The 72,089-nt window shown below is 37.3% G+C and overlaps 1 protein-coding gene and 1 long non-coding RNA gene across 2 annotated transcripts; both read right to left on the bottom strand.

Moving 5' to 3' along the window:
* Window positions 1-28,837: 28,837 nt before the first annotated feature.
* On the bottom strand, window positions 28,838-29,892 carry LOC100261228 (uncharacterized). The gene is made up of 3 exons (XR_009464956.1): window positions 29,824-29,892; window positions 28,955-29,023; window positions 28,838-28,865 (listed from the first exon to the last, which is right to left on the bottom strand). It is a non-coding gene; the product is annotated as an uncharacterized LOC100261228 (long non-coding RNA).
* A 182-nt stretch (window positions 29,893-30,074) lies between these two features.
* On the bottom strand, window positions 30,075-68,551 carry LOC100854098 (uncharacterized). Its single transcript, XM_059741150.1, is given in 11 exon segments — window positions 30,075-30,195; window positions 36,479-36,523; window positions 37,283-37,344; window positions 37,418-37,528; window positions 39,301-39,366; window positions 39,454-39,555; window positions 39,993-40,079; window positions 60,197-60,472; window positions 60,607-60,744; window positions 62,006-62,067; window positions 68,376-68,551. Coding segments are annotated over 11 exon segments (1,233 nt in total). The 5' UTR covers window positions 68,539-68,551.
* Window positions 68,552-72,089: the final 3,538 nt, after the last annotated feature.

The raw sequence follows: 72,089 nt of genomic DNA, 5'->3' as shown, positions 1-72,089 counted from the left end.
CTAACATTGCCAGATTGAGCTCGACTCTTTTCCTCCGTTGTCATTGCCCAGTTCTCTCTGCGTTTTCCATCAGTTGAATGCATAGTTTTGCTCATGCTTCCTTGCAAAATTTTGTTCTTTTCTATCTGAAATACAGAATTTGATTTGAGGTGAAATTCCAGTTTGCAAGCAGCTAAGGAGAGCAGACATGCCAATGACAGGTTTGCATACAGCAGATACATCAAACAATTATAATTATTATAATTATTTCATTTGAGGTGAATTCCAGCATGGAAACATAGATTTTCTTTTTTCCTTTTATTTTCTTCTGCTACATGGAACTGAATCTAGCAGCTTCCTCATCCCCACACCAAATCCTTGCCATAATTACAATAATTTAAAAGCATGTATGTTATAATATAAATGCCCAATAGACGATAACAAAGGATATCGAAGTAGAATGAGGAAAACTTTGAGAAACATTTGTTTATATTTGATATGGTTACCAAGGGTGCTTATGGCATTTCAAACAAAGCATGAAATAATACCACATAAAACCAAACAAGCAAGGCAGTCCAAGCTACTAAAGCAGACAAGCTAAGAAGGCTACATAAAGCTCATTGAAACAGTCAAGATACTTTGCTAATACTAATGAAGGGAAAGAAAGGAAGCCAATGGATGGCTGGTCAAGCAAAGTTAAACATAACAGCACTAGCTGAAGAAAGGAAAGACAAAAGAGACAGATCCACAATAGCTAGTGAAGTAAGAAGAAGAGAGACATTTACTTAACTACCATCAAAGAATCTACTTAACCATGATAACCTAAATCCAAAGCTGATTTCAAAAGGTTAACTTTTTTGCTCTTTACCTTAAAGTAAAGCTTGAAAGTAAACAAAAAAAATCTGTAAACAAAAGAGTAGGTTGCATTACTGCTATAGCCAATTATTGACCCTCCTTGGGCCCCTTTCTTTAGCGAACTAGTGAACCAGTGCTCCACCCCACTAAGTCTGCAAAATACCTATTTTTCACTGTCTTTGGCAGAGCAGCCATGTTTTATGAGCCCTAGGAGTTCTTGGTGGTTTAAAGATCTGTATTACAACCGTAAGTGTTTGGTAGGTTCTATTGTTTTAAAATTTCTAGAATGCAGGCTCTTGCAAGAGCCTTTGTTTGAGATAAGAAAACAGTAGGAACACAAACCACAAAATAAAGGATCTCCTAATATGCTTCTAGTTGCAGTTTCATTGAAGAGAAACTGGTGCCTCAATGTGTATCTTTATAAGAAACTCAAGGAATATGCACTTAGACAGCTTTAAGAGCTCAAGGCCATTGAAGTCCAACACTCAAAGTGATCCCATCCCTTCACATTTAGGTAAGGTTTTATGCCAAAATTTCACATATTGAAATTTGCATTAGAAAACCTGTCAAAATATTCAAAAATCTTATGTACCAAGGACATTGACATAGGTATGGTGTCTGACATGGATATCAATCTCAAGTAACTGAAACATAGTATCCTCCCCCCCACTCATCCAACAAGCACACACATCAAGTGTTGAGCTTAAAAGGAAAAAAAAAAAAAAAGCTAATGAGACTGCCCTTATTGATGTTTAATGCATTTGGCTTCCCATCATTCTTGAGGTTTTCTTTCAAACCAAGGCATGTTGTAACATATATTAGAAACCTACAATTTTAACCATATTGTAAGGTGTCAATGGTACAACATTATGAATTTGTTACAGAAAGTTTCTATTTGGGAATAAAATTACATATAAAGAAAAAAAGCATAAAGCATTTATATTTTGTTTTCACTCATCTCATTGCATAAACTGTTCAAAAAGAACTCCTTACAATTTTCCTTATGAAAAGATAGAAGGTTTTTCTCTTTTTCCTTACAGCCCAAACCAAGCCCCTTACAAACCAAGATATCTTTGTTTTCCCCAAGCCAACTTACTTTGACTTAAGGAGATGAAACTATTAAATATGATCAACAAGAACCCCAGCTTCAAGAAATTAATTACTCACCTCATGCATCAAAAGCTGTTTGACAGCTACACCAAGAGCATAATGACCCAAACTAAATCCCTGTTCAATGCCAAAGTAAAGACATTAGGACAAGATAATGAATGTCATTAAAACCATGAAGATTGAACAACGACTCAAACCTTGAAGGTGACAAAGTCAGCAATTGGGGGATCAAAGGAAAGTGACAAGCCATCTGAAGCTGCTTCATGTAGCTGGGTACCATGTAGAGGATCAGATTTCATGTTCTTGTATGTTATTGAATAGGACACCATAGCATTAATTAACTGAGCTAGGTCATTCCTTTCTCTTTCTGATAGTAAGTGCAATGCCACTTGAAAATTAATCAAACCGTTTTAGAAATCATAATGAAAAGCAAACCCACATTTGGCACTGCAAAATGAGAAAGATATGCTATCCTTGTAATAAAAAAATTAGAAAAAGTAATTTTAGCTGCTTGTCCTTAAATAGAGGATAATACAATTGCTTCTGTAAGCCAATCAGCTAAAAGAACCGATGCTATTGACAACAGTCTCTTCTAAAAATTCATGGTTTATCAATTCAAGTTCAAAATATGATCAGCATTTCATAGTTCTCAGCACTGTTCTTTAGAATCTCTGTAACTGTACAGGTTTCTAAAATATGACAAATGCCAGGGTCTTCAGCATCACAACACAATACCATACTTAACAACTTACATGTGTATCTGCATTTTTTACAAAAAGACATCAAATTGATCTATTGTTTTCATCACAACAACCAAGGGCATAGCAGCTGATATTGACAAATACATCAAGATCTTAAGGAAGGTATATTCATTTTCAGAAATCCATGTCAAACAGGGCAATAAACTTGAGGAAGTTCTAACAGAATGTGAAATAATTTCAATGGAAGTCAAAAGCATGATAAAAAAAAAATGTAGATATTAAACACCCAATGACCATCATCTCCAGATTCTCTTCAATTATTTAGCCAGAATCTCACCAAGTATCCATTGCTCAGCAGATAATGGCATCTCCTTTAAGGAATGAGCAACTTTTGATATTAAAATATGCAAAAAAAAACTAGTGTCAGTGGGACTAGAACAGTATGTCAACCAACCATAAAAAACAGGCCATATTTTTATGCAATACTGAATCTTCAAAAGCTACCCCTCCTTTCAACTTAACCTTCACCACCATTTTTCTGACAGTTTGAACTAATTGAACAGGCTCTAGGCACTTCCCAACCCAAATTGAAAAATTAGTTCTATTAGTCTAAAACACGAAAGAAGATTTTTAGAACATAGCTGATGAAAACTCTCCAATTTGCTGAAGTGTTTGAAGAACTTGTAAATCCTTTGGAATTTCTCTCTGTGGACAATATCGTGTTAAAGATTCCCTACATTCATATGTCCATATGGAAATACCTATCAAAAAATATTTTTGTATGGAAATAGGTTCTATAGTTGAGTTAGGAAGATCATTATAGACACTCTTAGGTCATGAAAAAAAAAAGAGCCATGAGATGATTTGATGAGATAAGACAGCTATTACTAAGAAAAAGGAGACACATAGAGAATGGAAACATGGATTTATTTCATGACTAATAGAAAAAGTGAATAATGTATGCTGTTTAGAAACCTTTCTTCTCTAAGATGCTCCCATGTACTAAAAAGAATAAATAAAAAAAGTTAAACAAAATAAATCCATTTTTTAAATATATAAAATTCACAAAGAAATATTTTCATCCCTGATATTTTGATTTTGGTCAGAAAGCTAAATGCCTCATGTCTATGTCAGGAAATACTACTGTCTGTATCCACAGTCATTACTTCAATGCCAAATACAAAATTAGTTTCACTCAAGAACTTCTTAAATTAATCATTAGAAATTTTAATAGTTTGTATAGGAAAGTATTAATGATTTTGAAAGGAATGACATAAAAGCTTTAATAATATATGTAGAATAGTCACAAGCTAACAATAAATTTCCTCAAAAAAACTTAAGATTTCTTCAAATCTCTTAAAAATGTTCCACTTTGTGTGTTACCAAAAAAAAGGGGGAGAAAGAAACATGTTCTGATTAGGGAATCATAAAATGGTTGCATTTTCTGTTACATTTTATTCTTTCCTTCAAAAAAGAAATCAGTTTGTTAGGGAATCATATTTGGAACCCAACACTTAGACCAAGAGAACACTAAAAAAAAACGAGCTCTAAATCAAGCAGGACAAACTATAGACGTTCCAACCACAATTCATATTGAATATGGATCCAAGAAAGATTATGATGCATGAGTTAGAAAAGAACTAGATAGCAGACAAAAATGCAAAGATGAAATTAGGTTTCATAAGAATATTATTCACAAAACTTAAGTCCAAAACTAAATGAAATAACAGCATGAAGTTAATCAAGAGCGTCACCACTAAATAGATTAACAAGATTGTGTTCATGGATCACATGGAAGATTACTAGTAGAGATAATGATTAAGTTAAACCTAATTATATTATTTTATATGCCAAAATGTATTAATAAGGTCAATTTGAATAGTATAGGATAACATCCTATCCAATAGATTGGTGGAAAGAGGCAATCTCTATCTGATTGTTTTTTACCTGATTGGTTTAACCTCCTATATTTATAGTTGTTGTACTTTCAATAAAACACATGAAAAGCTCTACCCATATATGCTATTAGAGCAGGATAAGAGTAAATATTTTATTCAGTTGCTAAAATCTTCATCTGTCTCTTGCTCCAATGCCAACTCTTCCTCCTCTATTATTGTTCAACGTATTTTTTCCATTCTTCCCAATATCACACCAACATGATTCCCACCAAGCTTGGACATAATATCTATCACCTATGGCTTTTCAAAATTTTGCCACAACTTTGTACCATTGAGCTTCTTTGTTGTGTTGATAACTTGATAGATCTCTTCCATGCCCTCTTAAGTTGCTACTAAACTCCACCTTGAATCCCAAATTCACTCATTGGCAATGCTAAGATCAACTTCTCTATTGGCTACTATTCTCCCTCTCCAGAAAGTCCATCCTGAAGTCATTGGATGTAATACCCCTCAACAAGTTTGGACTAGTCTAGTAACCTCTTTCCTATTACACTCCCATGCATGCATTCTCCAATTGCTCATGGAGTTATACAATTTCAAAAAGAAAGGTTTTGAGCTTGTCAATAAGTACTTCACTCATCAACTAGTATTTGTCAATTATACTTTCTTTGATGAATCTTTCTTCTTTATATTTATAATGGTCTTTCTTTTGAAAGCAAACCATTCAAAACTTCAATCTCAACCCAGGTTAAAACTAGCATCCTACCAATTTACCTCATTTCTCTATTAAATAAGGAATTTCGCATCAACCAAGATTTTCAAAGTGATCTGATTACTTCTACCAATATTGGTAATCCACCAATCATCAACAATCCAACACTCTAGTGGTTAGCCTTCTTCTCATGGTCACCCTTCTTCTTGAGGTCAACCTTCTTCAGATGATGCTCAAAGGTCATGGCAATGATCATAACTCTAATGACCCTTGCATACTTTGCAAGTGTGCATCCACAAGGTATATAGCCCCCTAATGTCACAACCAATTTAACGAGTCAATATACCCCATCACAAGCAATATTGCTCACTTCTTTAGGTACACATTGTCACAACCTGCTCAAAATGACCCTCGTTTAAGCTTATATAAGAGAGTAGGAAGTTTTTGGAACCACTTAGAGATGTCCACACATCTCTACACAAGGATGGAAGACAACGGAAGTGTGTGGAGAAATCTAAAGTGTTCCAGAGATGTCTTGTACTACATAGGATTTGTATAGGTTATTCTAGAGAATTCTAGAGATGTAAGGAACCTTCGAGGGTTCCAGAGAGTTCTTTGGGTGCTTATAAATAGAGGATTGCCTCTTAGCCAAGGCACCAAACACTTGAGAGAAATCTAGCCTTGTAAAGCATTTTAGTGCAATATAAGTTCTATTCTTCCAAAAGTCTCCAAGTGTTGCTACCTTCATGTCCCTAGCTTCCGAGTTGTGTGCATTACTTAGCATAGCTAACTAAGTATGTGGGGAAAGCTAACTTAGCAACAAGTGGCTTGTGTTGTCTAAGTGTCGCACGTGTGCTTAGGAAAGGCCTAAGTCCATGACAAGTGGTATCAGAGTACGGTTATGAAGTGGGCATTGCAACAAGAAAAGAAAACATATTGATTAAGACTTGTAAGGTCAGGGGGAGAGGGGGAGAAGGGGAAAAAAATCTCCCATTTGCTGTTCACCGATGATACCCTGATTTTCTACAAGGCCAACGAGGACCAAGTGACTTTTTTGAGCTGGACACTTATGTGGTTTGAGGCAATATAAGGGTTGAAAGTTAATTTGGATAAAAATGAGCTGATCCCAGTGGGAAATGTTGAGAATGTGGAGGAGTTAGCTTCCGAGCTTGGTTGTAAGGTGGGTAGTTTACCCTCCACTTACTTAGGATGTCGTTGGGTGCTCCTTTCAAGTCTGTGGCAGTTTGGGATGGAGTGGAAGAGAGATTCTATAAGAGATTGACTATGTGGAAACACCAATATATCTCCAAGGGAGGGAGAATTACTTTGATTAGAAGCACACTATCCAACTTACCTATTTACTTCATGTCTATTCTACAAATGCCAAGGGGGGTCAAATTAAGGTTGGAGAAGATTTAGAGAGATTTTTTGTGAGGAGGTGGGGCCCTAGACCGGAGACCTCACTTAGTAAGATGGGCAATAGTGCGTCTTGATAAGATAAAAGGGGGATTGGGGGTTAAGAGCCTTTCTACGCTTAATAAGGGCCTCCTTTGCAAATGGAGTTGGCAATTTCGATTGGGAGGCATCTTGGGGCAAAGTTCTAACCTTGGACCAAGTTAAAAAGAGAGGTCGGGCCTTAGCAAATAGATGTTATCTTTGTCAAGCGGAAGAGGAATCCATTGACCATCTCCTTCTTCATTGTGAGAAGAAAAGGGCAGTGTGGGAGTTGTTTTTCACTCTTTTTAGAGTGTCTTGGGTGTTTTTGTCTTCGGTTAGGGAAACCCTATTGGGTTGGAACGGTTTCTTTAAGTTAGTTTGGAGAGTGGGTCCCGTTTGCATTTTTTGGATAGTTTGGAAGACAAAGAATAAAATTGCCTTTAAAGATGAGGTGTTGTCCATCCAAAGGTTGAAAACTTCTTTTCTTAACTCACTTTGGTTGGGGACTAAATTGTTTACAAAAGATGGTCCATCGACTTTTTTGGAACTTTTAGATTGGGTGGGTCCACATTAAGGGAGGGGTTGTTTTTTGTATATCTTTGTGAACAGGTTTTTGTTTTCTTTTGTAAGGGGGTGAGTTTTACTTCTCTTTACTGTACATTTTGAGTCGCTATTTTAGCGTCTCCCCGTAATACAATACTTATCTTATCAAAAAAAGACTTGTAAGGAGTGTAGACTGTAGGAAATTAGAGGAGAAATTGATGTTTCTATAAAATTGATAAAAAAAAATGAAATACAACCAAGGCCTAAATAAATAGAAATTGAAAGTCGGTTCAAATTGGAATCTAACCAGATTTCTTTCCTACTTCTACGCTACTAACTTTGAAAGACTCAAAGTTTACAATTATTCAAAGTTGGATGATAATAATTGAAATTGAATAAACTTTAAACTAAAAACAAGATAATCTCTTAAAAGATTATTCAAATGACCTTTTTCCAAAAAATAAAATTGAGCTCAATTAGAAAGAATGAGAAGGATGGATTAGGTTAAAAGGAAACCAAGCTTGGTAAGTTCTCTATCAAATGTTTTTGCATTTCCTTAGCCCAAGGAAGAATTGAGCCATTCCGCACAAGCATAGTGTGAAACCAATGAATACCAACAAAGGTGGATTTCTTCTTAAGGAAAGTTGTTTGGGGAAGGATTTTAACATTTGATCAACTCAGAAAAAATTGATGGATTATAAGGAATAGACATTACCATTACCCCTCTAAAAGGGAAAAAGAGTCGGTTGATCACATGCTTCTTCACCGTTCTTAAGCGAGAATCATGTGGGAGTTGGTCTTTCCTTTGTTTGGAGTGACATAGGTAATGCACTCCTTTGTAAAAGGAAATCTCTTGAGTAAGCATGGTTCCTTTATGGGGAAGAAACAAAAGAAAACTTGGAAGGTTGCTCTTTTGTGCCTATTTTGGGCATTATGGAATGAAAGAAATAGGTTATTTGAAGATGCAAAATAGTTAGTTCAAGCAATCAAATTTTCCATTATGTATCTTTTTGGATTGGGCCAAAGTGTACTTAGATGATTGTTCTATGAACATGAAAGTATTTTGTAGATTGGTTGAGTTCCAAGGAAAGAGATGTTATTTTTGTTGTCTCTTATATACTTTGTGTACTCTGCTTGGGGGTCCTTTTACCTGGAGTGGAGGGGTGAACAATCAATCATTGTTAAGGCTAAATAGTTTTTTGGTAAATGAGTGGGACTGCCATTTTAGCGGGTCAAGGTAGTGTGTCCTCGCGAGACATGTGTCTGACCATTTCCCAATTCTTTTAGATGGAGGGGTCTGAGAAGAGGCCCCTCCCATTTCAGATTTGAGAATTTGTGGCTAAAAGTGGAGGGTTTTAAGGATATTATGAAGTCTTGGTGGGAGGAGGACAACTTTAGTGGCTCTTCAAGTTTTATTTTGGCGGAAAAATTAAAGGTCTTGAAGTTTAAATTGAAGGAGTGGAATATAGATATTTTTGGAAGGGTTGAATTCAGGAAGGATTTGGCTCTGAATCAGGTGGAATTTTGGGATGCTAAGGAGAAGACTAGCAAACTATCTTTGGAGGAGTTGGAAGCTAGAAAAGAAGCAAGGGAAGAATATAAAAAATGGGTTTTGCTAGAAGAGAAAACTTGGAGGCAAAAATCTAGGAAAGTGTGGCTGAAAGAGGATGACAAAAATATGGGTTTCTTTCACAAGATAGTCAATGCTCACAGAAGAAAGAATAATGTGGACAAAATTAGGATTAATGGTGTCTAGCTTTCGGAGGAGACTGAAATCAAAGAAGGGGTGGTCAATGCTTTTTGATCTTTGCTGTCCAACCCGAGGGACTGGTGTCCTCCTTTATCCGAGATGCAGTGTGAGACTTTGGAGAATTTGGATGCTTTTGCTTTGGAGTTGCCGTTCACGAAAGAGGAGGAAGAGGAGGTGCTTGGTGCGTTGCTGGGATGTAGTGGGAACAAAGCTCCGAGGCCTAATGGCTTCTCTATGGCTTTCTAGCAGTTTGCTTGGGACTTTGTGAAAGATGATGTGATGAGTTTTTTAAGGGAATTCTATGAATATGGTAAATTTGTTAAAAGTCTAAATGCAAATTTTCTGGTTTTAATTCCAAAAAAAACGGGGGCTAAAGATTTAAGGGATTTTAGGCCTATAAGTTTGTTGGGAAGTCTGTACAAGTGGTTGGCTAAGGTTTTAGCCAATAGGCTAAAAAAGGTGGTTGGAAAGGTGGTCTCTAAGGCCCAATGGGCTTTTGTGGAGGGAAGACAAATCCTAGATGCAGTGTTGATAGCTAATGAAGCCATTGATTCGGTCCTGAAGAATAATGAGAATGGTATTTTATGCAAACTTGACATAAAGAAGGCATACGACAATGTGGACTGGTCTTTTCTTCTCACAGTTATGCATAAAATGGGTTTTAGGGAGAAATGGATTGGGTAAATCATGTGATGCATATCCAATGCAAGCTTCTCTATGCTGGTTAATAGCACCTATACGGGTTTCTTTCAAAGCTGAAGAGGATTGAGGCAGGGCGATCCACTTTCGCCTTATTTATTTGTGATTGCTATGGAAGTGTTTAGTTGTTTTCTTAAAAGGGTTGTGGATGGAGGTTTTTTGTCGGCTTGTAAGGTGAAGGGTACGAGTGAAGAAGGGGTTCGAATTTCTCATTTGTTGTTTGTAGATTGATTATTACCAAAAAGTGCTATTTTGTAGACCTAATTATAATGGTTTTAAGCGCCTTTGAGTAGTAATCATATTCATTTAACCCAATTAATTCATTAAGGTCCTTAGTAATTGGTTCTAACCATTTTGTGGTAAGTTTTGGTGCTTTTTGATAGCTTTTTGCTCACCAAAGCAATCCAAGAATGAGGGAGAGCTATATACTCTTCATGGAAAAGCTTTTGGAAGCTAAAATTCATGAAGAAACCAAGCTTTGGAGCCTCATAGTCCTTTGCCTTATTCGTTCAAAGTATGCAAGGAAAGAACAATGGAGAAGAGGAAAACAGAGTAAGGAAAATAGGGGACAGCAACTGCAGTCTTCCTTCGCACTTTTGGAGCACTTCCCGAAGTCCATTTTCTACATTCTTATACCATTTCAAAGATCAGGAAGTCAAAAATCCAACGCTTCAAACCGTGTATGATTTGGATCTTAAATGAGGAAGATATGGCCTTCGGAAAACAACTGCACCAAGCTGAGGGACAATTTCGCACCTTGCGAAATTGGAACTCCAACGTGCGAAATTTAAAGTGGATGGCAGTTGTGAAGTCGCGGTGAAGCCCAGCATGCGAAGTTGATTTTGCAACTTGTGAACTTGGATCTCAACGTGCAAAAGTGAATTCTAAGTTGCGAAATCAACTTGCGAAATTTTCGCAAGTCACCATGCAACGTGCGGAACTGTGATATTTATGCTGACTCTTTTTCTTCTGATATTTTTGTGTCTAAATTTCCATTTTCTCCTTGTATTCAGCCACTCATGTAATTCCTTATGTAGGAAGTATCCAAGGAAGGATAAATTACCTTCCTATATAAACTCTCTTGTAAACACTGAAAAAACACTCTCGGGGAGCTTTTTCCAAGGAGACCAACTTATGTATATTTTACACTTAAGGAAATACAGGGATCTCTTTTGCTTTACTTTTTCTCTATCATTTTCTTGGAAGCCAAACAACCTCTGAGGATGTTTTCCCAGAAGATGAGAGGCTAACTTTTTGGTTTCTTGGAGTGAAGGAAGCTAGGTGAAAAGTCCAGATGCTAAAGTGGAAAACTTTCGTGCATTAAATACAGGTAGTTGGAATTCATAAATGGCTTCTAAATCTAAAGTTTTGCTTTAAATCCCTCATAATCACTTTGAATGGCCAATACATGGTAAGTTTCAGGTCTCTGTGGATGCTTATTGCTAGATCCATATCAGTTCATTAGTTATCATGTACGAGCCATTGGAAAGTGATTCAAGGTGAAGACTCATAGTGTCTAAAGCCATTAATGGAATTTAACTACCATTTCTATTGACTTTTTATGGATTAAATCTTCATTGTTAAACCTATTCTGGTTCGGGAGATAACTATAGGTTAAATCCCCAATGCGAGGTGAAGAATCCGGAATTTCCACTTTGCATTCTGAACTTGATCCTAGCAACCCTTAGCTCCAGGAGACTTTCTTTCTTCCATTTTTACTTAGTTCTATGTTAGTTTAATTTCAATCACTACTTTCAAAACAAATTTTATTCTCTTTTAAACTTTTAAGTTTATGATAAAGGAAATCATCAGACTCAATTTCTAATTTAGAGTTTATCACTGGTAGAGTGAAAACCCATCCCTGAGTTCGACCCTAGAGCTGCTATACTATAGTAGCTTTGCTATGCCAGTATAAGGTTATAGGATTTATAAATATTTTTGGTTAAAATACTCAATTGGGCATGAATCAAATGGCGCCGTTGCCGGGGATGGTGCCACTTTGCAATGATATGATCTTATGAGAACACTTGTGATTTCCATCACAAGTTTGGTGAATTCCTTTTTCACTAACTTCATTTCCTCTCTTTTAATTGTAGAATTTCTTTTGTTAAGTTTACTTTCATTTTTTTTTCTAACCTTAACTTTCGTCTAGCTTTCTTTTCTTTTTGTTATCTTTGTTTTGTTTTTCAGAGAAGTTACAACTTGTGCATGCCCTATTGGATTCGGGACCAAGAGGGAAGGCTAGTAAGGATAGAGAATCCTCAAGACACAGAGTTAGATATCTGTGTAAACATCATGGACCCTCCACAAGAGGATCAGAATTCTCAACATGGTCAAGGGGGTAATCCAAATGCACATCTATCCATGAGGGATAGAATGCACCCACCAAGGATGAGTGCACCCTCATGCATCGTACCTCCTCTTGAGTAGCTGATTATAAGGCCCCATATTGTGCCCCTCCTACCAAATTTCCATGGAATGGAGAGTGAGAATCCATATGCCCACATCAAGGAGTTTGAGGAGGTGTGCAATACCTTTAGAGAGGGAGGAGCTTCAATAGACTTGATGAGACTCAAGCTATTCCCTTTTACTTTGAAGGACAAGGCAAAAATATGGCTTAATTCTTTAAGGCCAAAGAGCATAAGGAATTGGGTTGATCTTCAGGCTGAATTTTTGAAGAAAATTTTCCCCACCCATAGGACCAATGGGTTGAAGAGACAAATCTCAAACTTTTCTGCCAAAGAAAATGAGAAGTTCCATGAATGTTGGGAAAGGTATATGGAGGCCATCAATGCTTGTCCTCATCATGGCTTTGATACATGGATCTTGGTGAGTTATTTTTATGATGGGATGTCTTTCTCCATGAAGCAAATTCTTGAAACCATGTGTGGGGGAGATTTTATGAGTAAGAATCCGGAAGAAGCCATGGACTTTTTAAGTTATGTGTCTGAGGTGTCAAGAGGATGGGATGAGCCCAACTCAAGAGAGAAAGGAAAGTTTCCCTCTCAACCAACCCAAAATTCAAAGGCTGGAATGTACATGTTAAGTGAAGACATGGACATGAAAGCTAAAGTGGCAATAATGGCAAGGAGGTTGGAAGAACTTGACTTGAAAAAAATGCATGAAGTCCAAGCCATTTCCGAGACACAAGCACATGTCATGCCATGCACCATTTGCTAATCATGTGATCATGTGGTAGATGAGTGTCCAACCATCCCAGCTGTGAGGGAGATGTTAAGTGATCAAGCCAATGTTGTGGGGCAATTTAGGCCCAACAACAGTGCACCTTATGGAAACACCTATAATTCAAGCTGGAGAAACCATCCAAATTTTTCTTGGAAACCAAGGCCACCTCCATACCAACCACAAGCCCAAACCGAAGCACCTCAACAAACCTCTTCAGTGGAGCAAGCCATTATGAACCTGAGTAAAGTCATGGGAGACTTTGTGGGTGAACAAAAGGCAATCAACTCCCAATTGCACCAAAAGATTGAGAATGTTGAGAGTTCTCAAATTAAGAGAATGGATGGGATGCAAAATGATCTATCTCAGAAGATAGACAATATTCAATACTTCATCTCTAGGCTTACCAACCTCAACACAGTGAATGAGAAAGGAAAATTTCCCTCTCAACCAAGCCAAAATCCAAAGGGTGTTCATGAAGTTGAAACCCAAGATGGCGAGTCTTCAAAGTTGAGGGAGATTAAAGTTGTGGTCACTTTGAGGAGTGGAAAGGAGGTTGATCAACCCTTGCCTAAGGTGAGGCAAGATGAAGAACTCTTGTTAAAGAAAACCTTGGTTAAAGAGAGCAATAACCAAGAAGAGAAGAGTGGGAAGAAAAGTGCATCCAAATCAAGCATTGAAGAAGAGCCAAGGATAGTGATTAAAGAGGATATGATGAAGAAACATATGCCTCCCCCTTTTCCTCATGCTTTACATGGAAAGAAGGAAATCAAGAATTCATCAGAAATTCTTGAAGTCTTGAGACAAGTAAAGGTGAATATACCCTTACTTGATATGATCAAGCAAGTCCCCACATATGCAAAGTTTCTAAAGGACTTGTGCACAGTCAAGAGAGGGTTACATGTGACAAAGAAAGCATTCCTCACTGAGCAAGTAAGTGCTATCATTCAGAGTAAGTCTCCAGTTAAGTATAAAGATCCGGGATGTCCCACCATTTCAGTCAACATTGGAGGGACGCATGTGGAGAAAGTTTTGCTAGACTTGGGGGCAAGTGTGAATTTGCTCCCATATTCTGTGTACAAGCAACTGGGACTTGAAGGATTGAAGCCCACAGCCATCACTCTCTCCTTAGCTGACAGGTCAGTCAAAATCCCAAGGGGGGTGATAGAGGATGTTCTAGTTCAAGTGGACAAATTCTACTATCCTGTGGATTTTGTGGTGCTTGATACTGATCCCACTATCAAGGAAGCAAACTATGTACCAATCATCCTTGGGAGACCTTTCCTAGCTACCTCCAATGCTATCATCAATTGTAGAAATGGGGTGATGCAGCTCACATTTGGAAACATGACCTTGGAATTGAATATATTCCACCTATGCAAGAGGCATCTTCACCCAGAAGAGGAGGAAGGATTGGAGGAGGTGTGCTTGATCAACAGTTTGGTTGAAGAGCATTGTGACAAGAATTTAGAAGAGAGCTTGAATGAAAGCCTTGAAATGTTTAAAGAAGGGTTACCTAAACCCTCTGATGTTCTAGCCATCATGTCTCCTTGGAGGAGATGGGAAGAGATCTTACCACTGTTCAATAAGGAGGACTCACAAGGAGCGGCTGTGGAGGACCCTCCAAAGCTTGTTTTGAAGCCGCTTCCTGTTGATTTGAAATATGCATATTTGGAGGAAGATGAGAAATGTCTAGTGGTGGTTTCTTCAACTCTCTCTAGTGATCAAGAGGATAGCCTTTTGGGAGTCCTCAGGAAATGCAAGAAAGCCATTGGATGGCAAATTTCTGATCTGAAAGGGATTAGCCCTTTGGTATGCACCCACCATATCTACATGGAGGAAGATGCAAAACCAGTGAGGCAACCCCAGAGGAGGTTGAATCCTCACATGCAAGAGGTGGTAAGGGGTGAAGTTCTGAAGCTACTTCAAGCAGGGATCATATATCCCATTTCAGATAGCTTGTGGGTGAGCCCAACCCAAGTAGTCCCAAAGAAATCTAGAATTACTGTGATCCAGAATGAGAAAGGAGAGGAAGTCTTTACACGTCCTACCTCAGGATGGAGGGTGTGTATAGACTATAGGAGGTTGAATGCAGTGACTAGGAAGGACCATTTCCCATTGCCTTTCATGGATCAAGTCCTTGAGAGAGTCTCAAGACATCCTTTCTACTGTTTTTTGGATGGATACTCAGGGTACTTCCAAATAGAGATTGATTTGGAAGATCAAGAAAAGACAACCTTCACTTGCCCCTTTGGTACTTTTGCCTATAGGAGGATGCCCTTTGGTCTATGTAATGCACTTGCAACTTTCCAAAGATGTATGCTAAGCATCTTTAGTGATATGGTGGAACGCATCATGGAAGTCTTCATGGATGACATCACTGTATATGGAAGTTCTTATGAGGAGTGTTTGTTGCATTTAAAAGCTATTCTCCAAAGATGTATTGAGAAAGACCTATTGCTAAATTGGGAGAAGTGCCATTTTATGGTACAACAAGGAATAGTCTTAGGACATATCATCTCCAAGAATGACATTGAGGTAGATAAGGCAAAGGTGGAGCTAATTGTTAAGTTGCCACCTCCCACAAATGTTAAAGGAATTAGGCAATTCCTAGGACATGTCGGGTTCTATAGGAGGTTCATTAAGGATTTTTCAAAAATCTTAAAGCCTCTTTGTGAACTCTTGGTAAAGGATGCCAAGTTTGTATGGGATGAGAAGTGTTAGAAGAGTTTTGAGGAACTAAAGCAATTCCTCACAACTGCACCAATAGTGAGAGCCCCAAATTGGAAATTACCTTTTGAGGTAATGTGTGATGCAAGTGATCTTGCTATGGGGGCTGTTTTGGGGCAAAGAGAAGATGGAAGGCCCTATGTGATTTATTATGCAAGCAAAACTTTGAACGAGGCTCAAAGGAACTACACAACTACTGAGAAGGAGTTGTTGGCAGTAGTTTTTGCCTTGGATAAGTTTTGTGCTTATTTGGTAGGGTCCTCTATAGTGGTGTTCACTGACCATTCCGCTTTGAAGTACTTGCTAACCAAGCAAGATACCAAGGCAAGATTGATAAGATGGATCCTTTTGCTCCAAGAATTCAATCTCCAAATTCGGGATAAAAAGGGGGTAGAAAATGTGGTAGTTGACCACTTGTCAAGACTTGTGATAGCACATGACTCACATGGTCTGCCTATCAATGATGACTTCCCTGAGAAGTCTCTCATGTCAATAGAGGTAGCTCCATGGTATTCTCACATTGCAAATTTCTTGGTTACTGGAGAAGTTCCAAGTGAGTGGAGTGCCCCAGACAAGAGGCATTTCTTTGCTAAGATCCATGCCTATTATTGGGAGGAGCCTTTTCTCTTCAAATATTGTGCGGATCAAATCATAAGGAAATGTGTTCCTGAACAAGAGCAATCAAGAATTCTTTTCCATTGCCATGATAGTGCATGTGGAGGTCATTTTGCCTCCCAGAAAACAGCTATGAAAATGATCCAATCAGGTTTTTGGTGGCCCTCTCTTTTCAAGGATGCCCACTCTATGTGCAAGGGATGTGATCGGTGTCAAAGGCTTGGTAAGCTAACACGCCGAAATATGATGCCCTTGAACCCCATCTTGATAATGGATGTCTTTGATATGTGGGGAATAGACTTCATGGGACCATTTCCAATGTCATTTGGACATTCCTACATTTTGGTGGGAGTGGATTATGTCTCTAAGTGGGTAGAGGAAATCCCATGTAGGAGCAATGATCATAAGGTGGTTCTTAAATTCCTCAAGGACAACATCTTCGCAAGATTTGGAGTGCCTAAGGCCATTATTAGTGATGGAAGAACCCACTTTTGCAATAAACCTTTTGAGACTCTTCTAGCCAAATATGGGGTTAAGCACAAGGTAGCTACACCTTATCACCCTCAAACAAGTGGCCAAGTTGAGTTAGCCAACCGGGAGATCAAGAATATATTGATGAAGGTGGTGAATGTGAATAGGAAGGATTGGTCTATTAAGCTCCTGGATTCCTTATGGGCTTATAGGACCGCTTATAAGACCATTCTCGGTATGTCTCCTTATCGCCTTGTTTATGGCAAAGCATGCCATCTCCTAGTGGAGATTGAATATAAAGCATGGTGGGCAATCAAGAAGCTCAACATGGATTTGACAAGAGCCAGGTTGAAGAGGTGTTTGGATTTGAATGAATTGGAGGAAATGAGGAATGATGCTTACCTCAATTCAAAAATTGCAAAAGCAAGGTTGAAAAAATGGCATGATCAGTTGGTAAATCAGAAGAATTTTACCAAGGGACAAAGAGTCTTGCTTTATAATTCTAAACTTCATCTTTTTCCAGGAAAATTGAAATCCAGGTGGACGGGTCCTTTCGTAATTCATGAAGTGCAACCCAATGGAGTAGTGGAAGTATTCAATTCCAAAGGCAATCAAACCTTCAAAGTCAATGGCCATCGTCTCAAGCCATTCATAGAGCCTTACAATGCAGACAAGGAGGAAATCAACCTCCTTGAACCATAGCAACTTTGAGGGAAAGCAGGGTTTCATGGACTATATAAGTCCATGAATTTTTATAGTTTTATAGTTGAATTTTTGTTTTCTATTTCTTTTGATTTTAATTCTTGCTCAAACTTGGTTTATTTTGACTTAATTCAAGTCAATTTTGATGTTAAATTTCAGAAAAAAAATCAAGAAAAAATGTGGAGAAGCTTTCAAAAGCAAGACAGGGGAGCAAAACAAGGGAACAGAGCACTGCAATTCAAGGTGCGAAAATTTCACACGATGGTATCCAACATGCGAAAATTCATTTCAAGGTGCGAATTTCTAAAACTTCAATTTCGCACACCTCAAGGCCATTTTCGCACCGTGCGAATCAATGTGCGAAAATTTCGCACACCACTGTCCAAGGTGCGAAATTCATTCCAGTATGCGAAACAAGGTGGAATTCCTTAAATGTCAATTTCGCACACCACTATTCAAGGTGCGAAAATTTTTACACCGTGCGAATCAAGGTGCGAAATTTTTGCACAGTGCAAAATTGAGTGCGAAATTTAATTTAAGGTGCAAAATTCTCAGTTTTGAGTGCGAAAATTTCGCACGATGCAATCCAAAGTGCAAAATTCTCAGTTCAAGGTGCGAAAATTTCGCACAGTGAAATTTTAAGCTACGAAAACTCCTAACTGACTTTTAAACTTAAATTTTACCCTCGGGATTTTGCCTAACGTCCAAAAACGACTTTTCGGTTGCCTTGGAAATTTTTAAACATCAAAACCCCCCCAAACCCCATCTCTATATAAACCCTTGAAGGCGAGAAGCTGAAGAGACCAGCCCGTGCACCACTTCCAAGGCTTTAGAACTCTCGAATAGCCATCTCGCTCCATTTCGGCCATGGCAAAGACTAGGGGAGGTCTTTCCGCATCCCCATCCTCGTCGATGCCTCGACCAGAGCAATCCGCCGTTGGAGGCGCCTCTTCGCCACCTGCTCAGGACTCCACCGTTCCCCCATCTGAGGGTGGAACGCCTTCTCAGCGCCGATATCCCACCAGGAGGCCACCCACTGACACTGTGCCACCCGTCGCCAAAGCCAAGAGGCCTGCTCCTCGGCCACCTGCGAAGAGGACCAAGTTCGCGGGTCTTGGTGAGCCATCCCAGACACCTCAGGCAGAGCCGCCTACAGAGGACTCTCAGATTCCCATGGGGATTCCTCTCGAGATCGTCATCAGGCGTCCTATGATCGCAGGACCGCCTATAGAGGGCAACCTGGATTGCAGAGATCGATCTTTCCACGCAGAGACCTGGTTTGATGTCGAGGCTCTCAGATAGCAACCAGAGCTCAGGGATTCATTCTGTTTGCTGCAGAGGTATCACATGGAGCATCTTCTCACCCCTAGGCAATTCTATTATCCCAGAGTAGTTTTAGACTTTTATCAGTCTATGACTACTCGAGGCGTTCGGAATCCTACTCTCATCCATTTTACCATAGATGGACGCCAGGGTGCCATTGGAGCTCGTCACATTGCTAAGGCCCTTCGTATACCTTATGAGCCTGTGACTCAGGCAGACTTCAGGGAGTGGTCCTCATTCTCTCAGAGGGACATGGTTCGTATATTGTCCAGGGGGACTTCTACAGCCTCAGTGTTGACTAGGAGAGAGCTTCCATCTGGGATGCTCCTTATTGATGTGCTCCTGCGTGCCAACATCTTCCCGCTTCAGCATAAAGTTCAGAGGAGATGAGCTATACTTGAGGCATTATTTAGGATTTCTGAGGGATATTAGTTCGGCCCTCATCATTTGATTATGACTTCTCTTCTTCATTTTGAAGAGAAAGTCCATCAGAAGAAGCTTCAGAGGGCAGATGTCATCCCATTATTATTTCCGAGGCTCATATACCAGATTTTAGAGCACCTGGGCTATCCTGGAGAGCCCCACCTTGAGAGGCGCCGCCATTGCCGAGAGGACTTCTCTCTCGACAAATGGCATCACTTGGCAGCCTACTTTGCACCTCAGGGAGCCCCAACTGTGCCTCCACCTCAGGGAGTCCCAGCTGTGCCTCCACCTCAGGGAGCCCCAGATATGCCCCCACCTCCAGAGCTACCCCAAGATGAGCAGCTACCTCAGTTCCAGCAGGATGAGATTCTCACTAACACTACACCTCCTGCCCCTGCAGCACACACCTCAGTGCACATGTCACCGTTTCTCTTGCAGAATTCAGAGGCTTAGTGCATTCATTGCAGACACTGAGCACTGCTCAAGATTCCCTTATCCAGTAGATGGCCACTATTCGTGCACACCAGGATCAAATCATTGCTACTCAGATCCAGCACACCACGATCCTTCATCAGATCCAGCAGCATCTGAGTATGCAACCACCTCTTGGGCATGTTAGGTCTGGACCATCCGAGCCTCCAGTGCCAGATGAGGAGATCATACCAGCTGAGCAGCCCATACCAGATGAGGAGATCAGAGCAAAGCTATCACATGATCCCACTACTATCTGATTTTTTTTTATGTTTTGTTTTGCTTACTTTTTATATTCGTCTTGTGAATCCCATCTTTTTCATGTTTTATAAACTGGGATTGGATGTATTACTTGAACATCATGCATAGTATATTTCTTTTCCGAGTAATACATATATATATATATATATATCCTTTTTTATTATATTCCCTTTTCTCATTACTCTTTTGTCTTTGGAACATGTGGTTTAAGGTATTGCACACCTCCTATACACTCAGACTCTGTCTCACTTAGGAGGTACCACTTCCTCTCTTTATTTTTTTTAATCGCTCTTGAAACATTGAGGACAATGTTCAGCTTGGTTGGGGGGGGAGAGTTGAGGAAGGAAGTTTTGTTACTAATGCTAAGTTATTTTGGTAATTTAGTTGATTTTTGCTTAATTTTTAAAATTTTTAAAAGTTTTTTTTTTTTTTTGAATCATTCTCTATGGTTGTTAAAGTTAATTTCTCAAAATAAAATAGGATAAGTCGAGTTTTAACTTAATTACTTAAGTCTTAGAGTTTGTTTTATGCTTTCAAAGTTGATAATCTATTTAAGCCCTCTTTGATTTCGAACTTATTTCTTCCATTTCAAGCTTTGCACACACCGTGCACATTAGATCCCGGATATATGATGTAAAACTTTCTCACCTTCTAAGCTTAGGAAAATTTTGACTTGGTTCATTACTTAACCTCTCTTTGATAGTGTTGGGACACCTCATAAAGACCAATGAGTCTTTGATAAAAAAAAAAAAAGAATAAGCTTCTATTCTTTCCTTGAAACCTAAGCATGATCTGAAGGGGTGGCGAAAGTCTTTAAAACCCAATGCCCTAAACCTTGATTGGTTGGGAGTCATCGATCCTCTGCTTGCTACATAGGTGAATTGGTTAAGTTTAGTGAGTAAAAAGAATTGTGAATAAGAAGGTGCGTTCCTAACCTATTAAGAGTTGGTTAATTTTGCCAATGTTCGAGAAAAGCTTAGGTTGGGGGGAGAGGATAGTTGTACATACTATATCCGGAAGCTAATCTCATTAACACTTAGCTCATTATGGAAGAGTTTGATTCAGAACCTTGAGAGTAGAGATTCTTTTGATACTTAATTGCATAATCTCCACTCTTTGTACTTTTTGTTTAAGTTTTAGCTTTGACAACTCCTATTGCATTTTGAATCTTCATATCTTTAGTTCACCATGTGAGATGTGTTTTGATTTCAGTCATGCCACTCAATTATTTTTTGGAGTGATTTGCATGACCCCTTTTATGTATATTATTATAGTTTAATTAGTTTTTATCTCCTCCATTGCTAAGGGACTAGCAATGAGTCGGTTGGGGGGTGTGATTACTACCAAAAAGTGCTATTTTGTAGACCTAATCATAATGGTTTTAAGCACCTTTGAGTAGTAATCATATTCATTTAACCCAATTAATTCATTAAGGTCCTTAGTAATTGGTTCTAACCATTTTATGGTAAGTTTTGGTGCCTTTTGATAGCTTTTTGCTCACCAAAGCAATCCAAGAATGAGGGAGAGCTGTATACTCTTCATGGCAAAGCTTTTGGAAGCTCAAATTCATGAAGAAACCAAGCTTTGGAGCCTCATAGTCCTTTGCCTTAGTCGTTCAAAGTATGCAAGGAAAGAACAATGGAGAAGAGGAAAACAGAGTAAGGAAAATAGGGGACAGCAGCTGCAGTCTTCCTTCGCACTTTTGGAGCACTTCCCGAAGTCCATTTTCTACATTCTATATACCATTTCAAATATCAGGAAGTCAAAAATCCAAGCTTCAAACCATGTACGATTTGGAGCTGAAATAAGGAAGATATGGCCTTCGTAAGACAACTGCATCAAGCTGAGGGACAATTTCGCACCTTGCGAAATTGGAACTCCAACGTGCGAAATTTAAAGTGGATGGCAGCTGTGAAGTCGCGGTGAAGCCCAGCATGCGAAGTTGATTTTGCAACTTGTGAACTTGGATCTCAACGTGCGAAAGTGAATTCTAAGTTGCGAAATCAACTTGCGAAATTTTCGCAAGTCACCATGCAACGTGCGAAATTGGGATATTTATGCCGACTCTTTTTCTTCTGATATTTTTGTGTCTAAATTTCCATTTTCTCCTTGTATTCAGCCACTCATGTAATTCCTTAGCTAGGAAGTATCCAAGGAAGGGTAAATTACCTTCCTATATAAACTCTCTTGTAAACACTGAAAAAACACTCTCGGGGAGCTTTTTCCAGGAGACCAACTTATGTATATTTTACACTTAAGGAAATACAAGGATCTCTTTTGCTTTACTTTTTCTCTATCATTTTCTTGGAAGCCAAACAACCTCTGAGGTTGTTTTCCCAGAGGATGAGAGGCTAACTTTTTGGTTTCTTGGAGTGAAGGAAGCTAGGTGAAAAGTCCAGATGCTAAAGTGGAAAACTTTCGTGCATTAAATACAAGTAGTTGGAATTCATAAATGGCTTCTAAATCTAAAGTTTTGCTTTAAATCTCTCAGAATCACTTTAAATGGCCAATACATGGTAAGCTTCAGGTCTCTGTGGATGCTTATTGCTAGATCCATATCAGTCCATTAGTTATCATGTACGAGCCATTGGAAAGTGATTCAAGGTGAAGACTCATAGTGTCTAAAGCCATTAATGGAATTTAACTACCATTTCTATTGACTTTTTATGGATTAAATCTTCATTGTTAAACCTATTCCGGTTCGGGAGATAACTATAGGTTAAATCCCCAATGCAAGGTGAAGAATCTGGAATTTCCACTTTGCATTCTGAACTTGATCCTAGCAACCCTTAGCTCCAGGAGACTTTCTTTCTTCCATTTTTACTTAGTTCTATGTTAGTTTAATTTCAGTCACTACTTTCAAAACAAATTTTATTCTCTTTTAAACTTTTAAGTTTATGATAAAGGAAATCATCAGACTCAATTTCTAATTTAGAGTTTATCACTGATAGAGTGAAAACCCATCCCTGAGTTCGACCCTAGAGCTGCTATACTATAATAGCTTTGCTACGCCAGTATAAGGTTATAGGATTTATAAATATTTTTGGTTAAAATACTCAACTGGGCATGAATCATAGATGATACCTTGGTGTCCTGCCAAGCTTCTCAAGATCATTTGACCTATCTTAGTTGGTTACTTATGTGGTTTGAGGTCATGTGGAGGTTGAGAATAAACTTGGAAAAGAGTGAACTAATTCCAATAGGTAGGGTGGAGAATATTGATGATCTTGCTTTGGATTTTGGTTGTAGAGTGGGTAGTCTACCGTCCACTTATTTGGGCCTTCCTTTGAGTGCTCCGCTTAAGTCAGTAACAGTGTGGGATGGAGTGGAAGAGCGATTCCGTAGAAGGTTGGCTATGTGAAAGAGACAATACATATCCAAGAGAGAGAAGGCGACTCTAATTCGAAGCACTTTATTGAATTTACCCATTTATTTTATGTCCTTGTTGCGCTTGCCAAGCTCAGTTAGACGGAGACTAGAGCAAATTTCAAAGGATTTCCTTTTAAGAGGTGGTAATTTGGAGCGAAATCCACATTAGTAATATGGGAGTTAGTGTGCTTAAGTAAGGAGAAAGGGGGTTTGGGGGTCAAATGTCTATCCAATCTCAGTAAGGCTCTTCTTTGTAAATGGAATTGGCGTTTCGCAAATGAGAGAGAGGCCTTGTGGAATCAAGTAATTAGAGGGAAGTATGGGGAAGAAAGAGGGGGATGGTGCTCTCGAGAAGTGAGAGAGGTGCATGGTGTGGGCTTTGGAAAGGAATAAGGATGGATTGGGATTTTGTGGGCTCTAGGATTTTATTCCTTATAGGTAATGGGCGGAGGGAGGGTGAATTTTAGAGGGATAGATGGTGCGAGGATTCCACTTTGTGTGTGTCATTCCCTTCTTTGTTTGTTTTGTCTGTTGATAAGGAAGCGTGGGTGGCCGATATTTGGGACCCTTTGGCTCAGGGGGGTTGGGGGGGTTGGAATCCCTATTTTTCAAGAGCCTTCAATGATTGGGAAGTGGAGGAGGCAGAAAGATTCTTGGAGCGGCTTCATGGGAAGAGAGTGCATAGAGATGTGGATGATATGGTGTTTTGGACCAAAACAAAGAGTGGAAAGTTCTCGGTCAAGTCCCTCTACCTTGCTCTAGAAGTAGGTTGCCCTTCTTTGTTTCTTTCTAGTTGCATTTGGAATGTGTGGGTGCAACATAAGATTAGCTTTTTTGCGTGGGAGGCTACGTGGGGCAAAGCCTTAACCCTGGATCTTATTCAAAAAAGAGGATGGGCCTTGGCAAATAAATGTTTTATGTGCCTTGAGAAAGAGGAGACCATAGACCATCTTCTTCTACATTGTACAAAAACAAGGATCTTATGGGATTTGCTCCTTAATTTGTTTGGGTTGTCATGGGTGCTGCCGTCATCAGTTAGAGAGACTCTCCTTAGTTGGCATGGTTCTTTTGTGGGCAAAAAGCGCAAGAAGGTGTGGAGAGCAGCTCCTCTTTACATTTTTTGGATGGTTTGGAAGGCGAGAAATAGGTTGGCCTTCAAGGATGATGTGTTGTCAATCCCGAGACTCAAATACTCTTTTGTTCTTTCTCTTTGGTCAGAGGCCAAGTTGTTTATAGTTGATTGCCCTCTAACTATAGTTAGTTTTATTGATTTGTTGGGTTCTAACTAAGGTTGTTTGTCGGGCCAACTGGGTGTTTCTCTTCTTTTTTAGCCGTTTTGGTGGTGGGTGTATAGGTGTTGTATACCGTGACTCGCTTTTTTGGCGCCTCTTTTTATATTAGATCTTTTCTTACCTATCAAAAAAAAAAAAAACATTGTGTACTTTGGTGTGCCACTTTTCAAGTGCTTTTAATATATTTTCTTGTCCACCTATCAGAAAAAAAGGCAAAACAAAATCAAGTACTAGGAATATATAAGGTAACAAAATAACAATCAATTAGATCCCTAAAATTAAGGAATTCACATATTTCTAACATCAATTCCTTTTTCCATGTAGAAAAACTAAAGTATGAGCCCAAGCAACATAATTAACACCATTAAATTTTTAAATGTTGACTTTGGTATTCCATCATACCTGAACTTATCATTAGCCATGAAAAATTTTAAAGGATCCAAACACTTTGAAGCATAAAAAGTTGAACTCCCTTTCATCCTAAATATCAAAAACAATTTGTCCAATGCAACTAAACCAAGCACACCACTACTAATCAACCCTCAATAGTCCAGAAACAGAATATAAACCTTCTTAGACCAAAAGAGAACATTCCCAAATGCACAAAAAAATAAATAAATAACTAATAAAATAAATTAGGAAATCAGCAAGGCCAATTTGAACTAAAAACATTCGTCCAAATAGTGCTAAATTTCAAATCCAAGAATAAGGGCCAAAATATCGAAAATAAAAAATAAAAAATAAAAAAATCAAAATTTCAATCAAATAACCTCAAAACCAATTCCAAAACATCAGTTACCAGAAATATAACAGATCGACCTGCAAATTTCCACTCAAGATGATGATATCAACATGACACCATCATGTTGCAAGCATGCTGACAGGTTTTTTTTTTTCTAATTCTTTTAATTGTCTTGAAAATCTAGGGGAAATACTATGATCGTGCGCTAATACCATGTTGAAACTATAAGTTTGTGATTCTAGCGTTTGGACAAATGAGGGAAAAGAGAAGAAAGAAGAGATGGAAGAGGTGATGCGACTCATGGTAGCTTAGCTTTAAAGGCGTATCAACAAAATTTATACCTTAAATACTATTACTAAAGTATCCAAGCTACTATAGCATAGTGGTTCTAGGATCGTTCACTGGGAAGGGTTTTCGCAAACACTAGTGATATTCAAATTAGAAAAATAGGTGATTTTCTTATGGATGTTAGCTTTAAAAGAAGATGTAAATGTTTTAGAAAGATTTAAACTAATCTAAGCTAACATTAAAGACTAAAATGAAAGGGTGTAAAAACAAGTTTCTCAAAGATAGGATAGCTATGCTCTGGCTCTTATGCAAATTGGAAATCTCAGGATAGGCTCCTTGCGTTGGGGTTGCAACTATGGTGATGCTTGCTTCCCGAACCGGTATGGATTTAGCAAATCAAGTTTTAATCCTTTAAAATGGCAAAACAGATGGTAGTGAATTTCATCAATGGTCATTCACCTTAGACTTCCTTTGAATGGCTCGTAAGAGATAACTAATGGTCTAAAGCCAAAAGCTTACCAAATATTGGCAACTCAAAGTCATTCCAGGTGATAAACTCACCTTTCAATGGCCATTGAAATTGGTTCTAACGGATTAATGCAAAACTTGGAATTGAAAACCTCACCTTCCAATAGCTCGTAGGAGATAACTAATGGATAGAAATCCAAAAGTTTATCAAGTATTGGCCGTTGGAAGTTGTCCAAAGGAAATAAAAACCAAACTTTGCATTAATGAACCATTAATGAAAAACGACTACCTTATCTTCCAGGTGCGAGAAATTTCCATGGGATTGCATCTAAGCCATCACATAACATCCATACTTTGAGAAACTAAAAGTTTTAGCCAATCATCCTCTGAGGAAAAGCCCTCAGAGGCTGTTTGGCTACTAAGAAAATAGAAATGGGGAAGAACTGGAGAAGAGAGAAAAACAGAGCTTTATATATTTCTAAGTTAATGTATAGAGGATCGATCCCCCAATGTCCAATTGGAGGCGTTGTGCACCTCTATATATAGCAAAATTACAAGATAAAGCCTTATGTCGGCTGAATACAAGGTTACAAAAGGAATTTACATGAGAAAATATCAAGCTAAAAATATCTGGGAAGTCGGTGGTGCGTGCGTGGAGAAACGGAGGAAATTTGGCAAGGTAAAAGGTTACTTGCGAAATTTTGGCAAGGTAAAAGGTTACCTTGCGAAATTTTCGCAAGGTGAATTACTCATGATGCGAAGTGCCATATTTTCGCATCATGAGTAAATTCACCTTGCGAAAATTGCATTTTGGCAAGGTGCTTTGCCTTGCCTTGCGAAATGGTTATCCCTTTGTTTGTGCTCGTGTTTCCACTTGAAATTCAAGCCTGTAAACTTCCAAAATCCTTGCTTTAACTTGTCCAAGTAGCTCCTCCATCATTTGGCATGCTTGAATTGATTCATAAGCTAATAAAAACATGTAAACTTGCCACAAAATGGTTAAAACCAATTACTAAGGACCTTAATGAATTAATTGGGTTAAATGAATATGATTACTACTCAAAGGTGCTTAAAACCATTATAATTAGGTCTACAAAATAGCACTTTTTGGTAGTAATCAAGAGGTTTAGGCTTTTGTCTTGTTAACTCCCCCATGCCTTTCCACCTATTTATGCTATTGAGTCTAAAAAGAGAAAATCACAACACCCGAATATGATATTGCAATAACATACTCAAACATGCAGCAATTCTCTGGAGATTATACAATATATTTTGTCCAACTCATCATTTCATGGTCCTATTACAAACAATGGGCAATGGCTCGCGGAAGTGCAGAATTTCAATGCCATGCATATGCTGATGTAATCGCCATACTTAGCTATAATGCATACTTGTGGATTTGCCTGTTCCTTAACCGCAATGTGCAAATTTTTGGTGATAATGTTGGAGCCACATATCTAACAGCAAATCTTGTTTTCCTTAGCCCATGAAACAATTGAAGTTGCATAGCACATGAAACAATTGAAGTTGCATGTCACTTTTTTCTAGATAAAGCTACCAAGAACACACTTCAAGTTCAGTATCCTTGGACTTAGGATCAAATAGTTGACATTCTCACAAGCTATCGTAAACCACACATCTCACTGATCCTTCACAACAAAATAATTATTTATCTATTGCCACTTACTTGCAAAGGCATATTGGAGATGACGTTTTAGTTTAAACCTAAAAACCTTTTCTCACATACATCAAATTTTATTGATAAGATCAGTACGAAAAAGAGAATCTCTATTGATTTTCTTTTACCTTTTATAACAAAACATATGCAAATTTTCAACACCGGTTACCTCATGTGTTTACTATATTTCTAGTATTTATGCATGTATGTGTCATAATGTCAAAATTTTTATGAGAGAAATTTAAGCTCAGCTAAACCTATAGAAAAAGATAGAAGAAATGTGAGTAAATTAACGGTCTTAGAGTTGGTGGTGATAGAATATGCAATAATGGAGAAACCGAATCTTCTACAAAAGATTTAATAGACAAATGCCTTGAAATATATGGTGCAATTTTGTTGTGCCAAGACCTCAAAATATCCCTCTTTTCCATGAATGTCATTCGGTATCTGAATGTTTGTATTAAGATAGGGTAGTAAGAAATAATAATCCTTCCATGAATGACATCAGGTTCTAGTCTTGGACATACCTCATAAAAGACTTCGGCCATTCAATAATTGGTTTTTGAACTTGGGCTATTAAATGATGTAAACTAATTGCAGTAAGAGGCTGATAAATTGTAGAAAAGAACAAATGGGAAATGGTTTAAAATTATCATCAAACATTGGAAAGTCAAAGTTGACAGCTACTACAATCATTTACCATTAAGGGACATCTGCTGTGTACGCATAACATATTGGTGCACTAGATCAGAAATGCCAAGAGTGTTTAAGCACTTGACCTTCAAGCCCACATGATTCAATAGTCAATTGCCTTGTGATAACAGATTACTTAATGCCCTAAGATTAAATATAATTATATGAAGTATACATCTGCAGTAGAATGTGCTTAAGGCTTACTGTCTTCTGCATTATTGGGTCATGATAATGAAGCTGGAAAATATTTTCATGGATGCCATCCAAAATTAACTCATAGTCACCACTACAGTCATTGAACACTAAAAGATAAATGAGCCATCCCTCAAAAAATGATAAGAAAGCTATGTTCACTAGAATTTACAACCTACCGATTAGATATGAGAGGGTACAGAAAGTCAAATCCATTAGACATACCACTGCAGCAATTATCAGATCTTTTTTCTCACTTCATTTTTCTGTTCTGAAAAATCTAAAAACAGTCCTCAAAGGTAAGAATACTGGAAATAAATGCCAAAGTAGTAAAGATGCAGAGTGCTTGATACTTTCACTTTAAGTTACCTCTTTCTAGATATCAAAGATGCTTCTAGACATGTCCTTTTGACCTACCACTTGGGAACTGATCTCAAACTGACACCATGAAAAGCATATTAATAAATCAAGTTGGCATGATACCACATAAAGAGAAGAAATATGGATTAGAAATTCTCTAGAAATATGACTACTGCCACTCACACATCATTGGTTTCTTCCTGTGAAATGGATTACTCCATTCCTAGAAGCCCCAAACTAAAAGCAAGATGGTAGCTGAACAGGCATTCTCAAAGGTGAATGACCAACAGCAGGACCAGAATTCTTAGGTAAACTTTTACAACGAAAGCCTTCTGGAAAAATATGGCCTTTAAATGGTTGCAATTGATTTGAGGATGTCAAAGGGAGCCTTTCTGAAAGTCACAAAATTTTGTTGAAGACAATTTGTAATAGTAGAGATACACAAATCTCTTTAAATGGGTAGTAAAATTCAACCAAGCATGCATTTATTAATAAGACATAACCCCTGTGCTAAACATGTCCTCATTCCAATTTAACTGAGATTCTGTAATGTAACTGAAGTCACACTATATTTTTTTTTCCCTCTTTCTTTACACGTATAAGCCAGGGTATTCCCACATGAAATAAAATGATAATAATTGATGAGAACAACTAGGGTAGAGGTGTAGCAGTTTCTTTATACTCCATCCTTCAACTCTAGAAAGTGATTTCATTCCTCCATGGCTAAGTTATGTGTCTCAACCCGCAAATCACCAGCAAATAAATTAGTACATCTATTTTAACTGAAAAATGGAGACTTTTTCCAGACCTTCTATTTCATCTGGGAGATTACTTGAATAATGAATATTTCACAAGACCACAGCAGCATCATTTCTTACCACATTGAGGGTTTGATTCTTCTTGTTGAGAAACTGTAGTGTGTTCAAGCACGAACGGATGTCACACATTCTGGAAAATAGAAACAAAGTTCTACAGAAATTAAACAAAATTCACAATGCAGATAGGAAAAAGATAATGTAAAAAAAACATATGAAGAAGCAATCCTAATTTTTAGAATCACAAATACAACATTTCCAACACCAAAGAGAAGGTTAAAAATCTCAGAATAACCCATCAATACCTTGATTGGCTAAATCAGATAATAGAAACCCATAATGGAACTAGATACTAACTCACCAGTATACTCTGTAAGTGCAGCAAGTGCCGTGGAATTTGTCTTTAGGCCTTCCATATTACATATATATTTGAGTCTAAAACACCATTTCTCAACAAATCAAAATTGATAGTAAGAATGAGAAATAGACAACACTAAAAACACATAGATTATGGAGTATGCGCTAATACCAAGATGGTTTCCTAACTCATATTGGTATTAACCAGATCTGATTTAGATTTACAGTATATATAAAATAAGGAGAAAGAAGAGATAGAGAGAGAGAGAGAGAGAGCATGCCTCAAGCAAGTTGCCAATACTTAAAGGCCATAATACTTTATGCAAATACCAGTATTATCCACTAACGCATTACTAATGCATGGCAAAACCAAACAAATATTGGGAGCACTAGATAATTTGTAAGCAACAATAGAAATCAAATCAACTCATCAATGATTTAACCCCAAGTGCCTGAAGTAAGTAAGTAAGATTCTATTCTCCCCCCCTCCCCTTCCCAAAAAACAATTACAAAAGAAAAGAAATTGAATAATAGAATTCTTTGAGAGAATTGAACATCACTCTTTCAGAATGATCTCCTATCTTCAAATAAAAAATTAGTTAAGACCAAAAAAAGAACAAAAAGACAAGATGCTTGTGATAATGAAGGAAAGTTAATTCAGTTTTTAAAATCAGATGCCACACATAAGAAAATATTCTGATAAGAGCTAGTCCCCAAAGGTGTAGCTCAGCCATAGTGCCCTCTGGCAATGAACCAGATGTCCTGAATTCGAACCTCCCCAATATTTAGATGGTGTAGAGCAAAGGGGTGAGCCAATGTCACCCAAAGTTTATTCACCAGCAGTCAAGATAAATGTCTTGCCATCAGGGTGGATTCCCCGTTATTAAAGAAAATAACAACTAATATTTGTTATTTAAATATTATATGTTAGCGTGATTATGTTGGAAAACCGAAACTGATATGGAAAGAAATAACTTTGTAAAGCTTTAAATTATTTATTAGTTGTCAATCTTTGTATTTTTAGGAAAGTAATTATTAGGAGTTATTTATTAGTTGTCAATCTTTATATTTTTAGGAAAGTAATTGTTAAGAGTTATTCTTTCCTTTTAATCAGTGATTTAGTTTCCTAATTTGAAGGATTTGTATATGTTGTAAACTCTATAAAAGAATAATCTCAATGAAAGAAAATTATTCCCATGAAACCCTATTCTTCAACTTGGTATCAGAGCTAGCAATTTGCTTGCCGAAATCCTCCTTCTTCCTCTCTTTCAATCCCTGTTCTCTGAAACCATGTCGGATATTTCAAACGAGTCCACTACTGTTCCTCAACCTTCTCTGAACAATCCTATAATCACTGATTCTTCAAAAATCAGTCCTACCACCTCGGAATCTCACTCTGTCCAAATCACCACGATTCGCTTTAATGGTGACCACTTTCTGAGATGGTCTCAATCAATTTGAATGTACATCAGAGGACGTGGAAAGATGGGCTACCTGACGAGTGAAAAGAAGGCTCCTGCAGTGGATGATCCGAACTAAGCTATATGGGATGCTGAGAATTCCATGGTGATGACATGGCTTGTGAATTCTATGGAAGAAGACATTAGCTATAATTACATGTGCTATCCAACAGCACAAGAGCTTTGGGAGAATGTAAATCAAATGTATTCTGATTTAGGGAATCAATCACAGATCTTTGAATTAACCCTCAAACTTGGTGAGATACAACAAGGGGATAACAACGTCACAAAGTACTTCAACTCCTTGAAGCGGATCTAGCAAGACCTTGACCTCTTCAACACCTATGAGTGGACATCTTTCGAGGATGGACTTCATCATAAGAAGACCATGGAAGACAATCGGATCTTCAAGTTCTTGGCTAGCCTTAATGTTGAGTTTGATGAGGTAAGGGGGAGAAACATTGGAAGACAACCCCTGCCTTCAATTGGTGAAGTTTTATCAGAAGTTAGAAGATAAGAGAGTCGGAGGAATGTGATGTTGGGCAAGAAGGGACCTGGAGTTGCTATTGAAGGTTCAGCCTTGGTTACCATGGGTGGAGGCTATAATAAAGCTGTTGCGTTTCAGCGCAAATCAGATGAAAGACCACGGATTTGGTGTGATTTTTGCAACAAACCTCGCCATACTCGTGAGAACTGTTGGAAAATCCATAGGAAACCTGCAAATTGGAAAGGAAAAACAGGTGACAAACCAAGCCAAACCATTATTCCTACTGCTAATGAGGCTGAGACCAACCCCTTCACCACTAAGCAAATGGAGCATCTTCTTTCATTGCTGAAATCCAACTTGGCATCCGGTACTTCTAGTGTTTCTTTGGCACACACAGGTAATGACTTATATGTTCTATCTTATCATTTTAAATCTACTCCATGGATAATCGATTCTGGAGCATACGACCACATGACCAATTCCTTAAACATGTTTGAATCCTATTCACCATGTCCTGGAAATAAAAAGGTTTGGATAGCTGATGATAATTTCTCACCTATTGCAGGAAAAAGGTCTAATAAAAATCTCTGAGGGAATAGATCTTAAATCTGTTCTCCATGTTCCTAAACTTGTAATCTCTTGTCTGTTAGCAAATTATCTAGAGATTCTAATTGTTGTGTTATCTTCTATGAATCCCATTATATTTTTCAGGACCAGAGCTCGGGGAAGAAGATTGGCAGTGCTAGGATGATCAATGGTCTCTATTATTTCGAGGATAATTTGCCTAGTAATAAAATTGCTCAAGGACTAAGTAAGTATTAGTTCTCTTTCTATTCATGATCAAATAATGGTTTGGCATTGCAGATTAGGTCATCCTAGTTTTTCTTATTTAAAACATTTATTTCCAATGTTATTTCAAAAGGTTGATCCTTTATCATTTCAATGTGAAGTTGTTTATTGGCAAAGAGCCAACGAAAAACTTACATTCCAAAACCCTACCATGCATCAAAACCATTTTATCTTTTTCACAGTGATGTTTAGGGACTTTCAAAAGTAACCACAATTTCAGGAAAAAAATGGTTTGTGACCTTTATAGACGACCATACACGTATTTGTTGGGTATATTTAATGAGGGAAAAATCTGAAGTCAAAAGGATTTTTAAAGAATTTTGCAGAATGATTGAAAACCAATTTCAAACAAAAATCAGTATTTTGAGATCTAATAATGGGACTGAGTACTTTATTAAGGTTTTGGAAACCTTTTCAAACGAGAAAGGAATTTTACATCAATCCTCGTGTTCTGATACCCCTGGACAAAATGGAATAGCTGAACGTAAAAATAAACACTTGTTAGAAGTAGCACGGGCTATGATGTTTTACATGAATATTCCAAAATACTTATGGGGGGATGCCATACTAACTACTTCATATCTAATCAACAGGATGCCTACAAAAATTTTGTAGTATACCACTCCTTTGGAGTGCTTGAAAAAGGTATTTCTAGAATCTCGAATAAATTCTGAATTACCCTTTGAAAATATTTGGTTACACTGCATATGTACACATTCCAAAAAGGTCAACATCTAAGTTAGACCCAAGAGCAGAAAAATGTGTTTTTGTAGGATATACTCCTAATAAAAAGGGTTACAAATGTTTTAATCCCCTTACAAAACGTTTTTACACAACTATGGATGTTTCCTTTATGGAAAATGTCCCATATTTTACCAAAAATTTACTTCAGGGGGAGAAATTAGTGGAACCAAATTTTTGGGAAATTGTTGAACCTTTGCCTAGTGTAATTCTTGATATCTCTCTTGAAAAAGAAAATAAGGAAACTAAGCCTACTGAATCCGAATCTAAAATTGGTCTGTCAAAAAAAGAAATACTACGAAAAAAAAAATAGAAACAATCTTGAGGCTGTGGTTTATTCAAGGAAAAAAGCCCCTGGAAGAAGTAAAGACCAGTCGATCATCCCAGCACATGGTCAACCGAAAGCCCTGGGCAATGGCTCTCTAAATGTCTCAGGTAACCCTCCTTCTATTCCTACTCATATACATGCTTCTTCTTCTTCTGTTATTGATCTAAGTTTACCATCACACTTTGGTCCAAGTCCAAAAATATCTGCACCCGAACCTGGTTTAGGATCAGCCCCAATTGTTCCTGCACAAGACCTTGACCTTGATCTCCCTATTGCTCTTAGAAAGGGAACCCGAGCCTGCACTAAACATCCCATTGCTATAGTAACCTTTCTAACAACTATAGAGCATTCACTACAAATATTTCAAAACTTGTGATACCTAGAAATATTCAAGAAGCACTAGATGAACCGGGTTAGAAATTGGCAGTGTTTGAGGAAATGAATGCCTTAAAAAAGAATGGCACTTGGGAGGTTGTAGATTTACCAAGGGAAAAAAAAAGTTATAGGGTGCAAATGGGTGTTTACAATAAAGAGTAAAGTAGATGGAAGTGTTGAGAGATACAAAACCAGACTTGTGGCAAAGGGTTTTACTCAAACCTATGGGATAGACTACTAAGAGACTTTTGCCCCCGTAGCTAAAATAAACTCGATTAGAGTTTTGTTGTCTCTTGTAGTAAATTCCAATTGGCCCTTACAACAATTGGATGTTAAAAATGTCTTTCTTAATGGAGACCTAGAGGAGGAAGTGTTCATGAGTCCTCCACCAGGTTTTGAAGAAAGTTTTGGAGTTGGGAAAGTGTGCAAATTGAAGAAGTCCTTATACAGACTTAAGCAATCGCCTAGAGCTTGGTTTGAGCGCTTTGGCAAAGTAATAAAGCATTATGGATATACTCAAAGTCAAGCTAATCACACGATATTCTACAAACATTCAAATGAAGGTAAAGTAGGCATCTTAATTGTGAATGTTGACGATATTGTGTTAATTGGGGATAATTGCAATGAACTAGAGAAGCTAAAAGGGAAACTTGCTGAGGAATTTGAGATTAAGGACCTGGGGGCATTAAAATACTTTCTTGGGATGGAGTTTGCTAGGTCCAAAGAAGGTATCTTTGTAAATCAATGGAAGTATATTCTTGATCTTCTTGATGAGACAGGTATGTTAGGATGTAAGCCTGCTGAAACACCTATAGAGCTTAATGTAAAACTGCAACCTACAAAAGCCAAGAATGTGAAGGACTGGGATCTTTATCAGAGACTTGTTGGGAGATTGATTTACCTATCTCATACATGCCCTGACATAGCATTCTCAGTGAATATGGCTAGTCAGTTTATGCATACGCCTGGACCAGAGCATTTTGAAGTTGTTTACAGGATTCTAAGGTATCTAAAAGGGACACCAGGTAGAGGTCTTCTGTTCAAGTCACGAGGACACCTACAAATTGAAACCTACACCGATGCAGACTGGGTTGGAAGCATAGTGGATCGAAGGTCCACCTCTGGGTACTGTTCATCTGTATGTGGCAACTTGGTTACGTGGCAAAGTAAAAAACAAAACGTGGTTGCTAGAAGTAGTGCTGAGGCTGAGTTTAGAGTTGTAGCTCATGGTATTTGTGAGATTATGTGGATAAGAAGATTACTGGAAGAGTTAAAGATGACAAGTTCATCTCCTATGAAGTTGTATTGTGACAATAAGGCAACAATTTCAGTAGCTCACAATCCGGTTCTCCATGACCGCACTAAACATGTGGAAGTGGACAAGCATTTCATTAAAGAGAAGATAGACAACGGATTGGTCTGTATGACCTATATCCCTACTGAGGAACAAGTGGTTGATGTCTTCACCAAAGGACTACACAAGAGGCAATTCGATTTTCTAGTTGGCAAGCTAGCTCTGGAAGATATCTTTAAGCCAGCTTGAGGGGGAGTGTTGGAAAACTGAAACTAATATGGAAAGAAATAACTTTGTAAAGCTGTGAATTATTTATTAGTTGTCAATCTTTGTATTTTTAGGAAAGTAATTATTAGGAGTTATTTATTAGTTGTCAATCTTTGTATTTTTAGGAAAGTAATTGTTAGTAGTTATTCTTTCCTTTTAATCAGTGATTTAGTTTCCTAATTTGAAGGATTTGTATATGCTGTAAACTCTATAAAAGAAAAATCTCAATGAAAGAAAATTATTCCAGTGAAACTCTATTCTTCAACTTATTAAAGATCAATATTACAGTGTGTAGCTTGATCCTTTTACTAATTCTTAACCAGTTTTAGTTTTTTTTTTTTTCATTTTTTTTTTTTTTTTTTGCATTTTTACCACTATTTCATAACTCAGCAAATCAATGAAGCAGTGTCATCAATATTGAGTTCTGATGATACCATGGCCAAGATCGAGTCACAAGCTAAACCCAACTAAATAAATAACTATCATTCAACAGGAAGGCACCATGATAAACTTGAAAGTACTTGACAGTGGCACAGTAATGGTTTTTAGCAAGTCATTACCTGCTTACCACACGACTCACTGTCGGTTGAACAAAAATGTGAACCCTGTAATGATAGCAATCACTTGTTAAGGTAACAATTATTGACACGCTATAACTATAAATAAATATCACGCACTACTTGAACCAATTTCTATTATACTTATCATACCAACATCACTACCATAAGGAAACAATGCATTTTTAAGATGCACTACTCCATTCATAGCTATGTTGATATCCCTTCCACAATTGCTATTAACTTGTCAGGTGAAGCATTAATATGAAGTCAACTGATCTAACACTGTACGGCACAATTGCACAAAGCATGACATGACATTTAAACCCAATTGCAGACATCATTTTAACCGCACTTTTAAATGCTCAAGCATAGAAATTCCTCAAGATATCAACAGTAATCTTATATTTATGGCAAACAGAACAAAAAGATATGGGGATCCCAGCACAAAACAATGAGAACTAAATAAAATATTTCTTTAAACAAAATATATTAAGCTTACATTTTATGCTAGCCAAAACACAAACTAGATTTTACAAGGAACAACAGAATCCACAACTAAATCATAACACATCTTAGGAACCAAACCCAACCTAAATTTTGCAGCATACAATGATAAACTACAATCGCAATTCTTAAATGTATCTAGTGTAGTGCCTTTATCTGCTATTTTAAATTTTTCCTTCACACGTCCATCTTCAATAAATAAGAGGTCCAGACTTCCCTATGATAGCCTCTTACAATTTTGGCAAAGAGAAGCCAACATAAGTTTCCCATAATACATTTTTTGCAGTAAGAAAGACTCACTTTGCTACCTGACGCAAAGGCCTCAGGGCAGGTGCATATAGATCATTACATATGCAAATCACCTGTATATGATACCCATTCAGCAAACCGTTGATAAAAATAAATAATTAGCAATAATGATTATTCTGATTTTACAGGTCTTGACAATGATGCAGTTTTATGCCCCTTTTTTTAGGATATCTATCCTGACTCATCTACTTTAGCAACATTTCCCTTCCTATTATCAGCTTTCCTTTCAATAGAAACCTACATGAACAACAAACATATCACTCTAATCTGAAAAATAACCTTCTTCTACAAAACAATAGACAATAAAACATCAATATTTAAAAGCATAAAAAGAGGGCAAACACAAGGAAGTGTGGCCCTAGTAAGTGGCACATGGTCCTAGGTTCAAATCATGTCACTAATAATACCTTGAATTTACCTAGTGTTGATTATTGCGGGACTGTCAACACCGGGAGCACCCCGAGGTTTGAGTCCCTATGGAGAGTCCTAAGGGCTTAGCCATGGAAGGTTCCTTGATTACCAAAATATATATAAGCATAAAAAGAAGCTATATATATATATATAAAAGCATAAAAAGAAGCATAACTTCAACTTCAACAAATCAATACCAAACAACTAATACAAAGTCAAAGTTCTAGTTCCACATACTTCTAAAAAATGAACTTCCTAAAGCTTAACACTAACTAGAAGTAATTGTAACATCCTGTAGAGAGATAAACAAGTCTGTAGGCAAACAAACTACAAATAGCCTCCTTTGGGTTTAATAAAATGGGGAAATAAACATGCGGTGAAGTTCAAACAAATGACCTCCTACCAAATGAGACTTTGATGCCATGTTAGACAACCAATTTTCCTTAAAGCACAGGCTTGTAGGATGTGGGCACACAATGTATATCATGCACTCCAACAATTCTCCTAATTGCAAAATTCAATAAGATCTTAATCTTCATGAAAGTAATGAACTCAATTCTTTTTATTAGTTGTTTTGTTTTACTAATAAGCAAATTGTCCAAGATAAACACCTCAACAACCTAGGTAGCTCATGTTAAGACTATGACAAAACTTATTTTTTGTTTGGAACCCACCCTCTCTCTTAAGAGGGAGTAAATTATTCCTAGAGCTAATACTGAATAAATCGCTAGTGACCAGCCAATGATTTTTAGTAAATTGTTTATTAAAATGTAATTGGTGATTAAAAGATGTTTAATTAAGCTTCAAGGATTATTAGATGTAAATGTACATCAGTTTGATAAAAAATTTCATCTTCTTCCAAAGTCACTCATGGATATTGGTTCATGGATGGGCATAGTTGAAATAATTAGAAAGCTTAGGGTTTCATTGTAATTTCCTTGTCTAGGAGTGCAACTATTATTTAGTAGAATTAATAATAAGTAATTGATTACTATTCTAATTAAGAGTTAATTATAGGAATAGAAACCAGTTTTCCTATCAAAAAAAAAAAGGAATAAGGAATCAAAGGAAAACTTGTCGAGCCCACTTTCACCTTAGCTAGGAAACTAGCCTTCTATTTGGATCTTCGAAATTCATGTTCTCTTGTTTGCTTTACCAAAGAAAACAAAAAGGAAATGAAATATAATGAAACAATAGTTAAAAACTCGTAATATTTCCCAAATCTTCTTTCTCTATATAAAAAGGTATAAATTTGCAAAGAATAGAGAAAAAAATTGAGTTCAAACATAATTTTCATTATGTTTCATGTCTATAAAATGCCCACATCTAATCCATGTACATGTTAGTGTCTACCTACAATCCAATCATGACAATAATATGATGTACGAGTAGTTCTTTTAGCTCTCCAAATTCATAGTTATAATGCACAGACTAGGCAATAGCTTATACCAGCAATATACAAAACCTGATTGTTGGAGAAGAAAATTGGTAGATCGGTAAGCTTATCCAAAAAAAAAAAAAACCAACCATTGAACGCATGTCTTGGAAACATTCAAGAAAATAATAACAGTCTAAAGATGAAAAACCATATCAATTACCATTTTTAGAATAACCTCCACAGCACCCTTGCCATCACCAAGAGCTCCATCTATTTCATCAATCACCTACATTCAGAGTGCAATTAATGTTTTTGTTTTCTTTGCACTACACAAATGAACGTCAAACTTCAAAGGTTGAAAAATGAGATGCACCAAACAATTGGGCTTCGAATCTGCCATGACAGAGTTCATCTGGACCACATCAAGGATTTTAGCTTCAATTGTTGAAGATGACCGATCATCACTAGCATTTATCTATCAAGGAAAAATCAAAAGCATAGAGAGTCCGTAAAATGCCCTTCAGCTATAGTGAAACACAAATGAAAGTCCAAGACATAGAAGCCTAAGAAAATAATAACAACGATGAGTATTATGAGAATAAGAACATAAGGCTTTTACACTTGATCCTTCAACACCAAAATAAAGAATAAGTTTTTTTAACTCCAATCTGTCACATGTGAAAACATAAAAAGATAATAAAAATCGGTTCCTAAACCGAGATGTCAATTTATTGATAAATGTCATATAAAACCTAGAGTTGTCATTCATAAAAGACATAAAACAATTCCTAATGAACGTAATGAATAATATGCACATGTAACATGCATGCCGATATTTTACTTAATTTAGAAGAAAAAAAAAAGGATACAGCAGAAAGCATTTATCCAGGTGAGAGAAGTAAAAAACAAAACCTCCACCACACGGTATCCACAATGCTTAGCAGCGACATGTGCAAGTGTTGTCTTCCCAAGTCCTGGGGGACCACAAAGCAAGAGGATCTGCAGTAGACATGAGCTTCACTTACAAAGGGCCTTCATTAAATTACAATAATAATAAGAAATAAAGGGATAAATTACCAAGTAATTAAAGTATCTCTCAATGAAGCCATTGCCCCAGTAATATATAGACTATATGAATTCTATCTTGACATTAGATTATCTAGGTCCACACATGTGTTTTCTAACCACCTCACTCTACATCCATTTTGTCTTCTCCTCATCTTTGCAACACCTCCATCCTGAAACATATCCCTCATTTTCACTCATTCTTAATTGTTATTTGACTTTATTGAAGCTGATGCTAAACCATATTAATCGATTTTCTCACCTTGTACTTGACTGGTTTCTCACCAACTTCCCTATGAATGTATATGTTTGTAGCTCTGTCATTTGTAGGTGCTGCCATTCATAAAAACTCATTTCATGAATGCCTTTTCACATTTAGAACATTCATGCTATAAAGCATGCCTTGCCTAATGCTTTATACTTCAACGGGTGTAGACCATTTGGAATACTCCAAAAATACTCAAAGACTGTCCAACTATATCTAATTCCATTCCAAACATCTTCGCTCTCTCTCCTTTATAAATAAGGACAGTCAAGTCCAAATAGTGAACATGTTTTCATATAGGCCTCACCCCTAGCAACATGGAAAGAGTCTTATCTATTTTGGCTGCCATGAATGTCAAGCTAGTCAAGCATTGTGAGAAGTGGGATGCAACAGTTTGAAACTAAAGGACAAAGTGTATCTCAGGGGGAAGTACAAGCCCTCAATCACTAAAAGAGATGATTTGCAGGGGTTGATGCTATGTTTGAGGATTTATAGTGGTCCTATGAGAATCATAAGCTAAAATATAATAGGACTGGAGTTTAGAAAGAAAAGGAGAGTAGTGAAGGATTTCTCCTTCATGAATCTCCAAACTTTGTAATGTTTCCAGAAACAAAGAGAAATGAATGAGAAAGGAGATTTGTAGGCAATGTGTGGACATCAAGAAACAAGGAGTGGGGGAATTTACCAACTTGTGGGTTTTTAGAAGGGATCTTAATAATATAGAATTCAAGCAAACACATCTATTTAGACTCATTTGTAGGACCTTTGTCAATTTCAATTAGGCTAGCTTCCAATGGAGGAGGAGATTTTTGGTTTACCTTGGTGTATGGTCCCAGTAGTCCAACTCTTAGAAGGGACTTTTAAACGAAGCTATTAGGTCTTTTTGTTATGACCTATCCAAATTGGTGTGTAGGGTGTGACTTCAAAGTCATGAGGAGAATTTCAGAAAAAAAAAAAAAAAAAAATGGGCAGTTCAAGATTAACCCCTTGCATGAGAGATTTTGATGATTTCATTAAAGAAAGTGAGTTAGTTGATCCTCCACTTAGAAATGTTCTATTTACTTGGTTCAATTTATAAGAACCCCCTATTTGCAAGAGACTGAATAGATTCTTATTTTCAAATAACTGGGAGCAAAACTTTCCACATAGCCTCCAAGAAACCTTACCCAAGTTCACCTCTAACCATTGCCCAGTTGTGTTAGACACCAACTCATTCAATTAAGGCCTAGCTCCATTTAGATTTGAAAATATGTAGTTGCTTCACCCAAACTTTAAAGATAGTTTTAGCTCATGGTGGAAAGAGTTTCAAGGAGAAGGGTGAGAAGGTCATAGTTTCATGAAATGATTATAATTTGTCAAATCAAAGTTGAAAGTGTGGAATAAAGGTGTATTTATAGACATAAAGAAGAGCAAAAAAAATATTCTCAAAGGTATAGTGAACATTGATGTCTATGAACTAATTTGTCTCCAGGGCTTGTAGCTCACAGGACTTCAAGGAAAAGAGAGTTGGACAATTTGTTGTTGAAGGAAGAGGTATATTTGAGGCAAAAGGTAGGGTAAGATGAGTAAAAGAAGGGGATTACAATTCAAAATTTGCCATTAGGTGGCTAATGGAAGGAGAAACAGAAAAATCATTATATCTCTGGAGAATAAAGATGGAGCTGCTTTAGTGGGATTTTTCGAGAAATTTTATGTTAGGCCCCTTGAAGATTCATAGAAGCTAGAAGAATTGGATTGGTCTCCTATTTAAAAAAAAAACGCAAATTGTTTTGCAGAAGTTTGTAAAGTTGTCTTTCAATTAGACAAGAAAAAGGCCTTGAGGCCAAACAGTTTCTCCAGAGCAGTGTTTAAGGAGTGTTGGGATGTGGTAAAGAGGATCTATTAAAGGTGTTTATGGAGTTTCATAACAACAAGGTAATTACCCAAAGCATCAATGCAACCTTTATAGCTCTAGTACCGAAAAAGAAACCATAAAAATATTAGACTTTACGCCTATCAACCTACTCACAAGCTTGTATTAAGATCATATCCAAAGTTCTTTTAGGCCGCATCTAATGAGTCCTTCATAAAACTATCCACTTTTCTTAGGATGCCTTTGTAGAGGGGAGACAAATCCTAGACACGATATTAATAGTTAACGAAATGGTGGATGAGGAGAAGATCAAGGAAGGAAGAAGTGGTTTTCAAAATTGATTTTTGAAAAGGTTTATGACCATGTGGATCGAGGTTTTTTTGTACCATGCACTTGATAGAAAGGGTTTCACTAAAAGATGAAATCATGAATGAGGGGATGTTTGAACTCAACAAGCTTTGCGGTTTTTTCTTATGAATTCATATATAAACAACAATGGTTAGCTAACACTCATCCTCTTCTCTTAAGTAGATCTAAGGTTAAGAATCGTTTCCAAAAGTTGAGCTCTTCTTTTTTCCTTGATTAGAATCTCTTCCCTTCTTTCTAGTCTCCAACCATTACAAGGAAGTCAAAACTTCATCCTCAAAACATTCGACAAGCATCCCCACATGATCAAAATGTTGACCGAAGAGTCAACTTTTTCCCTTAAGAGGAAGTTTGTAAAGTTGTGTTTTAGTTAGACAAAGAAAAGGCTCCTAAGCCAAGTGGTTTCTCCATAGAAATATTTCAATGATGTTAAGATGTGATGAAGGAGGATGGATTAAAAGTGTTTATAAAGTTTCATAATAACAAGGTAATCAACCAAAGTACAAATGCTACCATCATTACTCTTATGCCAAAAGGAAGTTAAGCCACCAAAATATCAAACTTTAAACCTATTAGCTTAGTCCTAAGCTTGTATAAAATCATAGATAAGGTTCTTCCATGTTGCATCCAAAGAGTCCTTCATGAAACCATCTACATTTCCCAAGGAGATCTATAGAGAAAGGAATGGTCTTTAAAATGGATTTTGAAAAGGTCAATGACCATGTTGATTGGGGTTTTTTTGGACCTTGCACCAGATAAAAGGTGTTTACTACTAGATAGAGATCATGGATGAGGGAATGTTTTTCCTCAACAAGTTTTGCAATCTTAGGAAATGGAAATGCCAAGGGATGTAGCCAAAGGATTAAGGCAAGGAGACTCACTATGTCATCTTCTTTTCGCCATTGAAACAAATGTTTAAAGCAAAATGCTAATAAGGGTAGAGGAAAGAGGTATTCTAAAAGGGTTCCTAGTAGGCAAGAGTAGAACTAAGGAGTCACATTTTTAATTTGCAAACAACACTATCTTTTTTTCTAACACCAATGCAGAAGAGTTACAAAATCTTAAGCTTATCCTGTTGATTTTTGGGTATATTTCAAGACTTAAGATCAATTTAGACGAAAGGAAAATGCATAAGAAATAGACTTACTAGCCTCGACAAAAGGGCAGGGTGCATCTGGTTTTTCCAACATTGCTAATGGGGTTTCTAAATGCATGATCTCCCCCTTTTTGAAGCCTTTAATGTCCATGGCTAGCTCTTCTTGTTGGTCCTCCATGGTTAAATGAGCCTGACTCTATACCTATACTTAGAAAGGATGGTAAGGATGTTGAAGGTCTCTGTGGAGAGGAAGACCTTCTTGGTTAGGTTTAAAGGCGAGTCCGATGGAAAATGGTGCTCGCTTACAGAGCACAGTAAAGGCTCTATTTCCACCTTAGGTTTTGAAAAGGAAGAGGTTAGGTGGCTGATCGAATATTTAACGAAGGCCATCGAACTGAAGAGTTACATGGGTTTCAACATAAAACACTGAGGAAAATCCAGTGTTCATTTAATGGAGGTATGCTTCAACAACCATGGAAGGTTTATAAGGCTTTCAAAGTTTGCCTCCAATAGAAAGTCAACTTTCCTAGTAATACCTGAGGGCGAGAAGGGCAGGGGCTGGGAGAAAGTAAAAAGTGCGTTGTCTTCAATGTTGGTGGTCCCCTCCTAGAATTTATATGAAAAGGAAAGGCAATGCAGTGAGGAAAGATTTATCCACAAACATGTTGGTCCTTTGTATCGGTCCTTCGCAAATGTAATCAGAGAAGAAAGATTGAGGAGAGGAGGCCTTGTTCCTGTTGGGAGGTGGGCGAGAGCTGTGGTGTGCGAATGTACTGCAGATTGTGATAACTGGGTTGAAGTTGGTCGTGCTCTGCCGAGAAGATTAGGGCAAAAAGGTGTGGTGACTATCGTTCCCTTCTTAGGCAGAAAAGGTTTATTTTTTGTAGAAACTATAGAAGAAGCTCTCTCTCTCCAAGATTTAAGGTTTCTCGAGATTAAAGAAGGGTATACAATCCAGTTGAGAAGGTGGTCGCCAAGGGAAAATTCGGAAGTCGTGGGAAAGTTCAGAGGAGGATGGATAAAATTACGAGGATTGCCCTTTCATTTATGGTCTGAGGAACATCTGAAGAAAATTGTGGAGCAGTGGGGGACAGTGATAGAGATCGATTGGCAAACGTTGAAATTGTTTGATTTTTGCAAGGCGAGGGTGAGAATTTTAATGAAAGAACGGTCAGTTCTCTCAGCTTTGATTGAGGTGTTAGATGGGGGATGGGTGTTCACAATTTCTGTTGCAGTGGTCGGAGTTGAAGAAGTTAGGCGAGGTAGAGAAATGGGTGAGTCAACCCGAGAGGATTTTGTGCCTCACTCGTGGAAATGTGGTGGAAGACGAGTTGAGAGAGATAGATCAACGACTAATGGAAGTTCTTCTATTAGGGCAGTTGGCAAAATGAAGAAGGGAGGAGAAAGTCAAAAGGCTGAAATAATTCCCGTGGGGACACATGGCAAGAGAGGACCGGAAGTGGTGAACAGCTGGTTCCTAACCTCCTCGTCATCCATTTTGAATTCAAACAAACAGAGACTAGGGTCAGCTGGGTTAGAGCAAGTGGGCGAAGCTTGGGCCGAAGGGGACAAGGCCTACTCAAATGATGAGGAAGGGCATCGGGCCTCTAATTCAAAGCAAGAGAGAAGGGCCCAATCTCCTCTTAATCCTAGTCCATTGGTAGAAGCAAACTTAGGCTGGGAGAGGGGCTTCAATTTAAAAGGCCAGTTGAAATTGTTTGATCTTTGCAAGGCGAGGGTGAGAATTTTAATGAACGGTCAGTTCTCCCAGCTTTGATCGAGGTGTTAGATGGGGGATGGGTGTTCACAATTTCTGTTGCAGTGGTCGGAGTTGAAGAAGTTAGGCAAGGTAGAGAAATGGGTGAGTCAACCCGGGAGGATTTTGTGCCTCACTCGTGGACATGTGGTGGAAGACGGGTTGAAAGAGATAGATCAACGACTGATGGAAGTTCTTCTGTTGGGGCAGTTGGCAAAATGAATAAGGGAGGAGAAAGTCAAAAGGCTGAAACAATTCCCGTGGCGACACATGGCAAGAGAAGACCGGAAGTGGTGAATAGCTAGTTCCTAACCTCCTCCTCGTCCATTTTGAATTCAAGCAAATAGAGACTAGGGCCAGCTAGGTTAGAGCAAGTGGGTGAAGCTTGGGCCGAAGGGGACAAGGCCTACTCAAATGATGAGGAAAGGCATCGGCCTCTAATTCAAAGCAAGAGAGAAAAGCCCAATCTCCTCTTAACCTCAATCCATTGGTAGAAGCAAACTTGGGTTGGGAGAGGGGCTTTAATTTAAAAGGCCCGTTTTCGAAGTTGGGCCAAGAAATGGGAGGTAAGAAGCCCATTTTTTAAAAAGGCTCATTACGAAGAGAAGACTCCTGCAATGGGAAAGGGGAACTTAGTCTCAGAGGTATCTAATGTTCAACCAAGGGGCTTCGCGATGAAAGAGGTGAATTTTGGTTCAAAGAAGCTGTGGACTACTCTTTTTCCTCCAAGTTTTGGTCACCGACAGGGGTTTCGAAGCCGAAGCAAGCCTCTAACACATGAGAAGCCATCGTCAAATTGTGAAGCTCTTCCAAAGGAAGATGCTTTCAAGGGGGAACACAGATGGTACGAGGATTCAGTGCGAGTCGTCTCACTTGTTGTCGATCGTCAGGGTTCCGAAAGAGGTGTTCGGGGGAAGGGGCTTCGTCGTCAAGAGGAGACGCAGTTTTGAGCAAACCCTCTAACGATGAAGAAAAAGAAGGCTATAAGGGCCTCGTGGGTTTTGATCATTGTGGCTCATCAGTCACGATTTTCTTCTAATCCAGTAATCAGAGAAAAAGGGCTCAACTTTGTGGGGACTTATGGAATGTTGGTAGCGGAAAACTTGGAGGTATCTTCGTTTTCACCTTCTCAGTCATCTTTGTCAACTTTTCCCACTTCCTGTGGCTTAGCACTTCCACCTCTGAGTCCTTCTATTCCCGTTCTTCCCAATTCAGTCATTCAATCTTAGTATCCTATGAAAAATCGAGTTACTTTTTTACAAAAAAGACGACGTTGGTACTTTATGTCAAGTGTCTATTGGCAATCCTAACCTTGATGTTGTGGAGTCCCAATTTGCTCATCTGAACCAAATGCCCGAGGGTTTTAACCCCCTTAAGTCTATGCCCAACATGCCTAATGAGGTCTCCAACCTGGTCACAGTTAGCCAAGGTGAAGCTAAGTTCTTCTCGTTGGGCGAGTTCCAAATAGAAGGTATTTCTCCCAAGAAAATGGCTAAAGTTCGTGAGGTCTTAAGTTCTCTGAATATTAAGGTGTATTCTAGGCGGAAGAACAGATTCTCCACAGGTATTTGAGACCTGTTGGAACTAGTTTAAAGGTTTAGGGTCGGTAAGGTTTATCCATGAAAATCATTAGTTCAAATACCAGGGGTTGGGGATCTAGGAAAAAAAAAAGGGTGGTTAAAGATTTTCTGCAGCTAGAGAATCCGGATGTTGTGATGATTCAGGAAACAAAAAGGGTGGTGTGTGATAGAAGGTTTGTTGGTAGTATCTGGACGGTTAGAAATAAGGAGTGGGCTACTCTTCTGGCATGCAGGGCTTTAAGTGGGATTTTGATTATTTGGGACTCTAAAAAAATGTACAGAAAGGAGGTGGTAATAGGCTCCTTTTCCATCTTAGTCAAGTTTGTGTTGGATGGATGCAGACCCTTGTGGTTGTCCACAGTTTATGGCCCAAACAGTCCCCTCCATACGAAGGATTTTTGGGTGGAGCTTTTAGACATTTTTTGCCTTTCTTTTCCTTTATGGTGTGTGAGTGGTGATTTTAATGTTATAAGGAGAAGTTCAGAAAAATTGGGAGACTCTAGTTTAACTTCAAGCATGAGGGATTTTGATGATTTTATAAGAGACTATGAATTACTTGACCCCCCTTTACGAAATGCACCATTCACTTGGTCAAACATGCAAGAGTCACCTATGTGTAAGAGATTGGATCAGTTTCTTTACTCAAATGAGTGGGAGCATTTCTTCCCTCAAAGCCTTCAAGAAGTTCTTCCTAGATGGACATTGGATCATTGGCCGATAGTTTTGGATACCAATCCTTTCAAGTGGGCCCCAACACCTTTTAGGTTTGAGAATATGTGGCTGCAACATCCTAGCTTCAAAGAGTGCTTCAGTAGTTGGTGGAGAGGTTTTCAAGGAAATGGTTGGGAATGTCACAAGTTCATGAGGAAGTTACAATTGTTTAAGGTCAAATTGAAAGATTGGAATAAGGATTCTTTTGGAGAGCTAAACAAAAGGAAAAAAAGCATCCTAAATGAAATAGCTAACTTTGATGTCGTTGAGCAAGAAGGGGTTCTCACTTCTGAACTTTCAGCTCAAAGAGCTTTAAGAAAAGGGGAGCTAGAGGAATTAATTTTGAGGGAAGAAATTCATTGGAGACAAAAAGCGAAGGTGAAATGGGTTAAAGAAAGGGATTGCAATTCAAAGTTTTTTCATAAAGTGGCTAATGGCAGACAAAAAAGGAAATTCATCAAGTTTTTGGAGAACGAAAAAGGTTTAGTGTTGAATAATTCCGAGAGCATCACAGAGGAGATTTTACTTTAGTTTAAAAAGTTCTACTCGAGTCCTCCTAGAGAGTCTTGGAGAGTAGAAGGCTTAGATTGGTCCCCTATCTCAGAAGATAGTGCTCTAGGTTGGATTTCCCTTTTACTGAAGAAGAGATTTCTAAGGCCATTTTTCAATTAGATAGGGATAACGCATTGGGGCCTGATGGATTTACCATTGCAGTGTTTCAAAATTGTTGGGATGTGATCAATGGAGATTTAGTGAGGGTGCTTGCAGAGTTTCACAGAAGCGGGATTATTAATCAAAGCACTAATGCCTCCCAAAAAAGGCCTAATAAAGAAAATCTCAAACTTTAGACCCATTAGCTTGATCACTTGTCTCTATATGATAATAGCCAAAGTTCTATCAGAGCGATTAAGAGAGGTACTACATGAAACTATCCATTCTACTCAAGGTGCTTTTGTTCAAGGGAAATAAATTTTGGACGCAGTTCTTATAACCAATGAGATACTAGATGAGAAAAGACGATAATGGGAAGAAGGAGTTGTCTTCAAAATTGTCTTTGAAAAGGCTTACGACCATGTGAGTTGGGATTTTTTGGATCATGTGTTGGAGAAGAAGGGGTTTAGTCTTAGATGGAGGACCTAGATGAGAGGTTGTTTGTCTATGGTCTCTTATGTAGTTTTAGTGAATGGAAACACTAAAGGGTGGGTTAAGGCCTCTAGAGGATTAAGACAAGGTGACCCTCTTTCCCCTTTTTTGTTTACTACAGTCGCAGATGTACTGAGTAGGATGCTGTTGAGAGCAGAGGAAAGAAGTTTGTTGGAGGGTTTCAGGGTTAGTAGGAATAGAACAAGGGTGTCCCATCTGCAATTTGCAGATGATCCATTTTCTTTCCTAACACTTGTGAGGAAGATCTGCAAACTCTCAAGATTTTATTGTTAGTGTTTGGGCATATTTCGGGCTTAAGGTTAACCTTGACAAGTGTAATCTTTTTTAGATCAATCTTGATCAAAATCATCTTTCTAAGTTGGCAAAGTTGCTTGATTGTAAGGCTTCTGATTGGCCTATACTCTACCTAGGTCTTCCTTTGGGAGGGAATCCAAAGGCTTGTGGCTTTTGGGATCCAGTGATTGAGAGAATCTTGCAGAGATTAGATGGGTGGCAAAAGGCTTATTTATATTTTGGAGGTAGGATAACTCTTATTCATTCTTGCCTTACCCACATTCCTATCGACTTTCTCTCTTATTTTAAAATTCTCGCTTCAGTGGCTGTAAAAATTGAGAAATTGCAAAGGGATTTTCTATCGTCAGGGGTTGGGGATGGTAAAAGAGATCATCTTGTTAGTTGGGATATAGTGTGTAATTCGAAGGTAAAAGGAGGATTGGGATTTAGGAAGATTTCTCTAAGGAATCTCGCTCTCTTAAGGAAATGGTTGTGAAGGTATCCTAGGAAGAGTTCAACTCTATGGCATCAGGTCATTTTAAGCATTTATGGGACACATCCCAATGGTTGGGATGCCAACACTATAGTCAAATGGTCACATCGTTGTCCTTGGAAGGCTATTGCACAAGTCTTTCAAGATTTTTCCAAGTATACTCGATTTGTGGTAGGAGATGGGGAAAGAATTTGGTATTGGGAAGACTTATGGTGGGGGGACCAACCTTTGGGTTCCCAATATCAAAGACTATTTAGAATAGTCACAGATAAAAATATTCTTATATCTTCAATTCTCGGTTATGCTCGTCCCTTCTCTTGGAACTTTAATTTCCGTCATAACCTTTCCAATTCTAAGATAGAAGATTTAGAAAGCCTCATGCGGACACTGAATTGTTTGCATTTATCCCCATCGGTTTCAGATGCGAGATCCTGATCTTTATCTTCTTCAGGGCTTTTTACAGTCAAGTCTTTTTTTCCAGCCTTGTCCCAATTTTCCGATTCTTCTCCAGTTTTCCCTACAAAGTTTGTATGGAATTCTCAAGTCCCTTTTAAAGTCAAATCCTTTGTCTGGTTGGTGGCACACAAGAAGGTAAATACTAATGACTTGCTACAATTGAGAAGACCCTACAAAGCTCTTAGTCCTGACATTTGTAAGTTATGTATGAAGCATGGAGACTCAGCAGATCATCTTTTCCTACATTGTTCTTTGATGATGGAGTTGTGGCACAAATTATTTCAGTTAGCCAAGATGGATTGGATTCCCCCAAGGAACATCTCCGACATGATGTCGATCAATTATAAAGGTTTTGGATTATCCAAGAGAGGGATAGTTTTATGGCAAACTGCGTGCATTGCTTTAATTTAGGTTATGTGGCAGGAAAGAAATGCGAGGATATTTGAGGATAAAGTAAGGAATTCAGAGAATCTTTGGGATTTCATTCACTTCCTTGCTTCTCTATGGGCTTTTTGTTCCATGGTTTTTAAGGGCATTCCCCTTAATGTGTTACAACTAGATTGGATAGCAGTGTGTAGCTCCAACGGGATGGTCTAACCTAGAGAGTTTGTTTGTTTTTACATTGTAGCTTCTTGTTTTTGTATTCTTGTTGTTTAGTTTTTCTTTGGTGGGAGGATTCTTCATCCTTCTCTTGTACTTCTTATTTCTATCAATATATCTCTTTGTCGTTTCCTATTAAAAATTTAGATGAAAGCATGTTGTCAAGAATCAATACAAGTTAGAATTAGATTTCTAAATTGGCTTTGTTGTTAAAATATAAAGTTTTGAATGGCCTTGAACCTATTTTGGTCTATTGGCAAATCAAATTAAATCAAATTTAATATGATTAGGAAATTTGAATTAGTCAAAAGTTATTTATTCTAGATTTGGTTGTTATTTCCAGTTGTTAGAATTTGGTTTTAAATTTTTTTTTAATTTCAAATAAAATCAAATTGTGGTCTATATCAATTTGCAGTGATCCTAGGAGTGTTTTTAGGGATTTGTTGTAGTCCTTGGCTGTCCCTAGTCTATTTAAATGTATTACCTTCAATTGAATAAAATAATGCAGCATTAGTATTCAAACTGTGTTCAGGGTCTTCCAATAAGGGGTCTCCTAAGGCTAGTGTCTTTTAGGACCCGATTATAGATAAAATTTCAAGGAAATTGGATGGGTTGAAAAAACATTTTCGTCCTTAGGTAGAAGAATAACTCTAATTTTATATTTGTTTGCCTCACATACCTAACTGTGAAAAGAGAGAAAATGGAGGATCCCTAATTTTTGTTATTGAAAAATTGTTAATAATACACATTGGACTTGGGTATATATATACATGTTAGTGGGATGCACAATACAATAAGGAAAGAAAAGGAAAAGTAAATAACTGAAATAACTGTACACTATCTAACACTCCCCCTCAAGCTGGAGCAGCATATATGTTATATGCACCAAGCTTATTACAAATGTATTTAACTCTAGGACCTCTGAGAGATTTAGTAAAAATATCTGCTAGTTGATCATTTGAATTGACAAAATTAGTCGCCACACATCCTAATGCGATCTTCTCTCTAATGAAGTGACAGTCAACTTCAATGTGTTTGGTCCTTTCATGGAAGACTGAATTGGATGCAATATGCAAAGCGGCTTGGTTGTCACAGATGAGCTTCATTTGTTCATCCTTTCCAAATCTCAACTCCCGAAGAAGATGTTTCAGCCATATGAGTTCACATGTTGCCAGAGTCATAGCTCGATACTCGGCTTCAGTACTAGATCTAGCCACTACATCTTGTTTCTTACTCTTGCAGGATATTAGGTTACCTCCAATAAAAACACAATACCCGAAAGTGGAACATCTATCTGTGGGTGAGCCAGCCCAATCTGCATCTGTGTAACCAACAACCTGGATATAACCTCTGTTCTCGTACAACACACCTTGGCTTGGTGTGCTTTTGATATATCGAAGAATGTGGATTACAGCATCCCAATGGCTATCACATGGTAACTGTAGGAATTGACTAACAACACTCATAGGAAAAGAAATGTCTAGACAAGTAATGGTGAGGTAGTTCAGTTTACCTACAAGTCGCCGATATCTCCCAGGATCTCCTAAAGGCTCCCCCTGTCCTGGTATAAGTTTGACATTTGAATCCATAAGAGTGTCAACCGATTTACAGTCTCACATACCGGTTTCTTCCAAGATGTCTAAAGCATACTTCCTTTGGGAAAGAACCACACCGGAACTGGATTGAGCTATCTCAATCCCTAAGAAATACTTGAGTTTCCCCAAGTCTTTAGTCTGAAAGTGGGTGAAAAGGTGTTGCTTTAGTTTCTAAATACCATTCTAATCATTGCCTGTAATGACGATGTCGTCCACATAAACTACCAGATAAATACACTACCCTGAAGAGTTATGATGATTGAAAACGGAATGGTCTGCTGTACTGCGGAACATGCCAAACTCCTAAACAACAGAACTAAAACAGTTAAACCATGCTCGAGGAGATTGTTTCAAGCCATATAAAGAATGGTGTAACCTGCACACTAAACCAGACTCCCCCTAAGCAACAAAACCAGGTGGTTGCTCCATATAAACTTCCTCAGCAAGATCCCCATGAAGGAAAGCATTTTTAATATCTAACTGATAAAAAGGCCAAGAACGCATAGCAGCCATGGAGAGCAATAGACGAACAGAAACTATCTTGGCCACAGGAGAGAAAGTGTCACCATAATCAGAACCATAAACCTGAGTATAGCCTTTAGCAACTAAGCAGGCCTTAAGGCGATCAACCTGACCATCAGGGTCAACCTTAACTGTGTAGACCCAACGACAACCAACTGTAGATTTACTAGAGGGTAAAACAACAAGATCCCAAGTGTCATTGGAGTGTAAAGCAGTCATTTCATCTACCATTGCCTAGCACCAGCCTGGATGGAAAGCCTTAGGGGTGCTCTTGGGAAGAAAGACAAAAGATATAGTAGAAACAAATGCAGAATAAGGTGAAGATAATCGATGGTAACTCAAAAAATTGTAAATGGGATGAGGATTACGAGTCGATCGATTACCTTTCCGAAGAGCAATGGGTAAGTCAGCAGAAGGAGGCAAAGTCGGGGCAGGAGAAGATAAAAGGGATAGGAAGTGAGTCAACAGGTACCTCGATCAAAGAAGGAGGAACAACGACACGATGACGGCGATGATAAACCTGAAGTGGGCGAAAGGCACTGCATCAGGTGGGGAGATAATGGGAAGGGGTAAGACTTCAGAAACAAGAAGAGACTGAGAGGTGGAGAAGAATGGTGAGTCCTCAAAGAAAGTGACATCAGCGGAGAGAAAGTAGTGATGAGTCTCAGAGGAATAACAACGATAACCCTTTTGAAGTCTAGAATATCCCAAGAAGATGCATTTTGTGATTTTGGCAGAAAGTTTGTCATGTCTAGGAGTGAGAATATGAACAAAGCAAGTACAACCAAAAACACGAGGAGGAAGGAAATAAAGTGGTTAGTCAAGGAAAAGAAGAGAATGAGGAATCCGATCGTGTAATACAGATGAGGGCATACGATTAATCAAATAACATGCTGTAAGAACAGCGTCCCCCCAAAAACGAAAAGGAACATTACTATGGAGAAGGAGAATACGAGCTGTCTCAACAAGATGTCGATTCTTACGTTCAACTACCCCATTTTGTCGAGGAGTATAAGCACAAGAAGACTAATGAAGGATCCCATGTTGGGACATAAATGAAGTAAATGGTACAGAAAAATATTCCTTGGCATTGTCACTACGTAACACACGAATCGAAATATTGAACTGGGTTTGGATTTCAGTATAAAATTTCTGGAAAATAAAGAATAACTCAACTTGATTTTTTATTAAAAATAACCAAGTACATCGAGAATAGTCATCAATGAAAGTGACAAAATACTGAAATCCTAAAGTAGACGCGGTCTGACAAGGACCCCAAACATCAGTGTGGACAAGTTCAAAAGGAGACTTTGCCCGATTATTCAAACGCTTTGGGAACGAGAGACGAGTATGTTTCCCAAGCTGACAAGACTCACATGCAAGCAACGACAAAGATGAAAAACAAGGGACCATTTTCTGGAACTTGGATAGACTAGGGTGGCCTAGGCGACTGTGGATGAGGAGGGGAACATCAGTGGAAATGCAAACTGCAGGAGTTGAAGGCGAGGTGAGGTGATAAAGGCCTTGAGACTCACGTCCTATGCCAATCGTCTTCCCCGTACTCCGGTCCTGCAAGGTCACAAATTTATCAGAAAAAGTGATAGAACAATTAAGAGTGCGAGTTATTTTGCTGATGGAAATAAGATTAAAAGAACACTCAGGGCGTAAAGGACAGAATGGAGAGGTAGGGAAGGGAGAGGTTGAGTTAAACCAAAACCTTTAGCCATAGTTTAGGAACCATTAGCTAAAATAACAGTAGGTAAGGCAGAGGTAGTAGTAATAGAAGAGAAAAGATCCTTATTACCAGATATGTGATCGGAAGCGTAAGAATCTAGAATCCAATGTCCAAGAGAAGATGTGTGGATAAGACAAGCAGAAGCATTACCAGTCTGGGCATCAGAAGCAATAGAAGCTGACTTGGTGGCCTGATAGCGGAGATAATCATCATACTCACTGTCAGTGAGGGAAATACCCTGAGATGTGGAGGAGCTGGGAGGTTGAGGCGGCTGAGGATCAGATGACTGGGCCACCTGGGCAGTGCGGGGAGGCCGCCCATGTAACTGATAACACCGATCATGAGTGTGGCCAAGCTTATTGCAATAGGTGCAATGAGGACGTTGGCCTCTACCTCGGTTACCACTGCGTCCTCCTCGAGAGTTAGTTTGAGAAACTAACACAGAAGAATCTGAAGTGTTATCAGATGGCAAAGTCTGAGTGGAGGAGATACGGAGGAGGCAAGCAAACACATCATCCAAGGATGGAACGGAGGAACTGCCAAGAATCTGATCGCGAGCGGTCTCAAGATCTGGATGGAGGCCAATAAGCGTAAGAACCATGAAGAACTTGTCAATCTGTGTTCGTTGATCCCCAACATCAGTAGAAAGAGGCATCACGGTCAAGAATTCCTCCTTAAGAGAGGCAATCTGGCCAATATAAGTAAATAAATCCATGTCTTGTTGTCTGACATTGACAATAGAAGAAGCCACCTTATAAAGACGTTGGATATCATTCGTGTATAGCCCTTTTGCCTGATTCCAAAATTTAAAGCATGTTTTGTAGGCCCGAAGATGAAGTAGAATCTTAGGATCAATTGATTGCCATAACACACTACATAAATGTGCATCTATCTTCCTCCATTGTACTTTATCAACCTCAGGGATATTCACCTCCTGCGTAACAAGGTGATCCTCATAATCTTGACCCATAAACCAAAGCTCCACAGAGATAGACCAGGACAAATAATTTTCACTGCCAACCAATTTCTTCAAAGTAATCATAGGAGATCAAGATATATGTTTGGATCGAACAGAGCCCTAATACGACTTCAGATCGCGGCTGAAAGAAGAAAAAAAAACTGAGGATCAGCGGTTGTGAGAGACCAAATAGTAAAGAAAAACAAATGTGGCACTACTGAAAGGGTAGAAGAACACTTCCTAAGACACGTGTAGGGCTTGGGGTGGAGAGGAGGTCACCGGAGGTCGCCGAAAAGACTGTTTAGAGGGCCGGCTGAAACAAAAAAACCCCCAAAAAATGCACTTGCAGGGCTCAGAAGGGACAAGCACAGATGGAGGGTGGCTAGACGGCATCAGGCGAGGCTGGAGGTGGAAGCGTGTGGCCGAAAAGTGCTCCACACACCCTCACTCACCGACGCGTGAGGTTAAGGCCGCCGAAGAAGAAACACGCGTGGCTGGCGCGTGGATGAGAATCTCCCTCCAGTGCTTTGACAAAACTTGAAGATCTCCTCCTTACGCACCTGATGGTATGGTCGGTGTCGAAAAATGACGTCGCTGGAAAAAGTCGCGACGGTGAGGGTTTTCTGACGATGAGAAGGTTGATCGGAAAGCTTTAGGAGATGGGAAAGATGATCGGAATGAAACACAGTCACTAAAAGGTTTCCTAGAATTGATTCATGGATAAACCGGAAATAATTAGGGTTTTTTTTTTTCTCCCTAGGCTCTAATACCATGTGAAAATAGAGAAAATGGAGAATCTTTAATTTTTGTTATTGAAAAACTATTAATAATACACATTGGACTTGGGTATATATATACATGTTAGTGGGACCCACAATACAATAAGGAAATAAAAGGAAAAGTAAATAACTAAAATAACTGTACACTATCTAACACTAACAATTTCCTTTTGTTATACAAGATGTCATCTTCAATGGCATTACAGAAATGCAAATGGATTTCCTTTAGTCAGGGTATAGGGACAGAAAGAGAGATCATCTTATTAGATGAATCCAAGTGTTCAAGACTAAGGAAGTAGGAGGGTTGGGGTTCAAAAGAATATCTTTAAGGAATAAGACCCTCTTAGGAAAGTGCCTTTGAAGGTATCCTAGGGAGAGTAAAGCTCTTAGGCACATAGTTATCTTGAGAATCTAAGGAACAAATCCAAATGGTTAGGATGCAAAAATTGTAGTTATGTGGTCACATCATCGCCCTTGGAAGTCCATTGCCCAAGTTTGCTAGGAATTCTACAATCACCCTTTTTTGATAGGTAATGAGACAAAGATCCTTTTTTTATTTTAGAGTTATGGCACAATCTATTCAAACCAGCCAAATTGAATTGGGTTCCTCTTAGAAGTATTAGTGACATGTTGACCATTCTCTTTAGTGGTTTAGGAAATACTACTAGAAGCAAAGTTTTATGACAAATCGCTTGTCTTACATTGATTTTGATAGTATGGCGAGAAAGAAATACAAGAATTCTTGAGGATAGGTGGAGAACTTTAGAGATGATATGGGTTTTAGTCTATTTCTATTCATCTTTTTAGGTCTCCACTATTACAGTTTTTAAGGGCATTCACTTCCACATTATTCCATTTGATTGAATTTTGATATATAAATTAAAAGCGTTAAAATAGCAATGTTGAGTTGTTTTGATGTCTATTGGAGTGTAATTCTTTTCCTCTGTTTCTTATTTGTTTTTGTAATTTAGGGAAGGATTTCTGATCCTTCTTTTGTAATATCATATTTTTTGTGAATTATGGTTTTGTTCCCAATTAAAAATAAAATAAGAACCAAACAAATAAAAATAAATAAATAAACTTGCAAAAAAGGTGATCTTTTATGATTTGATCAAATCCAATCACTTGGAAAACCATTGAAGTAAGGAAATAAACCACCCGCTTTCGTGCATCTGATTGTCAATTCAACCTTGTGCTTAAGAACAAAAGAATATTCATGTAAACAAGAAATTCATTTTTCATGTCAATGATTTAAATTCTTTTAAGAGTTTGGTGCTTCATGATCTGAATATAAAACAAAATCTTTATAAATAAGATAAAATTGCCAATAAAGAAGTGCTTGTACCAACACATAGAATTCCTTGTTATAAATTGAATATTGTAGGCATATGTGAGAATAATTGTATATATTGATTTGAGGAAAAATTGTATATCTATAGGCAGCTATACGATGAGGGAAAAAATGGAAAAACTCCTAAAAATCTGTCCCAAAACTCATGGAAATTTTAATTCTAACTTCATAATTTAAATTGTTATATACAACTATTGACTATCTATTAAGAGGTTCATGCAACTATTGACTATCCTATTGAGAGGTTCAATACTAGCCACTTGAAACTTCATCCATAGGTTTGTGTCATGTGAAAACCTGGTAGACAGATGATTAGCCTTGTGTTTATTCAATGCCCTAGCACCTTACTCTTTGGCAAAGACTTCTTTAATAAATCACCATATATTGTGTGGCTCCTAGTGAGATTCAAAGGATGTTAAAGATCCCATTTCAAGGTTTGGCTATAGTAGAAAGAAGTGTGTCCTATGGTTCAATGCTATATTGACTATTGTGTGGATAAAATAGACAAGAATAATTGAAAGAACTTTCCTTAATAGTATAACTTCCCAAGATCATTAATGTGATAGGTGTGTTTTATTAAACTCCCTAGGTTCTAACCATGCTTTGAAATATCAATAAATATGGATATATCGGTACTTGGATTTTACGAATATGTCGGAAATATCAAAAAAATATCAGTGGATATTTTGACAAAAATATAAGTAAGGTGAAAATTATTCAAAATTCATGGAAATATTTGGAGAAACTCCAAAAATTATCAAATAAATAAAAATACACATGTTAAAGTTATTTTCTAAGTATAATTGACATAGGTGTAGCTAAACAAAAAAATATCAGAAAGCAAGGATATGTCGGTATTAATAATTTATTATTTATTTAATCAAATTATTTTTAATTTATAAAATACTAGAATTTAATTATTATTTTTTTTTATTTTCGTATTTTTAGAATAAATTTATATTTTTAATATTTTAAAATAAAAACATTCAAAATTAAATAAAATTAAAAGGATAAATATAAAAAAAATTAAAAGTGAAGTGATAGTAATTTTTTAAAATAGGATTAATGAGATAAATGATGATACATCTAATATTAAAACTATAATTTATTTAATTCAAATGCATTCAATAATGTAAAATAAATAATGATGCATATATAATTTTTTAATATTTATATTTTTTTTATATTTAATGATCATATAAATGATATTAAAATACTTGTTAAGAAATTTATAATGGTGGTTTTTATATATTTATTAATTAATTAAATAAAAATTTTAAATAGAACAATCAGAATTTATTTATTTATTTTTTAATAATAAACTTTAACATATTTATTATCTACATATATTAACAAAGAAGAAGTTGGCCCAACCGCCCAGCGGTAACTAGGCTTGAACCTAAGCCTTTTGGCCTAGGCTTGAATCTTGGCAGTAGTGGCAACAGGCAAAAATATTTGAAATTTGATTGGTTTGACACGCTAAGCCCACCAACTCCATGTTGACCAAAGTTTGACTTCCCGAAAAATCAGCAAAAAGCCAATAAATGCCGATATTTTAACTAAATTCTAGAAAAATCGATCAAACGACTTTCGATATTGAATATAGTGTCGGCCTCACCCGATAAGCGAAATTTCGCCGATATTTTGGTGAAAAATCACAACATTTCAAACCATGGTTCTAACAAAGGAGTTTGAAGGCGTTCACAATGAGGAGTATATCGTTGGATTCACTTGTTGTTTGTAATTTTACAAATACAAATGCTGCATTCATTGATATATGGAGGTTTCCTTCCCTAGCATCTTTTAAGCTAAATCTTGCCAATAGTTTGCTAGGGCATCTTGGTCAAAGGGGGATTGGCCATATGTTTAAAAACCATTTCAAATGACAATATCTTAGCCCTCTCAAAACCAGCTAGTAGAGACTTGGCTATTGAGGTAAAGATTTGATCTCTTGTAGAGGCCATAAAGGGGGGAAAGGTTTAGGCTTACAATGTTTTTTGGATTGAAGGTAACTCCACTATCATGATCCAAGGACAACAAAGAAAAATTCCTCATTTTGAGATATGCCCATTTAATAAAGGAGACACACCACATTATTCTAGAGAATTTCTAGCGGAATATAAAGCAAAGAGGAGGTATCATAATTAATACACAAATTTCCTAGCCATGAGAGGGGCATCTACTTCAAAAGTCCTTTAAGGTCATTTAGCATGTGTATAGAGCTACTATACTATGATTACTTATCTTTCAATTTAATGTCATGAAAGAACACATCCTCTCTTTTCCAAGTCCTTACTATTCCAGAATTAATTTTTTGTTGCTTCTTACCAATATATGGAGTGCATTAGTTAGACATTTTAAAATTAAAAGATTAGCAAATTTCAAACAAAAGTGTATCTGCATGCAAATTATTTGAAGTGAAAGGCAAACTAAACATCTATCAACTACAAAAAAGAAATAAATAAATAAATGTTTTATGAAATAAGTACAACAACAAACCTTTTGTTCTGGAGGACCAGTACCCCTTGACTTTTTATTCCACAACTCCTGAAGACCTTTCAAATTCCCATTTTCTTGATCCAAATTATTAGAGTATCTGGAGTTTCCATCACTCAATCGTTGTCCTTTATTCTTCCTAAAAAAGCTCATACCAGAGGGCCTTTGATGTTGAGCAATGGAAGAATGTCGTCTCAAAGCAGACAAGACCTCCTCCGTCGTGCTCCTAATTTCAGATCCAAAAACACAGGAATCCCACTGTTTCAACCACAAGAGGACCTGCAGAACAACAATACAAGGTTAATTAATCATGAAAAAAAAATTAAACAAACAGAAACTCCAAATGTAAATAAGCCTTCTAAGGTTTTGGCTTTGTAGGAACTTCAAACTAATACTATGAACAATATGTTCACCTCACAATTTGTCTGTTCATCACTGAGAAGCTCTGTAAATGAACTTGGAGCATATTTATCCACCCAAAGCTGTTCATTGACCACTTGTGTTTCAGGGAGGATTGCATCATTCTGCAATTCAGAACTTGCTTGCAAAGCCTAAGCATGACAACAATATTCATAAGAAACATTATAATGTGTAGAAAATATTTTCTAAAAGGGAAACAACTTCAATGTTCCTACCCCTAAAAATTAATATTGTACATCACATAGCATGATAAAATTTAAGATAATTTCTAACTTTATATATGAATTGAGACAAGGGTTAATTTTTGGATTTCTTTAGTGAAAATTTGGTGGTTCATATGGCCTTTTGCATAAAACTTCATAAGATCTTCTAATAATAAAAGTCATCAGAGAGTCCCAGTTATGCAGCAAACACTTCAAAAGGAGTTGCGGCTAGCTTGAGCACAATACTCTCAAACATGTTTCAGACATTTCTCAAATGTGTCCAAAATTTTGAATAATTTTTTCATGGCCTAAATAAATCAAACATTCAGTGGAAAAGTATAAGGTATTTCCTAAATAAAGAAAAATAATATAGTTTGGAAGAGAGACTACTGAAGAGGAGTAATACACTATCAAATTCCCCAAGCTTTTTCTTCCTGGTAATGCAATTGTGAGTTTGGAAATTTAAATAAATTTACTAATATTTGTATTATTATATAAAATATAGAAATAGTATCTTTTTTTCTAATAGTTAAATAAGAATCACAGTAATATATTTTTCATGTATAAGTCCTTCAAAATTTATCATGTCATATTGGACTTGTGTCTCATGTCCAAATCCTATTCAAACTTAACCTCTTCCAAGGGTGATGTACTCATGTCTCATGTCTATGTCCATGCTATATAGTATCAAAATTAACCACTTCCAAGGTTCTCAATTACCAGAAGAGCTTCAAGGCCCCAATGGATCATTCTGGTTTTATCAAGTAGCTGCCATCCACTAAATTTTCTTAAGACCCTCATAGGATTCAAATCATAAGATGATGTGTTACCCATATAGACAAAATGGAAGCTTCTATATTGGTAACCTGATTTTGTGAAACAGTGATATGAACAAAAGCAGTTCATGAATCTGATCAAAACAAAAAAAACAAGAATAAATTGATATTCTGCAATAAAGGTGACCAGTTAGGAAAGCTTCGATGCTACTTACAGCATATTAATGAATTTTTTATACACAAAACCAAGTGATTTTCTTTAATTCATCAAGTTAAATATCTGTTCAATGAAAGAAAAGAAAAAAGAGCATTGACATCAAACATGAATTATTACAAGTTGTTCTCACAAATAGAACACTAAATAATACCATTGCCCAAAAAAAAAAAAAAAACCAAGAAAAAAAACAATATACCTTTGTGAAAGCATCTTGTTCCACTCTTTGCATTAGAACACTAATGGGTTCCAAAATAAGACCTGTAAAGTGGATAGATTGGGAAAAGATCAAAGGCCTGGAATCAACTACTTCAAATATTAATTTTGTGCAAAAATAATATCATATACAAATGAATAAGGATGCCTACAGAATCTTGGAATTATACAAAGTGAGCAATGTCATAAGGACTCAATCTGTGAAAAAAATGCCCTTGACTCCCATTCATGGTAGGTAGAGTACCACAGAAATCACTCCATGTAACAGATAAAAGAAAACAGAACTGTAACACATCAAGATCTAGTCAAAGTATTTTGACATTTTGATCGATCAAGTTGGAGGTAGGGTGCTGGCAAGATCACAAAGAGGATCAAAGGATTCTCAGAGTGGATTAAGTTTGGAGCTAAGCATTTGTCTTTGTTGCTGCAAGGGGTGGAAGTATGTTGTTAGGATGTAAATCTGAATAGCTTCAGAAAGGCCTAGACAGACAGGAGGAAGAAGTTTCAACTTGGAGCTCAAGAGCAATGTAGCTGGCACATTCTCCTCATGTGTTATGTTTGCTCAATGGAGGCAAAGAGATTTTCCCTTGTGTTCCCAAAAGGAAGGAGAGTATTAAGGGGGTGGGTGGTGCTAGCCAGAAAGTTAAGAGCCCTTGATGTAGAGCTTCCCCTTGGATTTTTTGAGGTACTCAAAGCCAACAATTCCCTTGCTCCAGGTTGTATAGCCAAGAGCATCAAAGAAGGAACACCTTTTACTAATGCAGTAAAAGATGGTTGGAGGGGTGTGGACAAGGTTGTGTGGTTTCAATTTGGAGGTTTGGATTTTTTCAACAAAATGCAGGTCATAAATCAATGTTTAGTGGGAAAATGGGGTAAGGTCTCAGGTGAGACACTATTTCTTCCATCCTGAAAGTCTTGGGTTAAGTATAGTTGGAGAATGAGAGTGGATATCCATCTTGCCTTCATAGGTGGCTTTCCTATTTTATTTGAGTTTGGATTTAGTTATGAAGTCAAAAGGTCCTTAGAAAAGAGTGACAATGTTCAAGAGGAAGAGGCTATTGTAAAAAAAAAAAAAAAAGGGTTCTAAAGGTTGGCTAACTTAGGGAAGGAGATAAGGTGGCTGAATCTTAGGTGATGATTATGGGTCTTCCTTTGTTTTTGTGGCACAGAGGCTTTTTTAAGCAATTAGGTGAAGCTTGTGGAGGCTTCATAGTTGTAGATGAAGACACTGCAGCACACTGAAATTTATAGTGGGAGAGGTAGTAGTAAAAACAGATGGAAGGAAGGTCCCAAGAAGTTTGCAAGTTATGGTAGGAAAGCTTTACTTCGCCATTCAACTGTGGTGGGAGATTCCACCATGGATGTTGGTGGTGAAGCCGCTCAAGCTTAGGTAGGGGCTGGAGGTTGGAGAGGACTTGGACGGTGCTTTACACATCGCAGCGAGACTAGGGTTGGTGGACCATATGCAAACAAACATGGGGATGTTTGCATGTCACCCCATGAAATGAAGGGGGTTGCATTAGGTATAAGCGTGGATGGAGGCTTAGGCACTATGGATGCGTGTTGTGTTTCTTTTAAAGGGGAAGGTCTAGGCCTAATGGAGATGATTGGCCCTTTAGCATTACAAGAGCCTTATGCAATCTCTCATCAGGCTAAAACCATGAGCTCTAGCAATCGTGAGGGTTTCGAAGGTTCATTACTCTCTGACATGATTGTAAGTGTCAAGGATGATCTCAAACCCACGGTTGAGAAGAGATTTCTAGTTAAGGTTGTGTTGTTGACTCCTATGGATGTAATCCTAGTGAAGAAGGCCTCCTACTTCCCAAGTAAGCTTCCTTACTCCATACTCTATTAGGGTATAGGGCATTCTCTCCTTTTTCAATCTCAAATGGCAATCTTCCAATGGAAAAGACAATAGGGAGTATGGTTCACTGGGATAACCCTCTTAATGGGTCTTTTCCAAAGGCTGAAAATTTAATGGTTGGAATTTCTGCTTTATTCTGAAAAATGGAATGATGGTGGAGATGTTAGCAAGCACTATGAGAGGTGGTTGTAGTGATCAAGAAGAAGGATTCATTGAGGAGCCTTCCTCATTATGTGATTCCCCTCCATGTAGAGCGAGCCAAATCTTCAACTGCTCCACAGATACCTTCAAAAATTAGCAACTTTCAACATATTTGAGGGAATGTCAATTGAGGATCTTAAGGAAGAAGATAATGGCTTCTTAAAAGGGTTGGAGAACAGAAAGAGGAGCAAAGATTTAAGTCGAGTAATAAAAAAGAATTTGGCACTTGGATCCAGATTTAAGAGGAGACTTCGCAAAGTGGAGTGCTCCATTAACCATAATTCAACTTCAAGAAAAGGGAGGAGGAATAGAAGCTATTTAGAGATATGCAAAGTTTAGTGAAGAAGATTTGAATCCTTTTGTCCTCTTTGCATCTTGAGAAGGAAATCCAAAGCCTCAAGTGCTCAGTCAATTATAATAGTGTTTCAACCACAGTAAAAGGAAAGGGGAGAGGGGTGCGGAGTTAGTGGCAGGGGTCTCTGTTGACCACTAGTGGTTCGACTAGGGGTTCTTTGTTCATTCTAGGTAAGGTTTTTTATGTTTTTCTCTTTTTTGGTTTTTCGCTAAGGGGTTTCCAGCCCTTGTTGGAGCTAGGTGTTGGTGGGACGGTGGGTTTTAATCTTTCTCTCTTCTTTTATTGCTTGCCTATGGGTCATATTTGTATACTCCATGTGTGCTTTGTTGCACCTTTTTGCAAGCGTTTTTAATATATTTTGCTTATTTACCTATCAAAAAGAAAATATTTGAATCCTTTTGTGAAAGATTTGAAAGTCATATTAATGATATAGAAAAACGGAAAGTAACAAAGGCTTTGATCACATTGTAGAGGGTAAACCTAGTTCATCTAGAAGAGACCAAGGTGTAATAAATGTCGAGTTAATTGGTGAGGAATTTAGGAGTACATAGAATATAAATTGGGGTAATGTGGAGGCCAGAGGGCAAGTAGGGGGTATTTTAGCTTTTTTGGGACAATAAGGTCATGAAGCTTCTGAAGGTAGAAATGGGGTGCCTTCTCTTTCATGTTGGTTTAAGAACTGCAAGGATAATTTTATTTAGATGCTTTTAGGAGTGTATAGGTCAATTCATAATGGAGAGAGAGAGAAAGAGAGGATCTATGGTCAAAATTGGGAGATATTAGAGCATTGTGGAGCAACCCTTGTTGCATTGGAAGGGATCTTAATGTTTGTCAAATTCCTAGGGGAAAGAAGAAATTTGAAGATCATAGATGAGCTTCAATTGAGGGATCGTCCCCTTGCGGTGGTTCCTTTTACTTAGTGTGGTGATCTAAATATTCAATCCTTTTCTAGACTGGATAGCTACCTTGATTCAAAAGAGTGGGAAAGTCACTTCAATTGTTTGACCCAAAGTGTGTTGCCTAAACTTGTTTTTGATCCTACTCCTATTTTATTGATGAAAAGGAGATGAGGAAGGGCAAAATGCCTTTTGGGTTTGAAAATATGAAGCTAAATGTAGAAGGTTTTAAAGACCTAGTTAGAAATTGGTGGGAAGGCTACAATGTTAATGGCTCTTATAGCCACATTTTAGCTAGCAAACTAAAGGCTTTGAAGCAGGATCCACAAGTCTAGAATAGAGAGGTGGTAGGGAATTTGTCTACTAATAAAGTTGTAACTCTCAACAAGATTGGTTTCGAGGATGCAAAAACAAAGGAGACCGCCCTTTCAATGGAGGAAAGTGAGGTTAAGAGGGGATAATGGAGGAGTTCAGAATGTAGGTAGTAATACAATAGATCTCTTAGAGGTAGAAATCACGAGAATTATGGCTAAAAGAAAAAGAAAAAAAATTCTAAAGTTCTTCCACAAAATGTCAAATTCCCATAGAAGGACTTATTTGGTTACAATTAAAGTGAACTTTAAGCGGGAGGAGAGCTTCAAAGAAGGCCTTCTTTGATGAATTAGTTGATAGTCCATATGGAGAAAAAAGGCGAAGGCTTAGGCATCAAAAATTTGTCTATTCTAAACAAGGTCTTCCTTGGAAAATGGTGTTAGAGATTGCAACTAAGAATAATCCCTTTGGAAGCAAGTCATTATAAGGAAGAGTGGGGAGGAAGAGGACGGATGGTGCTCGAGAGCATCGAAGGAAAGGATATGGGGTGGAGTTGTGGAAGGCTATTAAGAGCAAGTGAGAGGAGTTTCATAATAAGATTGGGTATAGGGTGGGAAATGGTAGGAGGGTAAAATTTTGGAAGGATAGATGGTACAACAATGATTCCCTAGAAGAGGCTTTTCCTAAGTTGTTCTCTATGGTCCCTGCTAAAGATGTACAATTGACTAATTTGTGGGAGTAGAGTAGGTAGAGAGGTTGTTGGAATCCCTTGTTTACAAGACAAAACATCGACTAAGAGTGAGGAGAGGTGTAGGTTTTTTAAGAGATTGCAAGGACAAATAATTAGAAGGGATGTAGAGGATATCATAATTTAGTTGGATATCAAAGAGTGGCAAATTTATAGTTAAATCACTTTATTCCTTCAGAAATCATAGAATGGAGGCATTTCCATCTGGCATTATATGGACCATGGGTTCCAATGATAGTTGACTTTTTTGTTTGGAAGCTTTATGGGGAACATTCTAACTTCAAATCAACTCAAAAGGAGGGGTTCACAGTTGTCGGGTAAGTGTTATTTGTGTAAAGTAAAGGAAGAAACGATGGACCATATCCTCCTTCATTGTTCCAAAGCAGTCATGCTTTGGCAATTAATTTATACTCTATTAGGTGTTCAGTAAGTGGTGATCTCCTTAGTTCGAGATGTCCTTCTAAGCTAGCACATACCCTTTGTAGGAAAACAGTGTGGAGAGCAGCTCCTTTATTTTGATTTTTGGAGTAGAGAAATAAGAGAGCTTTCGAGAACACTAAAAATGCAGATCGAGCAATTAAACAACTATTTATGTACAATTTTTTAGAATAGGTTAGGGTACACACAAGAGACAGCTCTTTGTCAATGATCAACGCTATCGATAGTTGAACTCTAAGAGTCTAAGTAAGGCAAGGGTGTTGTTTTTTGTGTTTCCCTCTACCATGTTTCACCTTTAGCGCTTGAATACACCATGTATACTTTTGTGTGCCCTTTTGATAAGCACTTTTAATACAATTGATCCTTACCTATCAAAAAGACCATGCCAAATTGTTGCAAATTTCTTTCATTTAGAACATTTGATAACTTGGTACCTTCTTTCCAAAAGAATAAACATAAAAGAAATCCAAAAAGAGTATTCATTCTATCATGTCCCTAAATTGTCTTGCATTCAAAGGAACAACACTTACAACCATAACGTTGGAATGCTAGTTAGTGAATTCAAGACATGTGTCAAGGCAAATCTCAAGAAACATTCATAACACCATAAACCTAATTTGCAAGAGTCATGTGGGGCATAGCTTAATACACAAGGATCACTTCATGACTGACTGCAAATCTGACGTAATTTTCAGAAATAAGTCTCTCACAACATAATAAAAATATCAAAATCATACTAAACTCAATTCAGTGAAACCTTAGTCCTAACAATTAGGGGTGTTAGGTAAATCCTATTTTGCCACTTGCCCCTACTTAAGGTAATATCCTCCCTTTAAAATCATGTGACCTTCTCAAAATTCCAGTTTGTCAACCCTTGAAGCCAAAATTCCAGTTTGTTAACACTTGAAGCTGGAACTTGGTTGTCTGGACAAATGTGATGAAACTATTTTGATACACTTCAGGTCATGCTATAACCTAAACTTCCAAACAAAATAAGAAATATGATTATTTGGTTTGCTAGTGACTAATATACTTTGGCTGGAGGTTCCTCGATAAAAATCTAATCAAAAATCAGAGTTCAAGCTAATATTTCACAGAAATAATAAAAAGAAGAACAATGATGAAATTCTTCAACAAATTAATATGATAGGGCAAATGCAGTTTCCCTCTCTATATCATCAACATCCAAGCAATTATGGCAGTGATTCCACAATTGAACTTCATTTGGTTGCCAAGAAGATGAGGAAAAAGAAAAGGAAAAAGAAAAGGAAAATAAAAAGGTAAAAACTCAAAACACCACTTTCAACTAAACAATTGCCGCATTGACTAAGTGGAGCTCTGGTGATTATTTTTTTTTCAAGATCCAGACATAGCAAAATTTAAAGACATGTTTGGTTCTGTTACCAGAAAACGGTTTTCAAAAACCAAAATTGTGTTGTGGTCAGTTGATAAATACGCCCTAGAATTCATAGATTGCATTTACTGTTCTTTTCCTTCATTCTCTCGGTAACCAAACAGCTACCACAAAACTAGACTCACCCTTGGTGCGTCCCTCTAAATCAAGTTTCTTCAACCTCCCGTCGCTCCCAGTCGCGCTAATCTTCAAGTAAACCCTGTCACCACCTGGTCTAGTCACCGGAATACAATCACCGTCAATCTCTGACGCGTATCGCGAAACGATTCTCTCCTCATCAACAACCATAGGCTCCAAATCACCGTCACTGTTCTGCGGCAGCGAGTACCGCAGCCATACTTCCTCAGCTCCGGTCTTAGACAGATCAGCTTTGCTACGCTTTCCAAAATCGAGGGCATCTGGTCCGTCGGATAGGGGGCGTTTCTGGCCATTGACTTGAGGTTGTGAGAGTGGTGAAGGAGGTTCAGGGAGCTGTTCTTCTTCTTCTTCAGGGTAGGGTTCTGGGGGTTCTTGGTCTTCGTAGTCTTCGAGGTCTTGGTGGAGGTGAGAATTGGCTTCCAGCCATTCGAGCTCTTCTGGGAGGGGAATGTACATGTTGGCGTCCATTGATGGGTGAAGGTGGGTAGGAGAATGGTTGCAGAGAAGTGATTGAGATTCTGGCACTCGTTTGGCGGGAAAGTGAAGAGAATAGTGACAAAGTCGGGTTAAGGTGGTATTGGTGGTACTTAAGGGAAGAAGAAAAAATAAATGTTTAAAGAGAAATAATTTTCTTGCATTTGATTTTATTATGAAAAAATAGGGGAAGAAAATCTAGTATAATTAAAATTATTATTAGTTAATATATTTCAAAAATATTTAATCTTTATAAAAAATAAAAATAAATATCTTAGTGACTTTAAAATTATTCTAGCATTTTCTGTTTTTCTATTTTTTTTCTCCTCCGTTTTTCTCTATCATTTTTTTTATAATCAAAGATAGTCTATAAGGGTATTTAATAAATTAATCTAATCACTCCATAACTTAATTTAAATTCATTAATTAGATATATTTAATAAAATAATTTAATATTATAAATGAATTTTAAGTAATAAGTCAAAAAAATTAACTTATTTTTAATCTTTATTTTTTTTTTGTATCATTTAATAATATATGGTAATGGTATATTTTACAAGTATAGTTCTACATGTCACACCCCAATTTTTTTTTCTTCTTATGATTATTATTATTTATTCTTCAACTAAAGAATTGATACTCAAATACAGTATAAATGCTCTCAAAAATTTAAATGTTGAGTTCCTACTTGAATTTGTTCAAAAAGAGGATATGGAAAACCTGTTATAAAGAGTACATCCTGTAATAAACATTGTGACTATTGAGTTAACAAAATATGTTTTGTTTCACAAAAGAAACTTGTACAACATTAATTTACATATACCAAACCCCATTGTTTACTATGGGTAGCCCATACTACAAGTGTATCTAACAAATATATACATTACATCATTCCAACAAAAGGTGTAGTCTTGATACAAAAGGCATGGCCTCAAAAGACTTTCAATATGAGCAAACAGCATCCAATCACAGTAAAGCATTGCTCAAGCATTCTTTCCTGCATAGGTCTTCTGACCTGCATCTATAGGTGGAAGGAATAGGGTGAGTTCACAACTCAGTAGGAAAGTTTATAACCATCCTAAGTATACCCTTAAAAACCTTGAATTAAACGTTTAATAACATGCATGATAAACATTTCATAACCATTAACAAATGTGTAATCATGTCAAACATGTAAGCATGTGTTTGTTGGTTTCATCATTTCTTTTCCCCATCCATCCTTTCACAACTGATAATTTGCTGACTCCCAACAATCTACACAGCAGATATCAATGCTCCACAAGATACTTGATCAATATAATATTGACTATTCTGGGACATCACCCAAGGGCAAGTCATACCCCGTGTCTTTTGGGACTCATACCCAAGGGCAGGACCAACCCCGTGTCTTTAGGGACTAAAACCCAGGGGCAGGACCAACCCCATACACCCACATCGGAGTGTCTTCCTCGAGGGCTTTAGGGACTTTCACCCAAGGACCCACGGTCCCACATAAACAATATATCAAATGATAAGGCCTGTAGCATCACATAAGCACTTCGCCACCAATAAATTCTCTGAATATGATCTGTGATAATTCCATATCCTTCTTGCAATGCAATCACACCATAAACCATTTCGACAACACAAAACCACAAATCTTCATACCAATATACGTTCCAACATCATGGTAACATTTCAATGCAATAAACCGAGATGCAAATGACACTTTAAAAGATTTTATGAAATCATAGAAATAATATAAAACTCCAACAAATAATTCAAGGAAAGAAATCAAATACACCATAGAATAGCATAAAATTCCCTACCTTATACCGACTTCCTTTTTGTGTTTCTTCTAAGTAGGCGATCTTTGCCTATTACGAGGAACTGAAATGAAACAACATAATTTAGGTTTTAGTAAATTGTTGCAAATTTTTAATTCTCACATTCTCTAATCTATATCCTACATGTTTTCAAATCAAATATGAATTGAATTAAACAATATTTACAATACATATTAATTTCCCTAATTAATTACCAAACACTAATTCTTTTGATTTTCTTAAAGCCTAACCTATTAACAAATCCCAAGTGTCCAAATAACCCAATTCATCACATGTTTATTAATCTATTTTTCAATCAAACCAAATTAAACAAAGATTTATGCTGATCTTACTGTTAATAAAATACTTAACTTAAAATACTTTAATCTTTAATTAATTGTGATTTTTAACTAAAACAAGTTTATAGGTAATTATACTCAACTTTTACACAATTTTTACCATTAATTCTATTCAACATACCATTAGGAACCAAAATAAACGAAAATTACAAAATTAAACACTTGCTTACCTCAAATCTACACTTTCTCTCTCTAGTCTCTCTCTCTAACCCAAGTTGCTACAGGTGAAATGGAGCAAAACGAGCTGCAGCCCCCTTATAAAGGGGTCTCCAAGCACCCAAGCATGAGGTGGCAGCCCACATGGCTGCCACCAATCCACCCAAGTAGGAGGTGGCATTCCACTAACCTTAATTTCCAAATTTTGCACTTTAGTCCTTCAAGTTATCAAAAATAAAACCCATAATTGCCCATTAGTCCTTTAGGTTTTCATAACCCTAATCAGTCCCTAAGAACCTAATAAGCATGCTTAGATCATTAACTAATCCCACTTAACCTTAATCAAAGTTTAATTCATAATTAAACATGATTAGCACTAAACTAGTTTTAACATCTAATTAAGCAAGCTTAAAGTTAAGTACTAAAATAATCATTATTGCCTATTTAATTCATTAGTACTAGGTGTTACACTACATCTACTACATATCTTTTATAATAAATGTTCATAGTTATCTCATATATTTATCATACTGTAAATAGATGTTTAACAAATAAAGTTATTATTTAAGCTTAATAAAAATAAATACGAGTTAAAATTAATGAAGATAAATATTAATTAAAATCAGTGAAGATAAATATTAGTTAAAATTAATAAGAATAAATATATTAATTAGATGATTTATAATAAAATTTAAATTAACTTTATTAAACAACCTTAAATCTTAAAGTTTAAAATAAATAATAAGTTTTAAATAATAGTTTAAGAATAATTTAATTTAAAGTCAATTTAACTTATCAAGTAATAAGTATTAAATTTTACAAAACACCCTTCAAGTGGTAAAAATTTTAATACCAAAATTATAGGTGCTCAATTTTATAAATAAAAAGTGTTTTGTATTATTTTAAT

The sequence above is a fragment of the Vitis vinifera genome, chromosome 2 (genome assembly GCF_030704535.1).
Source record: "Vitis vinifera cultivar Pinot Noir 40024 chromosome 2, ASM3070453v1".
Taxonomy (NCBI): Eukaryota; Viridiplantae; Streptophyta; class Magnoliopsida; order Vitales; family Vitaceae; genus Vitis; species Vitis vinifera.
The sequence above is the reverse complement of the archived record's forward strand: the minus strand, read 5'-3'. Positions and strand labels throughout refer to the sequence as shown.